At 36.2% G+C, this 72,089-nt stretch overlaps 4 protein-coding genes and 1 pseudogene across 6 annotated transcripts; all 5 read left to right on the top strand.

The window, feature by feature from the left end:
- Positions 1-14,692: 14,692 nt before the first annotated feature.
- LOC133294010 (protein unc-13 homolog) lies at positions 14,693-19,893 on the top strand. The gene is made up of 5 exons (XM_061492653.1): positions 14,693-15,472; positions 16,767-17,645; positions 17,943-18,401; positions 18,537-18,723; positions 18,908-19,893. Exons 1-5 carry the CDS (start codon positions 14,693-14,695, stop codon positions 19,891-19,893), a joined length of 3,291 nt encoding a protein of 1,096 aa, XP_061348637.1.
- A 5,915-nt stretch (positions 19,894-25,808) lies between these two features.
- LOC133294004 (disease resistance protein Roq1-like) lies at positions 25,809-30,938 on the top strand. Of its 2 annotated transcripts, XR_009749134.1 has the most exons (6): positions 25,809-26,339; positions 27,094-28,195; positions 28,437-28,721; positions 28,822-29,754; positions 29,856-30,530; positions 30,815-30,938. XR_009749134.1 is itself a non-coding variant. In XM_061492647.1 (5 exons), exons 1-5 carry the CDS (start codon positions 25,843-25,845, stop codon positions 30,372-30,374), a joined length of 3,336 nt encoding a protein of 1,111 aa, XP_061348631.1. In that variant the 5' UTR covers positions 25,809-25,842; the 3' UTR covers positions 30,375-30,620. The 2 variants fall into 2 exon arrangements, 1 of the variants encoding a protein (XP_061348631.1); XM_061492647.1 differs by lacking the exon at positions 30,815-30,938 and having other exon boundaries at positions 29,856-30,620.
- Positions 30,939-31,700: 762 nt separating this feature from the next.
- LOC133294009 (protein unc-13 homolog) lies at positions 31,701-34,377 on the top strand (annotated as a pseudogene).
- Positions 34,378-45,539: 11,162 nt separating this feature from the next.
- On the top strand, positions 45,540-51,867 carry LOC133294006 (disease resistance protein Roq1-like). 2 transcript variants are annotated; one of them, XM_061492650.1, is made up of 9 exons: positions 45,540-46,050; positions 46,165-47,269; positions 47,561-47,845; positions 47,944-48,517; positions 48,637-48,884; positions 48,986-49,615; positions 49,931-50,080; positions 50,527-51,049; positions 51,566-51,867. In XM_061492650.1, exons 1-6 carry the CDS (start codon positions 45,551-45,553, stop codon positions 49,493-49,495), a joined length of 3,222 nt encoding a protein of 1,073 aa, XP_061348634.1. In that variant the 5' UTR covers positions 45,540-45,550; the 3' UTR covers positions 49,496-49,615; positions 49,931-50,080; positions 50,527-51,049; positions 51,566-51,867. The 2 variants fall into 2 exon arrangements, with proteins under 2 accessions (XP_061348634.1, XP_061348635.1); XM_061492651.1 differs by lacking the exons at positions 49,931-50,080; positions 50,527-51,049; positions 51,566-51,867 and having other exon boundaries at positions 48,986-49,099; positions 49,194-49,392.
- Positions 51,868-63,890: 12,023 nt separating this feature from the next.
- On the top strand, positions 63,891-66,198 carry LOC133294007 (cytochrome P450 82A3-like). The gene is made up of 2 exons (XM_061492652.1): positions 63,891-64,850; positions 65,557-66,198. Exons 1-2 carry the CDS (start codon positions 63,891-63,893, stop codon positions 66,196-66,198), a joined length of 1,602 nt encoding a protein of 533 aa, XP_061348636.1.
- Positions 66,199-72,089: the final 5,891 nt, after the last annotated feature.

The following is a 72,089-nucleotide window of genomic DNA, read 5'->3' as shown; positions in this document are numbered from 1 at the left end:
TTTTCTCTATTGGGTTGTACTATGATGATGCATGTGTGACCACATTGCGTGGGCCTGATCAACTTATCCTTTGTGTAACTTGTGCAGAGTCATGGTATTACCGCGGAGGAACCGTGAGACGACTGAGGGTCAACCTGACCCGGTCCTGACTGCATTGACTGAGATGCAGGCGACTAGACTAGCCGATCAGGAGGCCGCTAGATTGGCCAACCAGGTGATGATGGCCGCCATTCGCGAGGTGAACCGGAAGGCCACGGAAGATGTTCTTGAGGCGAACAGGTTGGCGAACATGACCATGATGAGGGTCATGTTGGAGGAAATGAAGGTTGGCCGCAATGAGGGTCAGTTTCCTCCACCACCACCTCCACCGCCTCCACCTAGTCTTCAGGATGATAGCCTGAGTCACATGGAGGGTATCAGTCAACATACTGGGGTGATGGAACCCTACCATGAGCCCTTGGAGGACCATGATGTGATAGACCGCCGGCTTAATGCTTTCCGCAAGCATAAGCCACCTTCCTTTGATGGATCGTATGATACTATTGCTGCTGCGAGATGGCTTCAGGCGTTGGATAAGATCTTCCGAGTCATGCAGTGCACTGATCCACAAAAGTTGATGTTTACGACGTATATGCTGGAGGGCGATGTACATGAGTGGTGGACGAACACCTCTCAAGCTTATGAGATGCAGGGTCATGTCATGACGTGGCCGTTCTTTGAGGATTGCTTTCTTGGGAGGTATTTCCCATACGATGCTCAGGAGAGGAAGCAGGGGGAGTTCGACAGATTGGTGCAGGGCTCGTTGTCTGTTGATGAGTACTTGGCTAAGTTTAATGAACTAGTCAAGTTTTCACATTTTCGCATCGCTATGCTCACTTCGACATTCTTGGCTGCTAAGTTCCGTAGGGGACTTAATGAGGAGATAGCTGATCGCACTGCTGGAGCTGCATCGAGGGACTTTGGGACACTGGTAAAGCAGTGTCGAGACATCGAGGATGTATGCATTGTGAGCAAGGCCAAGAGGGACAAGGTTGCTGAGGTTAAGGTAACTGGTAGTTCCACTTCCTGGAAGGACTAGAAGTTTGCTGGTAAAGGAAAGGGAAAGCAGTTAGCTGTTAGGCAGGCGCCTAGTCAATTCAAGAGGACCTCTTTGCAGTAGGGAGGTTTTGCTAGACCTCTTTCCACTACTAGATGTGCGGGGTGCGAAAAGGAGCATGCAGGACGTTGTGCTACCGGCCAGCTGATATGTTTTCACTGTGGCAAGGAGGGCCACTATTCCAGAGATTGTCCGTCGTCGACGGCAGGAGCTGCAGCGGTTCAGGCAGTTCCACTTCAGATGGTTCCCCTTCCACCTATAGCGGCACCTGTAGTGCCACCTGCCACCAGCCGTATGTACACTTTGGATCGGTAGCAGTCAGATCAAGCTCCGAACCTTGTCAGAGGTACTGTTTCCATTGGTGGATCTGTTATTGATGTCTTGTTTGACTCCGGGGCTACACATTCTTTTATTGCAACCCCGATTGCTGTGGGGTTTGAGTTTCCCAGTGATGTGCTTTCTCCACCGTTGTGGGTTACCACCGCCACCGGAGAAAAGTATGATACCTCCACTGTACATCGAGATGTCGTGTTTCAGTGGGATGGTCGTGATTTTTCGGTAGATCTCATAGGATTGCCGATGGCTAACTTGGAGATCATCCTTGGCATGGATTGGTTGTCCAAGAATTGTGTGATGATTGACTGTTGTGCCAAGCGAGTGGTGATGTCTCCTTATGATTTCACAGCCAGTTTCTCGCCTTATATTTCAGTGCTGCAGGCTAGGAGAGCCTTGAGAGCAGGGGCATTTGGCTATGTCATGTTTGGAGGTTTGATGAGTGGGACACAGGAGGATATCACTGGCATTCCTGTGGTGAAGGAATTTCTCAAGGTGTTTCTTGAGGAGATTCCTGAGTTTCCGCCACAGCGGGAGATAGAGTTCTCCATAGACTTGTTGCCTGGTGTGGGGCCCATTTCTTTAGCTTCATACCGGATGTCGCCACCAGAGTTGGCGAAGCTGAATAAGCACATTGAGGATCTTTCAGCGAAAGATTTCATCCGACCGAGCGTGTCTTCATGGGGAGCACCGGTCATCTTTGTGAAAAAGAAAGACGGGACTATGCGATTGTGCACCGATTACAGGCAGCTGAACAAGGTGACAATCAAGAACAAGTATCCCCTTCCTCGTATTGATGATCTGTTAGATCAACTTAAAGGTGCTTGTGTGTATTCGAAGATTGATCTCCGGTCCGGATACCATCAGATTCGGGTTAAGCCAGAGGATGTCCCGAAGACCGTGTTTCGTTCGAGATACGGTCACTTTGAGTATTTGGTGATCCCGTTTGGACTCACCAATGCACCCGCAATGTTCGTGGATTACATGAACAGGATTTTCCAATCGTACCTGGATCATTTTGTGATCGTCTTCATTGACGATATCTTGATTTACTCCAAGACGGAGTGGAGCATGCTGAGCACTTGAGGATTATGTTACAAGTGCTGAAGGAGAAAAAGCTTTATGCTAAGTCTTTGAAATGTGAGTTCTGGCTCAATTCTATGAAGTTTCTTGGGCATGTGATTTCTGCTAAGGGAGTTGCTGTGGATCCGAACAAGATTGAGGTCGTGCTAGATTGGGAGAGGCCCAAGACGGTTACTGAAGTGAGAAGTCTTCTGGGTTTGGCAGGTTACTACCGGAGGTTCATCAAGGGATTCTCCATGTTGGTTCTACCATTAACTCGCCTTACCCAGAAAGAGACTCTGTTTGTATGGACTCACGAGTGTGAGGAGTGCTTTCAAGAGTTGAAGGAGAGATTGACAACTTCGCCAGTGTTGATCCTTCCTGATCCTAATGATCAGTTTGAGCTTTACTGTGATGCTTCTGGAAAGGGGCTAGGCTGTGTGTTGATGCAGACCGGTAGAGTTGTTGCCTATGCTTCGAGGCAGTTGAAGCCTCATGAGGAGAACTACCTGACTCATGACTTAGAGTTGGCGGCCATTGTTTTTGCTTTCAAGATTTAGAGGCATTATCTGTTTGGCATGAAGTTTGTCGTGTTCAGTGACCATAAGAGCTTGAAATACCTGTTTGACCAGAAGGAGCTGAACATGAGACAAAGGAGATGGATGGAGTTCCTGAAGGACTACGACTTTGAGTTGAAGTACCATCCTGGCAAGGCCAATGTGGTAGCTGATGCTTTAAGCCAGAAATCCGTGAGCCTATCTGGTTTGATGATAGGTAACTTTGATGTGATTGAGAAGTTTCGTGACCTGTCAGTGACCAATTTGTTTGGAGGTGCACTTCTCGAGATGGAAGCAGCGGATGTTATTAACGAGCTAATGGAAAAGATCAAAGAGGCGCAGGTGGAGAGAGAGTGCCTAGATTATGTGAAGAACCAAGACGGTGCGTCTTGGAATAAGGATGGACTTCTGATGTTTCAAAAGAGGATTGTGATTCCTCGAGGTCCTTTGACCGAAGAGGTGATGGCAGAGGCCCACAAGGGCCAATTCACTATACACCCTGGTACAACAAAGATGTATCAGGACTTGAAGAGGAATTACTGGTGGCCAGGTATGAAGAAGGACATAGCTGTGTTTGTGTCCAAGTGTCTGATTTGCCAGAAGGTGAAAATTGAGCACCAGAAGCCGTCTGGTAAACTTCAACCTCTTGAGATTCCGGAAAGGAAATGGGAGAGCATTTCCATGAACTTCGTGGTCGGTTTGCCGAAGACTCAGGCTAGTTGTGACTCTATCTGGGTCATTGTGGACAGATTGACCAAATCTGCCCATTTTCTTTCGGTGAAGGTGAGCTTCACTATTGAGCAGTTGGCCAGACTGTATGTTCGCGAGATTGTGAGACTTCACGGGATGCCTGAGAGTATCATCAGTGATAGGGACTCGAAGTTCACATATCGGTTCTGGGAGGCGCTGTAGGGAGCTTTTGGTACTCAGTTGAGATTGAGTACAGCCTATCACCCTCAGACTGAGTGTACCATCCAGACCTTGGAGAACATGTTGAGGGCTTGCACTTTGGAGCAGGGTTCAGCAAGGGTTAGGTACCTGCCATTGGTTGAGTTTTCGTACAACAACAGTTTCCAGGCTAGCCTGGGCATGGCACCTTACGAGGCGTTGTATGGTAGGAGGTGACAGACTTCTACCTGTTGGTCTGAGGTTGGAGATAAAGAGTTGTTTGGCTTGGACTTTGTCCAAGATACTACCCAGCAGATCAAGTTGATTAGAGAAAAGCAGAAGCAAGCGTAGAATCGCTAGAAGAGCTACTATGATGTTAAGCATCGTCCACTAGAGTTCAGTGCGGGTGAGCACATGTTTGTGAGACTATCACTGTCACCGGTGTTGGTCGGGCCCTCGGAGTGAGGAAGCTGAGCCCGAGATTCATTGGGCCATACCAGATCCTTGGTAGAGTAGGACCTGTTACCTATCGGCTTGCCTTGCCTCCAAACTTGGCCAACATCCACGACGTGTTCCACGTGTCTCAACTGCGAAAGTACATAGCAGATCCATCGCACGTGGTGCAACCAAATGATATGGAAGTTCGGGAGAACTTGAAAACTCCCGTCGGACCACTCAAGATTCTCGATCGTGGCGAGAAGAAGCTTAGGAGCAAGACCATTCCGATGGTCAAAGTGCAATGGACGGGAAGGACTCTTGGGGAGTGTACTTGGGAGTGAGAGGACGAGCTTCTCCGGCAATACCCCGAGCTTCTCCGTTAATTTAGGAATTTAAATAATTAATTATGAGATTAATGAGATAATTCCATAATTGACCCTAATAATTATGAGAAGGCTTAAATAATTTTGGTAAGTAATTAATAATGTCGAAAGTCGCTTTTCTGACGAAAAATGCAGATACCGGTTCTGCCTCACTGTATAAATGTGTAGCGATGAAGTATCCCAGAAAATTATGAAAAGTATGTATATGTCACTAGAATAATATAAAGGACTAGTAAAAAAAGTTTCAAGTCGAAATAATGAGAACTGGTCCCAGAACTGATACTGGCTATGTAAAAGCGCGTACTGCAAAAGTACTGCAAAAAATAAAATAAAAGTATGGAAAATCTTAGAAAAATGAGTAGTTCATAATCTTAAGTTTTGGATTAAAATGCTAAGCGTGGATATTAGCGATAATACAGTGCGCTTAAAACTTAAACTACCTATAAATACATCTTTTGGCACATAACCCTAGGCCATAATTTGATTCTACGTGGGTCATTTGGAGCTGTGACCAGCCTCTTCCCTACTCATGCTTTCCTCTCTTTGAAAAACCACCAAGTTGTCACCTTTTGCTTGATTCCTTCCTCCAAATCTTTGTAAACACTTGGTAGAGTGTCTTTGTGAGGGTGTGGGTCAACCATTTCTGAGTTGAAGGTGTTGTTTTCTATGTGTTGAGGTGCTGACTTCTTGGTGAGGGTTGAGGGAGCTATTGTTCTAGCATTTTGAGCTCCAAGGAGTGGTCTTTGGTGAGAAAGAACCAACCTTTGATCACCATTTTTGTTTGCCTTGATAGTCAGATTGTTGGAGCTTCATTGAGAGCTCCAAGAGCACCTCTAGCTTCGTTTTGAAGCCTTGGGTATGTTCCTTAACTTGATCATGAGTTTTCCTTGCTTGAAGGCTGAGTCTTGGTATTTTAATGAGTTTCTTAAGTAACTAACATGATCATGAACCTAAAAGTGAATAAAAATGCATGCTTGGACGTTCTAATGGGTTAAAAGTTGAACCTTGGGAGTGATATCTAGCGAAATGCAGAAACTGCATTCTATCGCGAAATATCTGGATATGATATCCAGATATTGATATCCGGATATGGGGTCTGGAGATATCCGGATATGATATTTGGATATGATATCTGGATATGCATATCCGGATATGGATATCCGGTATGTCCCCGACATATATCCGGATATTCTGGGAATTTAGAGACAGTAGCTGTACTGTTCATACAGAATGGCATTTTGGGTTTGTGGACCCATGATTGGTTAATGTGGACTTCTGTAATAATTAATCTAAGTCAGAATCAAAGGGATTAAGGGCTCATGGCTTTGTGAGAAGCCTAAAGACATGAAACGTGAAAGGAAGGCGTTGTCTTTATGTCATATGATTGTAGAGTATGAATATTGATATGATTATTGGTCCAAACAGATCGTGATTGTGCGGTGTGTGGACTGTGAGCTGGTGTAGACCTTGGATTGATTGCTTAGAGGTAAGCTTTCGTGTCCTCGGTTTAGCCATTGTTGGTTCCACCATACCCTATGCGGGAATGATTTTATGCATGATGTGTTTTCATGTTTTGATAATTAAAATGCTTTTGAGCTGTTAAGTGCAAGGGCCTTATAATATGCATGTGTTATTCCATTTGGACGGTAAGCCTGAGTATGTGGCGTCATACAATACAGTGATTCTTTGGGTGGGTGCAAGTGGTGTCTTGCACTAAATGTGGGTAATAGACGTATATAAATCCTGCATTTCTCTGGCCAGTAGAATATCTTGACACGCATGACATGATTATCTGTTGCATTGCACTGATTTTGGAACTTATATTGTTAAACTGCTTTTAGAACTTATATTGCACATGTAAGTGAGCTTGGGGTGGAGAAATCCTTGAGGACCCCTTGCCTTACTGAGATTTCTATTTAGATATCTCACTCCACGTTTGGGGCAGGTTCAGGTAACCCAGCGGTTGAGACCTCTAGCGACAGGAGGCCAGAGCTTAGTTGATTGTTATGCTTGCTGATTATGCTGATGTACCTGTTTAGTGATTATGCCTTATCCATTACTATGTTGTTTGTATTGAGACTTCATGAGTATGCTATTTATTTGGTGAGCATGGGGATTGTCCATGCCACATTGATTTGACGATGTTTAAGTTTAATTGAGCTGTATAAACTATCAGGATCTGTCCGGTCTACGTGTTGTAGTTCCGTGACTAGAGACACATTTAGTTATTTATGTATCGAGGTATTTCTGTTAGATGTTTTATTGCAATTTACATACAGACAATGTTTATGAAAAATGATTAAGTAATCAACTTGGTAATATTAATGACGTCATAATTGAAAAGAAAAAGTTATTTCGTATTTTAAATTAAGCGTGGCTTAATACGATGACATGATAACAAGTCGGGTATACACGGGGTGTTACAATGACACCATCATAGCCGCGGTCTATATAGTGGGTAGCCACATCACAATTTCGTTTTTATGAATCTTGATCATGTTTTGAAGATGAATTCGATAATGCTTAGCAATCGTATATTGTCTTGTATGCCTCTAACCTTCTTGTAGGTACTTTGATTATTAGATGGTCATGGTGCTTCGAATGTATGGTTACGTTTTGTTTTTTAATTCTTTTGGTTAAATGGGATTGTTTTTGTCCCGATTTAAAATTGTGCATTTTTAAATTTTATGTAATCTTTTGGATGTAAATTTTAAATTGATGGAATTCAAAAATGTAAGTCCATGGAGCACAAAGATGTTTCGGCCAAGAAGATGAACCAAGGAGACATTGTTGATGATGATGATCCGAGGATTGAAGATACTTTGGATTGAGAATCGGAAGGCACCATGATCATCCACTTGCGTTTAAATTTCAAATTTATGATTTTTTAAAATTATGCATGCCTGTATGTTTGTTATAGAAATTCAAATTTTCAAAAACTTAAAATTTAAATTTTGAATTTCAAAGTTGTTATTCGGAATTATGAATTCTGTTTACTTTTTGAATTTTGAAATTTGAAATTTGAAATTTGAATTTGAATTTTTGAATTTTTGTATTTGCAACTAGTATGCATGTTTATAGTAAACGCGATCATTCCTCGACTAGTATGCATGTTTAAACAAGTCGTTTAAAAGAAAAACTATATGATAGTTATTATAATATGCATGCAAGATAAAGGAAAAGGAATAACTAATGATGAGACTAAAACTAACCCTCAAGTAAAATTATCTAGCATGTTTTTATTGCCTCCAATCATCGATGACATTCAAATCCCTTCTACATAATAGTGCTCTCTAGCTCAGCTAAGACCTATTATTTAGTCGGGTAAGGGTGCCATTTGAAGTGTATGACACTTAGGATGATGGTTTGTGCTAAACTAGATACATAACTGCAGACTCAGCCGGGTCTATGCATCTAGGGCAATGGGTCAGGTTGTTACATAGTGATGTAACACTAAGTGACAAGGAGTTTTCAACCTGATGATCTAAGAGAAGATATAGAGATATTGTTGATAAGATCAACCCACTAGATAAGTTAGTTTTGCAGGCTCAGCCGGAGACTAATGGACCTAATCGTTCTCTTAGCCCACTAAGGATGTCCTTGTGAAGGATAACCCTAAATCAATCACCGAGGGTCCTTGATTTTAGATAAAACAGTGGGAGGGCTATACACGTTTAAAAGTCTCCGTATTTGGTTATTATCATGAAATACTTATGTAAGTTTATCTTTATTTTCAGAAATTGAGTTATGGTCGAAAATTTGAATTTACGCTCTATTCTGGATGCTACAAGTTAACTAGACCAAACTTCACAGATTGATATAGGAATGTAAAAATAGTTTTACGTTCTGAAAAAGAAAGCATATGTTCTGGATTCTCCTGTTCCTATTGCCCCTGCTGAAGGGCAAGATGGGTATGACCAGTATGATTGGGAAGCTCATAGACAACATTTGGCAGACAGTGCAAGAGGAACAGGAATAGGAGAATCCCATCGTCTGCTCATTGTCTGCCAAATGAGCTTCCCAGTCATACTGGTCATACCCATCTTGCCCTTCAGCAGGGGCAACAGGAACAGGAGAAAGAGGCTACCAAGTGTTTGGATTATTTTTCTCAAGACTGTAATGGTGTCTTGATGTTAGGTGATGGTGCAAGCAAAGAAAGAGAAGAATAAAGGTTGGAACTTTTCCTAGAACCCTAAGAGGAGAGAGGGAGCATCAATTTTTCTGATTGTGATCAACTGATTTTGATCCCCTATGTGAGGCACACATATGGAGTGATGAGAAGATCTATCTTTGCTTGATCCCCTCACTCCATAACAGACCAGACTGTTGGGAGCCTTTGGAAGCTTCATGACTTGAATTCAAAATTCAAGAATGGATCATATCCATTTGTTCCATGAAATCTGATGCAGAATCCAGTTAGGATCTCTCATTCCACATAGGCGCCCCTTTTTCCCTTTTCTTTCCTCAGGAATTTTATTGCAACGGTATTCATTTAAATTTTGAATTCAAATGAAAGAGTAGTTGAGAGAATCTTCATCCAATATCTATTGGATTATTCCTTTAAATAATTTTAAATTATTCTCAACAACCTAACCTCATAGAATTTAAATTTCAAATTCAAATTTCGAATTCCAATTTGAAATTTAAACTCAAATATAAATTCAATCTTATCCCAGTTCGTAATTCGAATTCGAAATTCAAATTTTAAATTTCAACTTTCAAAAATTCAAATTTCAAAATTCAAATTTCAAAATTCAAATATCAAATTTACCTAAACCTTATTTTGGTCAAGTCAACTCTTTGACTTAATAGGATTCATGCCCCAATGCCTCTTTGGCCTACCATCATATTTGGGCCCGTTAGTGGAGAAAACTCTTTCACCACTGATGCCCCAAAAGGGCGCATGCATCAAGTGGGCTTGGAGTCCCTACTCCAACCCAACTCATTATTGGCCCAAACTTGCTATAACTTGCAATAAGGAATAACCTTTGTGTGTGACCCATTAGGCCCAATTAGTTACTGACATAAATAAACTTGGACCAGTTAAACTCCTTTAAAAGGGTCAATCCATTTAATGACTACATGATACACTAGCAATGCTCTGTAGCCCCCGAACTAATTGAGTTGATCAAGTGATCTACCTTTCTGATTTGGATACTGTGCCAGCATTATCCCTCACATCGTCATTCATATTTAGTCGAGAGCAAGGATAGAGTATCATCCTTCTTTATTGACTAAATATAATATTTCACAAGAACTAGAAATCTTCTTCTATTGACTCTAAGACAGATCATGACTCTTCATGATCTCTTACTATGCATAGATTCTCGAGTAAACTAGAAGTCATCCTAGCCCTACCGGTCTTTGTGAACGACTATCCTTTCAGCATGTCCATCTATACTCATGTATTCGAGTTATACCCAAGAGTACACTGTTCTCCCCATTTTCAGGCGAATAGAGTTGTACAGTAAAAGTATAACTCTAGGACATAGTATTTGATGACATCCTTAAGTCTAGGACGATCCGCACTACCAAACGATGAGAGACTTTACAAATCCAATGATACTCTCCATAATGAATCCTTGTGGAGTCTCTCGGCGGGTCAGTTCAGTGCTATCTGTTCACCAACAAATCCACCCACGACATCAGCTAAGGCATCACCATGTCTGCATTCTATGAGGTCTCTACCTTGTATCTCCATACAAGTAGATGATGTCGTACTAGTCTTCTTGAGATCACCAATACCCTTTCTTGGTGATTCAAGACTAGGAACAGATTTTAGGTAATAGACATTCGGTGTCCTCGAGTCCTCATGATCATGATCCCTATCATAGATCCCCGAGTGAACACCTGTTCAATTCCTAGGGTCTTTATCTTTAAACGCATATTAACAATAAAATATTGGCGAGACATAAATATGATAAAGATAAAGTTTGCTCAAATTTATTAATCATGAAATACTAAATAGAAAAAGGAGTTCATCTGATAAAATAGATTGTCTCTAGGACACCTATATACTAACAGGGAGGACAGTCATCAATGAGTTAAACTACTCCAATTATAGCAATTGATGCATTAGCAAATGATTATTTTGTGAGATGAATCTGATACCATTGTCTGGCGGGTTAAGGGAAGCCCATGGCAGAAGACCACACCACCAATGAGATAAGCTTAAATAACCATACCAATATGAGACTCAATCACATTTAAACATCCCAACAACAAGTAGTTTTATCTTTATATTATTTATTGTAAAGATTTTATTTGCTTATTTCTTTTTATTTTTATTTTTTTCAGGTATTCATATGGCTAATCACGTGATGACTTGAAGCAAAAGTTTTTTATGCTTTAGAATTCAAGATTATAGTAATGCTTAATATAGTAGCTTTGAAAATATTATAACTATAACAAAATCACTTTGTTACATGTGTACAAACATGGTGTAATTTGAGTCTTCTGTCATCCTTCTATTCTAAACAGTGATGTCCAAAAATATCTCCAAATTTTCTGTTACTCTTTCAATACTTTCTATTACATATAAGAAAATCATTTTAGTTTAATTTTTAGTCACCTGGTTTTCGATCTTTGCATATGGTCTTTTGCCGAGAATATTAAAGTAGCATCACGTATAATTAACAACAACATCAACATTATATGATATTAAAACCTGTGAATCACAATGGCTCTAATAATATTGGTAAAGAAGGATATTGAGTTATTGTACACCGCTTTCATTCCTTAGGAATTATTTAGCTCAGTTTTTCCATCAGATATCTTTGGTAAACAAATTTTTTGATTTTCTTTTTAGATATATACGCTTTTTTTCATAATTCGACCCGGGTAACTTTCGACGGTCGGATTAAAACAGTCATTGGCTAAATAAATTTATTGATTTTTGAGACAAGCGTAGATTATTTGAAAGAAATATAGTATAAAACCATTGAGAATTCATCATTTAATGATGATTTCTTATTATGATATCAGAATTAAATGATCATAAAATCACGAGCTCGAGTTTGATCTATACAGATATAGGAACTTTTATTGTTAAGTCGTTAGTATATGGTTTAGTTTCAGTTCCGGTAGGATGTTGGGGTAGTAGTTTGTATTGGGTTAATAGTTATAACTATACTTTTAGTAGAATGCAGGTTCATCTATATACATAGAATTTGGCCCCAGGTTCCTAGCAATGGCATAAGGTGAGATTATTATTATTCTTATATATATGGTGTGAATTTATTTTCTCTCTCTATTAATAAAATAAACGTAAGAGTCTAATAAAAAAAGTTGTTAGTATAAATACATATTGAGAAAGGTTATATTTACAAACTTTTTATTTACAAACTCTTACAAACAACACTCTGTCTGATTGGTCATACTTCAATCAAGAGTATATAACCAGTCATACTTAGTGTAATTTGTAAAATAAATTTGTAAATGGATAATTCCCCATACGTATCAGGTAAAAAAACTTGTTCGTTGAAGTGATGATATCGGTTAATGTTCATAAACTTGTTATATTCTATATTAAAATATAGTCATTTTGGAGTTGAAAGATTAAAAAATTATAATGATAAAAGTTAATATAATTCTAAAATAAATTACAATTCTTTAAATATTTTTTTAATCCCAAAATAACGCCGTTTTGAATTCACTACATGTAACGTCTGGCAACTTGCAAGGATCAACGATTGTCCCCACACATTAACACGAGACTTTTCAGTGTGCTTTGTCCTCACTCACACACTTCCCGGAAAAACTTCACAGGAGGTCACTCATCCCAGAATTGCCCCAAGTCAAGCACGCTTAACTATGCAGTTCTTCCGTTCTGGCTACGGAGAAGTAGATGCATCTTGTTAGTATAGGTAGTACCAATTAATTCTTATAAGCTATCACAAACTGTATCTTTCCATACCAGCACAGTCTCTGGAATCTCTCTCTTTCGGGTGTTGATTCGATTCATTCATGTACCCCCGTCGCTGGAAGCCTGCCAGGAGCCGCTCCTTGTCCATGCCCTTTCGCACCGGCGATCACTCCCCGCCCTCGTCAGCGCCCGGGATGTTACATGCCCACCAGCTTCCGCCTGGTTCGTCCTCGAACCACACCGTACTAGAAGAGAGGCCCTGCTCTGATACCACTTGTAACGCCTAGCAACTTGCAAGGATCAACGACTGCCCCCACACACTAACACAAGACTTTTCAGTGTGCTTTGTCCTCTCTCACACACTTATCGGGAAAACTTTTCAGGAGGTCACCCATCTCAGAATTGCCCCAAGTCAAGCACGCTTAACTATGGAGTTCTTCCATTCCGGGCTACCGAAAAGTAGATGCATCTTGTTAGTATAGGTAGTACCAATTAATTCTTATAAGCTATCACAAACTGTATCTTTCCATACCAGCACAGTCTCTGGAATCTCTCTCTTTCGGGTGTTGATTCGATTCATTCATGTACCCCCGTTGCTGGAAGCCTGCCAGGAGCCGCTCCTTGTCCATGCCCTTTCGCACCGGCGATCACTCCCCGCCCTCGTCAGCGCCCGGGATGTTACATGCCCACCAGCTTCCGCCTGGTTCGTCCTCGAACCACACCGTACTAGAAGAGAGGCCCTGCTCTGATACCACTTGTAACGCCTAGCAACTTGCAAGGATCAACGACTGCCCCCACACACTAACACAAGACTTTTCAGTGTGCTTTGTCCTCTCTCACACACTTATCGGGAAAACTTTTCAGGAGGTCACCCATCTCAGAATTGCCCCAAGTCAAGCACGCTTAACTATGGAGTTCTTCCATTCCGGGCTACCGAAAAGTAGATGCATCTTGTTAGTATAGGTAGTACCAATTAATTCTTATAAGTTATCACAAACTGTACTGTCCCATACCAGCACAGTCTCTGGAATCCATCTCTTTCGGGTGTTGATTCGATTCATTCATGTACCCCGTCGCTGGAAGCTTGCCCGGAGCCGCCCCTTGTCCATACCCTTTCGCACCGGCAATCACTCCCCGCCCTCGTCAGCGCTCAGGATGTTACACTACAGATAATTTTATCTCCGGCCACTTGATAAACATTCAACTCATTAAAATAAGGGAAAATATTTTATCATATTATAAGAGAATTATTTTCTCTTATTCGATTTTCGTATAACATTTTATTTTTAATAAATGTTGATCTCACACAAGATATATATATATATAGCATTAGAAAATTTTCGAAAATTAAAACCTTTAAAATAAACTAACAAATTTTAATATGAATTTAGATTGTGATCAAAGTTTATGAGTTAGACGAACCGGGTTGGCTTTATTGATCAAAGAATGATACTTGAGACAATTATATTAGAAGTACTTTGTTTACTTAAATAAAGCATATGTAATTAGAGACAACAGTGCTAACCCATCGCATTATCACTAACGCTAAATTCTCAATCTCTCTCATCTCACGTGTACAACCTAGGAGAAACCGTCATTAACAGACATAACCAACAACATTGCCAATTTGCCATATTCCCAATCTTCCTCTTCATCTTGATTTTTTTTTTCTTATTTTTTTTTTTTTTACTCAACATCTTTCTCTGGGCTTTTCGTTTATAACACAAATGAAATTCTTCTCTCCCCTTAACTCTCCCACGAGACATTTAATGTAACACGTTTATTGCATGCAGCTTCTACCACCACCGTCGGCCACCACATGGGTCTACATACCCGCCGCCACGACTCATCTCCAGGCCCCTTACCACCGTTGTCGCCATTATCAATTTCCGAGCGGCCACCGTCACTCCTCCACCACAACCGCCATGAATCCTCTCCCTGTCCCTTCCCTCCAATATCACCACCACCACAACCAACACCGCCAACATCAGAGTCACAAGACTTCCACCACCGTGGTGCCAGCCACCACCACAACCGCCGCGAATCCTTACCCGGCACCTCCTTCCCTCCCATGTCACCGCCGCCAACAACTCACCATTCCCGCCGTGAATCTTACCCCGGTCCCTTCCCTTCTCCCCTTTCACCATCATCCTCAACAACCCCACCTCAACCCCTCTTCCACACGCGCCGCGAGTCCTGTCCAAGTCCCTTCCCTTTCGCCACGTCATCGCCGCCGGAGACTAACCGCCACAACAACAACCTCTCTCAACTTACACGCTATGAATCCGATCCTGGTCTCCTTCCTTCCACGTCATCATCGTTCTATATCAAACACCATCATCATCAATATCATCATGTCTATAACAACCATAACAAACTCCTCTACAACAAGGATAACGACCTCGTTTGGCCGTTCCCCGAGCTCAACGGTCTTGATCACAACGACATAAGGGAAACCGCCTACGAGGTCTTCTTCACGGCGTGCCGGTCTGAGCCGGGATTCGGTGGCCGGAGCGCGCTCACGTTTTATTCTAAAAATGAGAATGCCGGCTCCGGCAACGGTGGAACGAGTCCCGGCCATGGACAAGTGTTGAAGACAAGTAGGGTGAAGCGAGCCCTTGGGTTGAAGATGTTGGGAAGCTCATTCTCCAGGAGAATGATGTCCTCCGGAGGAGGTGGTGGATGGCTGTCACCGCCGTATTCGCCGGTGGTTGACGGTAGCCCTCGGTCTCGTGCCGTGCCCCCGCGGCGATCAATGACTATGGCAGATGTCATGAGAGTGCAGATGAGGGTGTCGGAGCATAGTGAAAACCGGCTAAGGAAAACCCTCATGAGGACCCTTGTTGGCCAAGTAAGTTAACATATGCACATATTTTTTTTCTTGTCTTATACAATGAAATCAATTTTTCTTGTTGGCAAGTTTTGTTTGTTTATCTTGTTTTCCATTTTTCCCCGTCTTGTTTTGGGTGAAGTTCTCAATGTTGTTTTGGACTTTTGCTTTTTTATGTTTTTGTAATTTTACTTTTGCAGAATGGTCTTGAGAATAATCGTCAATGCCTAGTGTGATGAAATATATACCCAGCAAATAATTCCCTCTTGTTATTTCAACTTTTCAGTTAGTTGAAGGAATTGTTGACTAATCTTTGATACGAGTGTTGTGCAAAAGAAAGGCACCCCATTGCTAATTTGTTACATCCAATTATAGTGGTTAGACATATATAATATACAAACCATTGATGGGGTTATTATTTACAAGATTAAGTTGTCAGGTGAGATGATTGTTTATCATGGTATTAGAGCCTCTGTGATCGTGAGGTCATGAATTCAATCCTCACCGTGTCTCACGTTCTAGTGAAATTAAGTCAGTACAAGGTAGAACCAAACAAAATAGGCTTTTGCAATATCCACGCTTCAGACTCAAAGGATTCTTGCATGAGAGCGTGTGTTAGTACTATTGTTTATTTAAATTTGATTATTTTTTAGATTGATTTTAATCCCTCTAATAATGTATTTCTAGATCCGTACCTAGTTAAAACTTCAAGAGCTAGGTATTTGGTCATTTGACATTAAATGATTGGATATATTTTTGGTCTATGAAACCTATTTAACTTAAGTGTATGAGAAAATCAGATTGTCTGAGAAAAGTTTTGGATATAGAAAGAGGGAACTATGCCTCTTCTGTTTGCTGCGATTGATTATGCAGATTCTTACAACTGACATCTTAGTTCTCTAATCAAATATTCAGTCACTATTTTCATGTGTTGTGGATTCTTACAACTGACTTCTTAGTGTGTTGATGGAAATTGGAGTCATCAATGTGGATATAGCTAATTAATAGATTTAGCAAACAATGAATCTATTGAATATTTGATGTTTTTGTTACATATAATGTGCTAACATCTTAATGCTCTAATCAAGTATTCAGTCACCATTGTCATGTGCTGCGGATTCTTACAACTGACTTCTTAGTGCATAAATGGAAATTGGAGTCATCAATGAGGATAAAGCTTAAAATATAGATCAAGCAAACAGTGAAATTATCGACATATTTAAGGTTTCTGTTGCATATAATGTGCCAATTCTTGCTACACTAACTAAAAGTTATTATTTATGGTCTAATTATTTCAAAACACATTGAATTGCAGCTTGGCCGGCAAGCAGAAACTATCATCCTCCCCTTGGAACTCCTTCGACACCTAAAGCCTTCAGAATTCAATAATTTCCTTGAGTACCATTTGTGGCAAAAGAGACAGCTTAAGATTCTTGAAGTTGGGCTTCTATTGCATCCTTCAATACCTGTAGAAAAGACCAACACATTTGCCATGAACCTCAGGGACATTATACGTAGTGGGGAAGAAAAACCTTTAGACACTGGCAAAAACTCAGATACCATGAGAACCTTTAGCAATTCTGTGGTTTCTTTATCAATGAGAAGTCCTAATGGTATTCCCACTAACATTTGCCACTGGGCTAATGGATTCCCTGTCAACATTCACCTCTATATTTCTCTTCTTCAATCCATTTTTGATCCAAGGGATGAGACATTAGTCCTTGATGAAGTTGATGAGCAACTTGAGCTAATGAAGAAAACATGGTCAACACTGGGGATCAATAGGCCAATTCATAATGTGTGCTTCACATGGGTGTTGTTTCAACAATATGTAGAAACTGGGCAGATTGAATCTGATCTTCTTTGTGCCTCACATGCTATGTTGAATGAGGTGGCAAAAGATTCTAAGAAAGAAAAGGAGTCTTTGTATGTTAAGATAGTAATATCTGTACTCAGTTCATTGCAGGGATGGATAGATAAGAGATTGCTTAACTACCATGAGTATTTCCAAGGAGGGGATGTTGCACAAATTGAAAACCTTCTTCCTGTGGTGTTGTCAGCATCCATGATTTTAGAAGATGTTACAATCTCTGATAGAGAAGGGCAAGAGAAAGGAGATAAAACTATAGTGCATTCCTCTGAGGATCGGGTTGATGATTATATCCATTCTTCCCTGAAAAATGCATTTGAAAAGGTATGTATAATTGCCAGCAACCAATCCAAAAGACCGATATGTAACTGCAAGAATGCATAACTAATCTTCAATCCCTAATGGTGATTAAGTTAATGTATTTTATGCTTATTATTCTAACCAAACCAAACCTCTCCCCATGAAACATCGACTAGTCAGGGTAGAGGTGAGAAAAATCCTTGTATATAGCCTTATATTTTTTTCGCAAAGAGCCTGTTTTCTGTAATTGAAATTGTGATCTTTTAGTCACACAAGAGCAGCTATTTTAAAATAGTGAAATGTTGTTTTTTATGTTTGTAGATAATGGAAGCAGCGAATGCGAAATCTGTGGAATCTGAGACAAAGAAAGAAATAAGTGAAGTTATGCTTCAATTAGCTCAGGAGACTGAAAATTTGGCAATGAAGGAAAGAGAAAATTATAGTCCAGTGTTAAAGAAATGGTATACAATAGCAGCTGGAGTTGCAGCATTGACCCTGAACAATTGCTATGGACATGTGCTAAAGCAATATTTAAGTGAAATGACAACCTCAATGACAGTTGAGACAATTTTAGTACTGCAGAGGGCTAGAAAGCTAGAAGATATTTTGGTTCAAATGGTAGTTGAAGTCTCTGCTGATTGTGAGGATGGTGGCAAAACAGTAGTAAGAGAGATGGTTCCTTTTGAAGTTGATTCAACCATAATGAACCTTATAAGAAAATGGATAGATGAATCACTGAACAAAGTGAAAGAGTGTTTACAGAAAGCAAAAGAAACTGAAGTAAGTTTTAGCTTTGTTATCCTCATTCCTCCAAGGAAGGAAAACACAATATATTATGCATTTAGAAAATTATATTACATATTTTTTGGTTTTTAACATAGTTTACAAATTGTTTTTTTTTTCCTTCTATTTCAGACATGGAATCCCAAGTCTAAATCAGATCCGTTTGCAAAATCAGTGGCTGAGCTGATGAATTTGGCCAAGACAATTGTGCAAGAATTCTTTCAAATTCCAATAGCAATAACAGAAGATTTAGTTCAAGAACTTGCTGATGAATTACAAAAAATCTTGAGAGAGTACACCATGTTTGTAGCAGCATGTGGTAAGTTCTTTGAATTCATATATGCTAAATGTGTTTTCTCTAGAATGCTCCGAAAACTAGTTTGAATTTTGAAAAAGCAGATAGCTAAACCGTTTGACAAATAGTACTATCTAGTCACAGTGACAAAGAAGCAGCAAAATGTGTAGCATTCTGATATACTTTGTGTTGATCTAAATTCTCTCAGGTTTGAAAGAGAACTACATTCCCTCTCTTCCCCCATTGACCAGGTGCAATAGGAATTCAAAGTTCCACAAGCTGTGGAAGATAGCTACTCCTTGCAGTGTTAGTTGTGATTGTCAAAATCCAAACATATATGGAATATATGAAGCTAATCATCCTCATTCATGCACTAGCCGAGGAACACAACGCCTCTACATTCGTTTCAACACCTTACATTATCTCCTTTCTCAAATCCCATCTCTTGACAAATCACTCTCCTTAACCCCAAGATCAGTACTTCCTTCAAAAATTGGTTTCACAAACAGCTACAAGATTCAGGGTAACAATAGCTCTTCATACTTTGAAACAGTCAACACCTCAATCCTAGCAGCATGCCAGCATGTCTCGGAAGTTGCTTCATACCGTCTCATATTCCTTGACTCAAACTCTTACTTCTACGATACCCTTTATGTTGGTGATGTAGCCAATGCAAGGATCAACAATGGATTGACAATCCTCAAGCATAATATCAAACTAATGAGAGCAATTCTTACAGAAAAAGCTCAAGCATTGGCAGTGAAGGAAGTCATGAAAGCCTGCTTTGATGCATTCCTGATGGTTTTGCTTGCTGGTGGAACAACCCGGATGTTCAATGAGTCTGATCACCAGAGTATCAAAGAAGATTTTGACAGCTTGAAGAAGATATTCTACAATTGTGGAGAAGAATTGATAGCAGAAAATGTGGTGGAGAAAGAGGCTGAGGTAGTGGAAGGAGTCATAGCATTGATGGGTATGAGTACTGAACAATTGATGGAAAACTTTAGTCATTTATCCAGTGTGACAAGTGGGGTAGGAGTCATTGGTAATGGGCAGAAGTTGCCAATGCCTCCAACTACTAGAAAATGGAATAGAGGAGACCCCAACACAATATTGAGGGTGTTGTGCTATAGAAATGACAGAGTTGCAAATCATTTCTTAAAAAGGGCATTTCAAATAGCAAAGAGGAGATGACAAACAAAGAGGCATATCAATATTGTTTCTCTGGGTAAAGTTAAAAGAACATTGTGGACATTGGGAATTCAAATGTAAGTGGTGAAGTCTCATATTTGTTAGGAATGAAACTAAGTCAGGATATATAAGTGGAAGAACCCATAACTTTATAATCAAAGTTTTGTGTTGAGATGTAATGTCGAGTCCACTTATGTCATTCTCACCTATTCCGTTTTTAACTAATATGAAACTTTATTACTCACACTTGAACTTCCAACTGTGGTTTCGTAATTTTTGTTGGAAGGAGGAGGGGTTTGTGGGGGCGAGAGAGGATTGTACTAGAAAGCATAGTAAAGGTGGTGGAAGGGAGAAATTTTAAGGGTTCAAGAAAGAACTTTCATCTCCAGGCATTTTCAACATTCAAAAAACTATTGCTGACTGCAGAGTTTTTGCTGAATTGCGTTTCTGTTGAAAGAAATTGTTTTATTGTATTTCAAAAAAAAAAAATTGTTTTATTTTTTTAGGAAGAAAAGGGAGAAGGAAAGAGGCACAACTTTGCCATGTAATTGGTAATTTGGTATACATTTAGTCTAGGAGTAGTTTGTAGAAGAATGTTGCTCCCAGTTATATTAGTCTACATGTGTAGAAGACAAATTTTTTAAATCCATGTACACTCAGACAGAAGGAGTTTTCCAAAAGCCCTTCTCGCAATAGGTAATGAGCAAAAGTGTATATGAAACGAGTACTATGCTCTGGCAATAGTTATATTACTTCGAAGGGTTTAGTGTTTCTCTTATTCACAAGATGTGATTACTTCTTATAATCTCATAACAACATTGTTGTGGTGCTAGAGAAAAAAATAAGGCATTGTGAAAAAAATTCATGCTACAACAGGAAAGTAAAATTTCTAAAATAATGGTAATTTTTTTTTTAACCTAAAATGAGTTGCGATATATATATATATATACTCTCGTTATACTCCCAAACTCTACCGTACGTTGAACATATTTATTACTTATTAGAACCAAAACTGCAAAACAGAATAATTGTTTATACATGTAATTGAAAGCTTGTGTAAGTTGTAAGTAACTCCAAAATATAATAACTACATAATAAAATTGCCCTATTAAATTTAATAGTAACAATTTCTTCCATCCTCGTATCTGAATATATATGTATATATAAAGAAGCTTATTACCCTATGGATCTTCAACATAACCACAAATTAACCTGAATCTTTTTCTTCCTTCTTGACTCAATCTATCAAGCATGGCAGAACACATTTTTGTTCGTAACATCATGATTGTGTTGTTGCTGTGCACATTAAGTCAAAATGCTACATGTCAACAGATTCTTCCCCAAAAACAAGGGGTTACACATAAGTACTTCTGGCATGGGTATGAGTTACCACCAGAACCTCGTGAAGGGTATTATGGAGATTTGCAGCGTTGCATCAATGTGCTAACAGACAAATGTGGTGAAGAGATGCTTGGTTACATATTCTATGCGATACCGGGTTTGACTTTGAGCAATGAATGTTGTCATCAATTGATTAAAATGGACAAACCATGCAACAAGAATTTGTCATATACACTTTCTCATATTAAGGAATTTCAAAGATGGACGGGACATATTTATAATAGGAGTGCTGAAGCTTATGATAAGTGTCTCAATAAACAAAACCAATAAGCTAGTGATGGCATGAGAGTTATTGTGGATGATTTAATAAGCAAATCAAGTTCAATGTTTGATTTTCCTTTTATTCAATGTGGAAGTTACATAAAAGTTCTTTTTTACTTAGTTTTTGACACAATTGTGTTTGGAATTCAAACTCGTGATCATTGATTAAACTAGAACAATTGTTTGTCAATTGATTCAGTGCATAATGATTCCGGCACTCTCTTTTAAATAGCCCTGTTAGAAATACAATAGGCATGATAAATCTAAACAAATAATGGAAATAAACATATTAGTTAAAGTAAATTTGATGAGCTTCCGGAAATGAAAATTGAATTTTAACTCGTTTTATAATAGAAAGATGCGTTGCTAAAATATGTCCAGTAATCTTATTATTAAATATTACAAAAAAAAAGATTATAATTTTCATTGATGGGTGCAGATTTAGAGCTTTTTTACTATAAAGATTGAGGAAGGTTATACTTATAACTTTTTTTTTACAACCTCTTACAACCACATGTTAACACCATTGATTTTCGTCAATCAACAGTTATCATTTATTTTGAATTAATAATTAATTAATGAGTTTAATTTGCGAAAATCATAACCATTAATTGACGGAAATCAACGGTATTAATATATGATTGTAAGAGAATGCAAAAAAAAAAGTTGTAAGTATAACCTAACTCATAAAAATTATATCAAACATTTTATCTAATTTAGATTTTTTTTTTGTTTGGTAACAGACAAGGGCTAAGGCCCCAACTAAAAAGAAAAAGAAAACAGCAAAGAAAAGATTAGACCGAGACGAATTTAGCATGAGATACAAATCCTAATTCTGGAGACACCCGCTGCATCAGACTGCAAATAAAAACCAAGTGTTGACAAATGTTGGAAGTGCCACACAGAGTCGGCAAAACAGGCTCGGTTCGGTGAGCCAATCTGCCCAACCTGTCAAATGGGGCGGGGTGGGTTTATTTTTTGGCGGGTTAATGACGGGCATAGGCAGACTGAGGCAGATCAGTGTAAAATAGGTTTGGGCTGGCGGGCCAACCGCCCAACCCGCCAAACGAGGCAGGACAGACTGAATTTTTCAACCCACTTTCAAAAGCAGAGCAGGGCGGGCCGCCCACTTTGCCACCTCTAGCCACCTCTAGCCACACACCATCCAACTCAAAGTGATCCAGAACATAATTAGCTAGGTTAAAAGCTCATGTTAATTGATATAATCATAAGCACACGGTAATCTAATTAATTTTTTTTAAAAGAAATAAATATTTTAAGTTAATTTTGATCTAGGCTAAACAATACAATATTAGAGTATATTAAAAGCAGTATAAGATCAATGCCTCTTTGACCCATTTGGGATTTTTACCATTTTAATTTTTCAATTTGTTATTTGATTCATAGTATTTATCAACTAGGGTCAGTAAGTGATGCGAGGTGGACCAAGCGGTACTAAGTGCCGCGGACCTCCTCCCACGTCACTCACATGTTCTTTTATTTTTTCTAATTGAGTGACGCCCCCTCTCTCTTGGGGCACTCGAAGGATTATGTTAATAGACATAATCTCGTTAGTCCCGTTATCATAAAATTTTGGAAAATTATAACTTTTGACTTGAGTATCTAAATCAAATTTTTTTTTTTTAATTTCACATAACTTTTTGAGATCTACGCAATGACATCTCATTTGACATATGGTATCTCTCCTAAACATAGTTCAAATTTGTAAAAAAGTGGAACTATTGTTGTAAATTTGAACTATGTTAATGAAAGATAAAATATGTCAAATGAGGTGTCATTGTGTAGATTTCAAAAAGTTATATGAAATGAAAAAAAATCATTTGATTTAGATATCCGAGTTAAAAGTTATAACTTTATGAAGTTTTATGATAACGGGACTAATGAAATTATGTCACATGGCACAATCCTACGAATGCGTCGTGGGAGGAGGGCGTTACTCAATTAAAAAAAATAAAAATAAAAAAATATTTGAGTGACGTGAAGGAAGGGTCGCGACATTCAATGCTGCTCCGTCACTAAACAATCCTCTTTAATAAATAATAAATATCGTGAATCAAATAAATAAATTAAAACCTCGACGGGTCAAAGAGCCTAAAAAAGAAACAATCCTCTTTAATAAATAATAAATATCGTGAATCAAATAAATAAATTAAAACCTCGACGGGTCAAAGAGCCTAAAAAAGAAACAATCCTCTTTAATAAATAATAAATATCGTGAATCAAATAAATAAATTAAAACCTCGACGGGTCAAAGAGCCTAAAAAAGAAACAATCATCTTTAATAAATAATAAATATCGTGAATCAAATAAATAAATTAAAACGTCGATGGTCAAAGAGCCTAAAAAAGAAGGGAGTTACTAATTTCATGTTGCTTGAGATAGTTCCCTCATGTGTATGAGATAAATATATAGAGTTTACACTTTAAAACAAAAAGAAAAAGAGATGGAAAAGCTGACACAAAATTCAATGAGTGTATAATATGAAATAACTATCTCCAACCAAAAAAAATATTTTCCAAAAAAGAACGTAGAATGCAAAGAACATTAATTGAGAGGCTTTTTGACCCTTATGAATGCAAAGAACAAATATTTTCCAACCAAAAATAACGGATCTCCTAACTTCCAACCTCCGTGCAAGTCATCATCGCCATATAGGATCTCCAACTCGTCATTAGGGTGCGCCCAGTTAATGAATGAATAATGTTGGCTTTCATTCCAGAATGGCTCCTCAGACCCTGCATCTAAAGATCATGTCAAATTTAATAATTTACCACAAATAATAAATTGTCTAAAGCAAATATTCAAATTTAATAACTTACCACTACTGACTGGGTCGACATGAAGTGGTGACAAGGCTGGGGTACCGAGACTTACGGCGCTCATGTCAGCCTCAAAATTACCGTCCACGTCAGTGTCTGACGAATCACCTTCTGGAATAGCACTTTCAGGTTCTCCCTCATCTTCGCTGTCCACATAGTCCTCGTCTTCATCCTCTTCATCCTCATCCCATGCTACCTGAGGAGGTGCAGAAGATCGTACAACTGTATCTTCTTGACCGGTACAGTGTGCAGTAGTGGTTGTATGCACCGGTAAAGATGAAGATTGTCCAACATCAACTTCAACATATATCTCAATATATTTTAATACTTTCCATTCAACAAACGCATCTGTTACGAACTCCACATCTTCATCATCATTTATATCGTTTCCAATGTAGTATATTGTATCCATATCCACTACAGTCTCTAACCTGGCTATCATGCGGTGGATGGAATGTATGCCTTCTGACCCCATTTTTTGAAGAATTCTCTCCTTCAGTTCATTGCATGTAGTGCCCACTTTGATTTTCATCGTTTTTGTTTTTCCTTCAAATCGGACACCGTTCGGACCTTCAAAATGCCTCCCATTGTAGTAAACAACTATAGGAACCATGTTTGGACTTGAACTCATCTTTCACACAAAAATTAGATCTAGGTTTTGGGTTTGGAGGTTGGTTCGGATTTTTTAGCACAAAATGGGAGTGTGGAGATGTAATCTCAATGTCCCACCAAGATTCAGCTTTCTGAAATGATGAGATGAAATATGTGTGATGTTTCGGATTAGAGAGGGTAAGAGAGAAAGATTTTGGGGTTTCAAAAACCCTATACCTCGCAACAATGACCGAAACCCATACATATTGGGGTTTCTGGACGCGATTTACCCGGGTACACTGCTCTGTACCCGGGTAAATAATTCAAACATTTTCCCAGATTCAAGAACTCTACCCGGGTACACCCCTACATACTCGGGTAGATAAAAAGTTTCAAAATTTACCCGGGTAGGTAATGGTGTACCCGGGTAGGCTTCGTGGTCAACGGTCAAACAGGGGCAGATTGGTGTTATGTTTGTTGGGGAGGGTAAATTTTCCAAAATAGTTTTGAATGAGGGGCAATTTAGTAATTAATTATTAATTAAGGGGCATAAGGGTCAAAAAGCCTTAATTGAGATCACAGATGTTTCAAAAGTCTACCGTAGACCATTGAATGTGGGGTACACCCATAATTCACGGAAGTCATTGGAGCGGTTCAGATATTAGTAGAAGTTTATAGTATATCACACTCTTATACTTAAAATAAATAAAAAAGTTAAAAAATGAAACGTCAGGGAAGGCAAAAAGGTCAACTCTGCGTTCTGTTTTGTTTACAAAATACACTGGTGTTTTCACACATCTGTATTTCTGAGTTGTTGCGCTGATTTTGAGCTAATTGATTTGAGTAAAGGTGAGCAATCATGGCAGGGCAAGAATCATTGTCGTCCTCTTCTTCCTTTAGCTATGGATGGAAATATGATGTTTTTCTTAGCTTCAGGGGTGAAGATACTCGTCACGGTTTTACTGGCAATCTCTACAAAGCTCTTCATGACAGGGGAATCCACACCTTCATTGATGATGAGGAGCTTCAAAGAGGAAAAGAAATCACATCATCACTTATCAATGCAATTGAAGAATCCAGGATTGCAATCACTGTGTTCTCTAAGAACTATGCTTCTTCTTCATTTTGCTTAGATGAACTTGCCCATATCCTTCACTTAATCAAGGAAAAGGGTCGGTTGGTTTTGCCTGTTTTTTATGACGTTGACCCTTCTCACGTGCGAAATCAGAGGGGTAGCTATGAAGAAGCAATGGCTAGTCATGAAGAGAGATTTAAGGACAACAAGGAGAAGGTGCAGAAATGGAGGATGGCTCTGCGTCATGCAGCTGACTTGTCTGGCTTTCATTTCAAATTCGGGTACTCAATTGAGTCACTTGGGTTTGTTAAATTTTAGTCTATTTTACGGTTTTTATGTACTTTATTTTGTGGGGTACTGAAAAGGGACTTGGAAGAAAAACGTGTTTATATAGTTTTTGGTTTACTTTATACATTTCTAGATTTTGGTATTCTTTATACAGTATTCTTTTATGTAGTTTTTGAATTTCGAAGAAAATAAATCGGCTAGAAAAGGAATAAAATCAGAAAATCATATGTAAAAACCAGGAATTGGGAATCTGAAAGATTGACTGATGTTGGTATCTGGGGTTTTAGAATATGTTGGATAGGATTGTAAAGATAAAATGGCCCTTCTGTTGTTTGATAGTGTGGTGACTAGTGAGGATTTGAGAACTTCCACTTAGAGGGAAATTGGGAAAATCAATCATCTAGGGGAACAACCTAGATCCGATAACTTTGCCTCGGTTTAGCCAAGTTAAGCTCATGCACTCTCACGAACTTGGTATGGGATTGTGTTGGTATCGTTCAACATCCAGAAACGTAGCTAGGAGCTGTGTTAAATTTTAATAGGATTAGATGATTCACTTTGAATTGTACGTTCTATATTATATACACACTGCGCTCTTTTTGTGATAGGAATATCTCTACACTTACCACTATTTACAGTGTTAAAATATATTTTATCTTACCTTTTTTTTTTTTTTCATTTGTCTAATCATTTCGATTTGATGTTAATCTGAATCAATTAGTATGATTTCACTCAATAATTGGGCAGGAATGAGAATGAATATGAGTTTATCGGGAACATTGTTAAAGAAGTCTCCAACAAGATTAATCGTGCTCCTCTACATGTTGCGGATTATCCAGTTGGATTGGAATCTAAAGTGCTAGAAGTAAAATCACTTCTCAATGTCGGATCTGATGGAGTCCACATGATAGGGATCCATGGTATTGGGGGAATAGGAAAGACAACAGTTGCTCGAGCCGTTTATAATGCGATTGCTGATTCATTTGATGCTTTATGTTTTCTTGATAATGTGAGAGAAAATTCAATTAAGCATGGATTAGAACATCTTCAAGAGACACTTCTTTCTGAAATAGTTGGGGAGAAAGATATTAAGTTTGCAAGCGTCAATAAAGGAATTCCAATAATAAAGCACAGGCTCCACCGAATGAAAGTTCTTTTGGTTCTTGATGATGTTGACAAACTGGAGCAGTTGCGGGCAACTGTTGGAGGGCTTGATTGGTTTGGTTCTGGCAGCAAAATCATCATTACAACTAGGGACAAGCATTTGCTAACAAGTCATGGGGTTGAGGAAACTTATGAGGCAGATGGTTTGGATAATAAAGAAGCTCTTGAATTACTGAGTTGGAATGCTTTTAAAACTGACAAAGTTGATTCGAGTTATGTGGACATTTTAAACCGTGCAATAACTTATGCTTCTGGCCTTCCACTAGTATTGGAGATAATAGGTTCCTACTTGTTTGGGAAAAGGATAGAAGAATGGGAATCTGCATTAGATCAGTATAAGAGAATTCCTAATAAAGAGATCCAAAAGATACTTAAAGTGAGTTTCGATTCTTTGGAGGAATATGAGAAGAAATTTTTTCTTGACATTGCTTGTTGCTTCAAAGGAAATCATTTAGCACATATCAAAAAATTACTTTATGCTCATCACGGTTTCTGCCCAGAATATGGTATCGGAGTGTTAATTGAAAAATCTCTCATAAAGATTATGCATGGAGATGTAATATTGCATGACCTGATAGAGGACATGGGTAAAGAAATTGTCCGACAGGAAGCACCAGAAGAGCCTGGCAAACGTAGTAGATTATGGTCTCCTGATGATATAGTTCAAGTTTTACAAGATAATACGGTAAGACTGGTACGGATGGTTTGGTTTTTCCAAATTTTACCTTTATTTATCTCATTTGATTATTATGTGCTAGACACCTAGATTACTATATTTATACCTCTGTTTACAATCTTTTGTTTACAGTGTTATATCATTGAGTGTTGTTTTCCTTTTATGATATGTAATCTTCTCTAAATATGCATGCCGAATTCCATACATATATATCATGTCTTACAGTTGACTTGTGTTTTTGTCTTGAAAGGGAACTAGTAGTATTCAAATAATAATGCTGGATTTCCTCAAATTTGAAGAAGTAGTTGAATGGGATGGAAATGCCTTCAAGGAGATGAAAAACCTCAAAACACTTATTATTAGAAAAGGTTGTTTTTCTGAAGGTCCCAAACATCTTCCAAATAGTTTGAGAGTACTGGAATGGTGGAGATATCCTTCACCATCTTTACCATCTAATTTTCATCAAAAGAAACTTGTGATACTGAAGTTACCCCAAAGTCACTCTATTTCAATTCATTTGCTCATGTCAAATAAGGTAAATATATTAAGTTCTTTTCCTAGGTCTTTTCTATCAATATATTCATTCTATTATAATTCATTTGATTCTCTTTCTCTCTTTTTTTTTTTTGTGGCAGGAGTTTGTGAATATGAGACTTCTGAATTTTGATTACTGTAAATGTATAACAGAGATACCTGATGTGTCTGGTGTCCCAAATTTAGAAGAATTATCATTTAGATTTTGTGAGAATTTAATTAAAATTCACAAATCGGTTGGATTACTGAATAAAATTAAAATCTTGAACGCTGATGGTTGCGAGAAGTTTAGGAGTTTTCCACCCATCAGGTTGACCTCTCTTGAAAAACTCCAGCTTTCATTTTGTCCCAGTCTTGAGAATTTTCCAGAAATATTAGGAAAGATGGAAAAAATAACAGAGCTTAGTATTTTTTACACTCCCATACAAGAACTGCCATTTTCAATTCAAAATCTCACTCGGCTTCAAAGACTACAGCTGACACGTTATGGAGGAGTTGTTGAGTTACCAAGGAGCATTTCAATGATGCGAGAACTTAAGGAGTTGAGTGTTGAGGGATGTGAGGGATTGCTTATATCTAAACAGGACGAAGGTGATGCACAAGTGAGCTCATTGGTGTTTGAGAACACCTTGGAAATTATCATTTGGCGATGCAATATATCAGACAAATTCATAAGAAAAGGTCTCCCTTTGTTTGGCAATGTGCAACAGTTAAGCCTAGCCTATTGTAATCTCACAATTCTTCCTGCATGCATCAAAGAATGTCTCTTTTTGAGAGAAATTCTATTATATTGTTGTGAGAATTTCCAGGAAATTGGAGGGGTTCCACCCAACTTAGAAACATTCACTACAAGAGAGTGCACATCCTTGAAAGATTTAGACCTCACACTTTTTCCTGAATGTTTGATGAGACTTGTTTTGCATAAATGTCAGAATCTTCAAGAAATTAGAGGGATTTCACCCAACACAAGAACTTTCCTTGCAACAGAATGCCCGTTCTTGACTTCCAAGTGTAGAAGCATGTTACTGAATAAGGTTGTTGTTTTCTTACGTTTTTAATTTGATAAATCATATATTTAACGTTGACTCAAATTATACACATGTTGCCAAATGTATGAATGAATTATGACTAACAGGAATTGCACGAGAAGGGTGCAGACAAAGTGTTTCTTTTGCAAGGAACAAGGATTCCAGAGTGGTTTGGGTATAGTATCAATGGACTGTCAATTTCTTTCTGGTTTCGTAACAAGGTCCCTGCGATATCTCTATGTTTTGCTTGTGGATTCGATGGAAACTATGCCACTTATAGGCTCAATATTGAAGTCAACGGCATTTCAAAAGTTCTTTTTGATAAAGGAGAGGGTTTCTATTCTGGTTGCGCAGCAGGGTTTTATACAGTTCTGTTTGATGTGAAACAGGAAAATTTATTACTTGATACTGTTCTTCTAGAAGAAAATAAATGGAATTATGTGGTGTGTACTATATCAAAGAACGAAGAAAACAAAAAAACTTCGTTTTGCCAACAAAGTGGAATCCATGTATTCAAACAAGAAAGCAGCATGGAGGACATTCAATTCACCGATCCACTGTTGCTGGAAGAAGAGCATAGATTGGTGGACATGAAGATTCTCAAAGACAATTTATGCAGCATCTAAAAAATTTTGCTTCATTGCCTTTTTTGAAAACAATAAATTTGGGACAGGGCATAGAGTTGCTTTCATTGCGTCCACCTCCAGCTTTGAAGAATATTGTGAATTGGCATTCAAATTCAATGGTATCAAAGCTGAGAAGTAGCACTCACAATTTCCAAGGTAAAATTACATTTGTGCCATTTCTTTCTCCGTATGCTTTCACTATTTCCGAATTTACTTGCCCTATATATTTTCCTTCTCATCGAGTAACTGGGCTTGAATGCTCACGTGGTGCATTATTAGTTTTTTCTAGAAGAAAGTATAAATAATTTCAATTAGTTTGTTTAAGTAATGTAAGAGAAATTGAATTCTATAAGATTATGAATTAGTATGGGTATATAAGGAAATAATATTTGTAAACTTTGATTTAACTTGTATGTTTATAAACTTTATCATCTCAACAGCCTGTGAAATTCATGTGGACTTTGACAATGAAGTCTGTGAACCTTGTTGTTGTTGTCCTGCTCCTTCAAAAGTGCCTTTGAATTCAGCAGTGTCATACTTTGTTAGTGGTGCTGCCAGTGAAGAAGGTAAACATTTTGGTGGTATTTATTTCTGAAGATATTGGATTTTCTGACCATAAGATGCAAATTGAGATTCAGATTCATGTTTATTTATTTATTGTCAAAATTACTATTTAAATAAAAAGAAGGTCAATTATAATGTCAATCCACAAAAGTTTATTCTCTTGATACTTGATAGTACCTCTCCCTAGATTACCTAACTTAATTTTCCGTGTTATGGATATTTATTCAGGCCCCAAGTCCCCCTTCATCATGCAGCAAAGTTGGTGGGGAAGAAATACACATAAAAACGTCTTGCAGTGTTGCCAACCACAACTGACGTGTCTTTCAGGAATAAAATTGAACCAAGTCAAGATGATGTAGAAACAGAAGCATTTTATGCTTCTCCTTAAGATGAGATCCGTGTTCTTTCAGGTTCGCATGAGAAAAGTTGTGTCTAGAAAGAGAGAACTTAGCCTTTTTGTTTGTTGTGGTTGATTATGTGATTCATACAACTGACATCCTAATGCTCTACTCAAACATTCAGTCACTATTTTCATGTGTTGTGGATTCTTACAACTGACTTCTTAGTGTGTAGATGGAAATTGAAGTCATCAATGTGGATATAGCTAGTAAATAGATTAAGGGAACAATAATCTATTGACATATTTGACATATTTGATATTTTTGTTACATATAATGTGCTAACATCTTAATTCTCTGATCAAGTATTCGATCAACATTATCATTTGTTGGGGATTCTTACAACTGACTTCTTAGTGTCTAAATGGAAATTAGAGTCATGAATGGGGATAAAGCTTCAAATATAGATCAAGCAAACAATGAAATTATCGACATATTTAAGGTTTCTGTTACCTAAAATGTGCCAATTCTTGCTACACTAATTAAAAGTTCTTACTTTTGGTCTAATTATTTCAAAACACATTTAATTGCAGCTTGGCTGGCAAGCAGAAACAATCATACTCCCCTTGGAACTCCTTCGACACTTGAAACCTTCAGAATTCAATATTTCCTTGAGTACCACTTGTGGCAAAAACGTCAGCTTAAGATTCTTGAAGCAGGGCTTCTATTGCATCCTTCAATACCTGTAGTAATTAAGACCAACACATTTGCCATGAACCTCGGGGACATTATACGTAGTGGGGAAGAAAAACCTTTAGACACTGGGATTATCAATGAGAAGTCCTAATGGCATTCCCACTAACATTTGCCACTGGGCTAATGGATTCCCTGTCAACATTCACCTTTATATTTCTCTTCTTCAATCAATTTTTGATCCAAGGGATGAGACATTAGTCCTTGATGAAGTTGATGAACTACTTGAGCTAATGAAGAAAACATGGTCAACACTGGGGATCAATAGGGCAATTCATAATATGTGCTTCACATGGGTGTTGTTTCAACAATATGTAGAAACTGGGCAGATAGAACCTGACCTTCTTTGTGCCTCACATGCTATGTTGAATGAGGTGGCAAAAGATGCTATGAAAGAAAAGGAGTCCTTGTATGTTAAGATTTTGACATCTGTGCTCAGTTCATTGCAGGGGTGGATAGATAAGAGATTGCTTAACTACCATGATTATTTCCAAGGAGATGTTGGACAAATCGAAAACCTTCTTCCTGTGGTGTTGTCAGCTTCCAAGATTTTAGAAGATGTTACAATCTCTGATAGAAAAGGGCAAGAGAAAGGAGATAAAACTGTAGTGCATTCCTGTGAGGACCAGATTGATTATTATATCCGTTCTTCCCTGAAAAATGCATTTGAAAAGGTATGTAATAGTCTGCAACGAATCCAAAAGACTGATATGTAATAGCAAGAATGTATAACTAATCTTTAATCCCTACTAGTGATTAAGTTAATGTATTTTCTGCTCATTATTGTAACCAAGCCAAATCACGCCTCATGAAACATTGACTTGCCTGGGTAGAGGTGAGTGAAATGCATGTACATAGTCTTACTCTTGTACTTTTTCGCAAGGAGACTGTTTTTTGTATTCAAAATCAGGACCTTTTAGTTACACAAGAGGAGCTTTATCACTTTTTAAGGCGCGCCCTATTTTAAGATAGTAAAATGTTGTTTTTGATGGTTGTAGATAATGGAAGCAGCGAATGCGAAATCCATGGAATCTGAGACAAATAAAGAAATAAGTGAAGTTATGCTTCAATTAGCTCAGGAGACTGAAAATTTTGCAGTGAAGGAAAGAGAAAATTATAATCTGAGTGTTAAAGAAATGGCATGCAATAGGAGCTGGGGTTGCAGCATTGACCCTGAACAATTGCTATGGACATGTGCTAAAGCAATATTTAAGTGAAATGACAACCTCAATGACATTTGAAACAATTTTAGTACTGCAGAGGGCTAGAAAGCTAGAAGATGTTTTGGTTCAAATGGTAGTTGAAGTTTCTGCTGATTGTGAGGATGGTGGCAAAACAATAGTGAGATAGATGGTTCTTTTTGAAGTTGATTCAACCATAATGAACCTTATAAGAAAATGGATAGATGAGTCACTGAACAAAGGGAAAGAGTGTCAGAAAGCAAAAGAAACTGAAGTAAGTTTTAGCTTTATCATCCTCATTCCTCCAAGGAAGAAGAACACAATATATTATGCATTTAGAAAATTATATCACATATTCTTTGTTTTTCAACATAAAAGAGTTGTTTTTTTCTTCTATTTCGGACATGGAATCCAAAGTCTAAATCAGATTCATATGCAAAATCAGTGGTTGAGCTGATGAATTTGGCCAAGACAATTGTGCAAGAATTCTTTCAAATTCCAATAGCAATAACTGAAGATTTAGTTCAAGAACTTGCTGATGAATTACAAAAAAATCTTGAGAGAGTACACCATGTTTGTAGCAGCATGTGGTAAGTTCATTGAATTCATATAAGCTAAATGTGTTTTCTCTAGAATACTCCAAAAACTAGTTTGAATTTTGAAAATAGCAGATAACTAAACTATTAGACAAATAGTACTATCTAGTCACAGTGACTAAGAAGCAGAAAAATGTGTAGCATTCTGATATACTGTGTTTTGATCTAAATTCTCTCAGGTTTGAAAGAGAACTACATTCCCTCTCTTCCCCCATTGACCAGGTGCAATAGGAATTCAAAGTTCCACAAGCTGTTGAAGATAGCTACTCCTTGCAGTGTTAGTTGTGATTGTGAAAATCCAAACATGTATGGAATATATGAAGCTAATCATCCTCATTCATGTACTAGCCGGGGAACACGCGTACGCCTCTACATTCATCTCAACACCTTACACTATCTCCTTTCTCAAATCCCATCACTTGACAAATCACTCTCCTTAATTCCAAGATCAGTAGTTCCTTCAAAAATTGGTTTCACAAACAGCTACAAGATTCAAGGTAGCAATAGCTACAAGGGGTAATTGTTTTAAGTTGATATGAACCTTTTGTCATAACGAGATGCCATTGTGATAACTGGAAACGACTAGCCAGATAACTCATTCTTTTATTCTTTAATATAGCTCAAGATATCAGTTAGCAATATTTTTTCCGTTGGAACGATAATCTGGGATTTAAACACTCTGCGTTATTACTTGATGCGTGCACTTGTGTGAAGTTAAAGAACGAATGTGTTTCTCCTGACTGTGTAAAAAGGACCAAAAGTCATAATCTTGGGAACGAATGTGTTTTCCTCAATAGACTGCAAGAGGACCCAACATAGGTGTAAATGGGACCGGCGGCTTTTCAGGGGCCTGTTGTTTAGATTGACCCGTTTTAAAAATAATACAGGTTTGAGCTCATTAAAAGGCCTGTTTAAAAATTAGGCCACAAGCCAATTTTAGTAGCCTTGACCTCTAGGCCTCCAAGTTTGGGTCATATTTTTTAATAGTGTAAATATCATTTTCGGTTCTCAACAAATTTTATGATGCCCGCTTTAGTCCCTAGCAAATAAAAAGGCTATTCGTGGTTCCTAAGAAATTCAAAGTGGACCCATTTTAGTCCTTTTGAGGGACTAATGTGGGTCTTTTTTGAATTTATGAGGGACCACGATTTCAACTAAATGGGTCCATTTTGAATTTCTTAGGGACCACGAATAGCCTTTTTATTTGCTAGAGACTAAAGCGGGCATCGTGAAATTTGTTGAGGACCAAAAAAGGTATTTACTCTTTTTAATAAATAATATATTATTATTTATTATTAAATTATTATTTTATTATTTTTCAATAAATAATATCTTATTATTTTTTAATTTTTGCAATATTTCCTCTTCTCATTTGGCAAATACATATTTTCTTAACCCTAATTCCTTCATCATCACTGCTTTTTTCTCTTCCTTTTTTGCCAAATTTTGCTACTCTTCTATCCCTTTCTCAACTTCTCATCCCTTGCAAACCATATGTCGCTTACCATCAACTCTCAAGACTTTCCTATGCAGGATGAGTCATCGTCATATACTATCAATTTGCTCATTTAAAGGTGCCTTAATCGATCAAGACATGCAAATTGCAATTATAATTGTAACACTCCCAAATTTCTAACAATTTATAAAACATTCTTATAATAAATAAATTGTCAAAATTTACGTTTTTATAATAATAGAAATATTGCGGAAGCTCATCTAAATCTAATTTGGGGAAAATGTTACCGCCACACCTGTACAGGGACAAGTGTAAGGCTAACTCTATTACATTCAAATAAAAGCAAAGACTACATTTTGATACATAATATTTATGACTAACTAGAAATATCAGAGTCGTTATCCCCACTGCTAGCCCCATCCTTTGGAACCTGTTTCGTTGAAACTCTGCTCCCCCGTAGGATCATTGCAACACAAAGACAAAGACAAACAATCAGCAAAGCTGGTACTCCCAATCCGATATACAAATATATATATATATATATATATATATATATATATATAACATAATAATCAAATCAAGTAATATAACTCAAAAATTCAAATCAAGTATCAACTCATCATTAATTATATTAATCTTTATTTAGTTCATTTAGTGGGAAGAGAACCAAGGTAGACCCGGAAAACCCTGTTGCCAGTCCACCTCGTGACCCGGGAAATCCTGTTGCCAGTACGTATAATCAAAATTGGTCATATCAAGTCCTAGTGTGCACACCTCTTCTCAAAGTTGCTACTAGTACCTCGGGAAACCTTGTTACCAGATATCACTTTGGGAAGAACGGAAACATCATTGTTACATCAAATAAATATCAAAGGCATAAAGCCCAAAAAAGTTATGTTCATCACTTTGGGAGGTACCATCCCAAAGCTATCCTCCCACTATTTATTAATTACAATCACACACAATCATCAAAATTTAATCATATCATATTTGAAAAAAATTTCTTTCAATATATTCGTTGCTCAAGGTCATCACAACTTTTCATATTTATTCAAGGATATAACAATTCACATCTTCAACATTTATCATAGTAAAACCCAAATCCGATCATCATCATAACTTTCCAAATAATTCAAATATTCCACATTTATAATAGCAAAACCCAAATACAATCATCGTCATTCATATAATCACATCACATCAATTATCATAGTTATTCAATCATATAAATATTCAAATTCAATCATAGAACACATATTTGGAAAGATTTTCTTAAAGAGTATCATAATTTCATAATTTTCATTATTATTCAATAAGATCCATATATTGCACATAAATCAAATTTTATGCACATAATCATAATTTATAAAAAAAACTAACCGAAGAACATCTAGGGATTAGGATTACATCCAAATTTCATATAAAAGAAATAACCTACGAATACCTAGGGATTAGGATTACTTCAAAACAAATATGTATTACTACCTAAAGATAAAGATTACATCTAAATTTCATATAAAAGATAACACGGATTACCTAGGAATTATGATTACTATTAATTAATCACATAATCATAAATCATATATTTGGAAAGTTTTCATAATCATTTATTCGCACATAATCATCAAATATAGTAAATTATTCATCATATCTATTTATTCTCAAAATAATAATTCGATTATTTTTCCAATGAAATTTCTTAAGTAATAATTCGAATTTAAGAATCATGATATAAAATTTTTCATATAAAAACTAACCTAAGAACACCTAGGGATTAGGATTACCTGGTCTCCATGTTTGGTGACTTCTAGAATTTGGGAAAGAGAAGCGGTTAGTAACCAAAGGATGATAATAATAAATAAATAAATAAAAATTTGAAGTAGAGAGAGTAGAGTAGAAGAAGAGTAAAGGAAAAATGTTGAAAAGTGAATTAGTTTGGTTAGGCTAGACCTCTATTTTTAGTTGAAATTTTGCGCTCGGATACGAGTTTCGTGCAATTATTTCCTTATTCTTCATTGATGTATCTGGCTCAGATCTTGGCTTCATTCACTATTTTCTTTTTATTCTTAATTTCTTATGACTCAAAATATAGCTAACTTATTTGCTAACTCAAGGCTGACTCATGATTGACTCATCATATCTAATCAAATTACTAATCCAACATTACCAGTCAATTATTAATGCATAATCATCAATCAATTAATAATTCAATTAATCATAATTTATAATCTAATATATATATATATATATATATATATATATATATATATTATTAATATTATTATTATTAATAATCTGGAGTATTAAAAAGTAGAATAAATACCATTTTTGGTCCCTAACAAAAAACACAGTCCCCACTTTAGTCCATTACAAAAAAAAATTAGTCAGTTGGTCCCTAACAAATTCAAAGTGGACCCATTTAGTTGAAATCGTGGTCTCTCATAATTTCAAAAAAGACCCATATTAGTCCCTCAAAAGGACTAAAATGGGTCCACTTTGAATTTGTTAGGGATCAACTGACTAATTTTTTTTTGTAAGGGACTAAAGTGGGGACCTTTTTTTTGTTAGGGACCCAAAAGGATATTTACTCAAAAAAGTATCAAACTGAATTTCCAATGGCACTCGTATCGCACAAAATCATTTTATCAAAGGTAAAATTTATATTATAATTTGTTATCTATCACCATCAAATATATATATATATATATATATATATATATATATATATATATATATATATCAAAAATATATATATATATATATATATATATATTATTACTATTTTATAATTTATTATTATTATTAATTTATTATTATTATTATAAATTACTATTATTTTTCTCAGATATTACAATAATCCTTTTGGTGGTGTGTATGAAGCAAAAAAGTAAACAAAATATTAATCTCTTAATAAAGTTTGATGGTGTTGTTGAACAATTTGTTTTTAACTTTTGACTTTTGTCATCATCACAATTATCATGATGAGCGAGGGAATATATTTCTTTTTTTTTAATTTAATTAAGCAATTTACTTCCTTGCCATTTTTTGTTTTGATTTCTAGCAACATAGTTATATTGTTTATTTTTTAGGTTTCTATGTGCATAGAAAAAATATCCTATCAAGTTAGACATACAAAAGAAACAAAATAATCATAAATTATATTTTACAGAGTGCAATATGCCATTTTTGATGACTTGGTAGGTTGGACAAGCTAGGTCAAACCTTGTATTTTTTAAAAACAAATCAAGCCAAGCTAGACTTGAAATATTTTATACAAGCCTAGCCCATTTAGGCTAAAACTTGACTTGGTCTGGCTCATTTACACCTGTAGATGAGGGGAATTCATAGAGCAAATTATGGAGAAAATCAAGGAGGAAACCAAGGAATGTGTGTAATGAAAAATCTAAATTTATTAACATGACAATATGTTGGACAAGTGGCCTCAAACTTAAGAGAGGGGTGAATTGAGTTTTGAAAATATTTTCGCAAAATGCCTCACTTTCTTTCTTGAAAACGAATTTCTTGAGTTTATATGATTTGATACAAGTAAAGTCTAATGAATAGAAATTAACAGAAGCAAATAATGTCATAATATGAATTTAAATATGATCAAGTATTCTAACAATGCTTATGTAAAGAGATAAGGAGTTAGAGAGATTGCAAACAAGATATATCCTGGTTCGGTCATCACCACCATGACCTACGTGCAGATTGAAGCCGCTCAATCAACTTTCCACTAATGGTCAAGCTTCAAGGGTTCTTGACAAACTACTACAACCTTCAAAATTTTTGATTCTTGAAACCTTTACACTTTCACTCACTTTCTTAAGCTATGAGCAACCTTTTCACTAGGGTCTGACTACCCTCAACTCAAATAAAGAGAAAGAGAGTGTTTAGAAATGAATTTATACTCTTAAAGTACAGATTATACAAGTTGAAGCTTATGGGTATTGATCAATGACACAAAAAAGAAGCTCAAAGGAATTTCATAATCAATGTGAGTAAGAACAAGTAATGAATGTGTTTGATTCAATAAGAATAAACAAGAATGATTGTAAAATCAATGGAACAGTGATTCTTGTTCTTCTGAATCACAATAAATGAGTGTTTATATAGGTATTGGTACGAAACTAGTCATTTATAGCCGTTGGAATGCTTACTGGCCAGTAAGTATTTGAATACTTTTTGTGAAGTATTCGAATACTTCATTAGGTATCAGAATACTTTTCATAAGGTATTCGAATACTTTGTTCTCGGCACAAGTATTCGAATAGCAGTCAAGAAAGTATTTGAATACTTTCTTGACAGAACTTAAGTATTGTCGTTTTTGATTTGCAAAGCATTCCAATCTTGTCTCTAATCACTTTTAGTGCAATTCCTTGACTTGATAAAATTGTTTTACGAAATGTGTCAAGGGTCTTTTTAATGAGTTATTCAAAAACTTTCAAGTGATTAGTGTCATGGATAATGCATGCACATGATTAAGTATCCTTTGAGCTCATTTATGCACCACTAATCAATTACCTTTACATTTAGATAAGGATATACTACTATCTTGATCTTTAATCTTGATCATGTGTGTTGATGGTTTTGCTTTTGTTGTCTTTTTGAATTGCTTCCTTGGACTTTTTAATTGTTGTAAGTTGTATTATCCTTGAAGTCGCTTCCAAGCTTGTTTGTTATCATCAAAACTCTTGTATAATTGAACTCTTCATTTTGAGTGCATTGGTTTCACACCATATCTATAAATAGGATATAACAATGAATGTTAATCAATCTGACATTGAACAATCATAAATAGAGGAATAAATGCCAACGATTTACATAATTCAAATTACCATTTCAAAATTCAAATTAAAGTAATCCATTAATATTTTATAGCATTAACTTGTTTATGATGTCATTACTATTCAAATTGTTTGATATATAATGATTTAACTTGTTAGAGGTTATCAATTGTCAAGGGCCTACTGCTTGGCTTGACCCGTTTTAAAAATAATATAGGTTTGAACTCATTAAAAGTCTTGTTTAAAAATTAGGTCCCACAAGCCAATTTTAGTAGGCTTGACCTCTAAGCCTACTGGCCCAGCTCGTATTTTTTAATAAATAATATTTTATTTTATTTTTATTATATTTTTATTTATTAATAAATTAATATTTATTATTTTTCAATAAAATAATATCTTGTTATTTTTTAATAAAATAATATCTTATGATTTTTTAATTTTTGCAATCTTCCCTCTTCTCATTTGGCAAACACATATTTTCTTAACCCTAAATTTCTTTGTCGTCAATGCTCTTTTCTCTTTCCTCCTTCACCAAATTTTGCTACTCTTCTATCATTTTCTCAACTTCTCATCCTTTCCAAACCATCTATCGCTTACCATCGACTCTAAGACTTTCCTATGCAGGATGAGTCAATATCACATGATATCAATTTGCTCATTTAAAGGTGCCTTAATCGATCAAGACATACAAATTGCAATTCTAATCCTTTTGATGGTGTGGATGAAGCAAAAAAGTATACAAAATCTTAATCTCTTAATAAAGTTCGATGGTGTTGTTGAACAATTTGTTGTCTTTAACTTTTGACTTTTGTCATCATCACAATTATCATTTTTGTTGATTACATTTTTTTAATTCATGAGCGAGGGAATATATTTCTTTTTTGTAATGTAATTAAGCAATCTACTTCCTTGCTATTTTTTTTATTTTATTTCTAGCAACATAGTTATATTTTTAATTTTTTAGGCTTCTATGTGCATAGAAAAGAAATATATTCCATCAAGTTAAACATACAAAAGAAATAAAGTAATAATAAATTATATTTTACAGAGTGCAATATGCCATTTTTGACAGCTTGATAGGCTAGACAAGTCAGGCCAAGCGTTGTATTTTTAAAAAACAAGTCAAGCTAAGCTTGTAATTTGGCTTGTATAAGGCTAACAAGCCAAGTCACGTTATCACTTATCAAACATTTCTTTCCTTTACAAATTTAACATTAAAATCATTAGACAAATGTAAATTTTAAAAAAAATTCCATCAAGTTAAACATACAAAAGAAATAAAATAATCATAAATTATATTTTACAGAGTGCAATGCGCCATTTTTGACAGCTTGGTAGGCTTAGGCTGGACAAGTCAGGCCAAACATTGTATTTTTAAAAAACAAGTCAAGCTACATTTAGTTGTTAATTGATATGCACCATTCCTAGTGGGGATCGAACCCTGATCATGGAGATAAAAGTCATAGTACTTACCACTAAGCTATATTAGATTGTTAGTTAATTTGCACAATTTAAAATATTTATTATATAATTGAGTGTAAAATATAAATTTATAACATATTCGGGTCATGCGGTTCAACTAATTACCCACTGATCTGGTATCCCAACCGAGTTGATGACTGGTTCAGATTTAATAACATTGGTAGAGAGGAGTAGAAGAAAGGTTAGTATGAGTATGGATGGAGTTAGGGGTGTTAACGGGTCTAGTCGAGCTGAACTTTGGTCTTAAAAGGCTAAACCTGTGTTTACATGTGTCAGCCTGACCTAGCCTGTTATCTGTTATGAATATAATTATCTGCCTATGACCTGACTTATTTATAAAAAAAATAAAAGTCTGGGTTAGCCTGTTAAAAAAAAAAAGATAACATAAATTTATCCAAATAAAATATACGATCAACAACACTAATAATTTCATAAAGATTTATAAATTTAATGTATATCCAAATAACTTAATATAGAACAAAATTATTCAAAAAATATGTTTAACTAATAAAATAGAGTGAAAAAATAAAAGTTAGTATACTAGGCCCGCCTAAAAGGCTCTAAGGCCGGACTTTTGAATTGGTTATTAAACGAATTTTTATATAAGTGTAAGTCTAGTTCCAACAATTAATTTTAGATATATAAGTCTAAGAGCTTTACGAGTCGAGTCAAAAATACTTAATTCGTTTAGCATCGCTAGATGGAGTGTTTGGTTTATGGATGAGTACAAGGACAATATTTTTTTATTATCTGAGTTTTATTTTTAATTTTTAATGTTATAAATATAAATTTTTAAAAAAAATAAAAATAAAAAAATCTAGTTTACAGAACGCGTAGAAGACCATAATTATGCTTGACCAAGAGATGAGAAGGAAGCTTAGAAGGAAAATGGTTGGAGTATTGGGTTTGGGTCTGGAAATTCAATCAACCAATTGAAAGTGACACGGTAATGACAATGATAGTAGAAGACTAAAAAATTAGCAACAAGTCTCGTAACGTACCAAACCATGAAATAGCAGCTACGCGGAATGTTTGCTTGAAAGGACATTAGCCATGAATCATGATGATGTTGAAAAGACTTTTTTTTGATCTAATTTCATACTTATTGTCAATTAATTAAAACAGAAAATAGCTAAAAGATTTATTTCAAAAAGAGGAAATTAGTGTAAATAATTAATAATATAGAAAAATGAGACTTTGCCTTTTGTATTAATCCATATGTGATGAATGTTTTATGTGTATACTAGATGGGAAAAAAAGGATTCTATTTGAAATATTCTACAAACCTAAAAACTTAGATATGAATTTTTTTTTAAAAAGGTGGTAATCATCTAAGATTTGGGTACATAAGAGAAAATGAGCGGAATACGAATTTTTTTAATATATTTCAATACCTCAATGATTCTTTCATTAAAAAATTAACATTTGAATCATTTTTTATCTTTTTTCTCTCTCCTCATTATTTTCTCTCATTTTCATCCCACTAATTTTTTTGTGTGCTGGAGCACGCAAATATCGCTTGCAGAATACATAGGTGATGAATGTCTTGCATTCTTTCACCATGTGTCTATGTCACTACTTGGAAATTCTTGAAAATAGTACCATGCTTCCTCCGTAGTCCTTGTGTGCTAATGTGCTTTCGTAGTGTGACTTCATTGTACTTCTTAAAAATAATATTCAACAGTTTTATTAAAAAAAGGAAAAAAAATAAACTGAAGTGTGAAAGCAAGATTTTTTGTAAACATTTATATATTTAATATTTAAAAAATAGAGTAAAATTTATTTTGGGTCCCTAATAAAAATGCGATCCCATCTTCATTCCTTACAAAAAAAGAAATAGTCCTGAGGTCTCAAAATTTTAAAGTGGACTCACTTAGTAGAAATCGTAATCCCACATAAATTCAAAAAATCCATATTAATCACTCAAAATGACTAAAATGGATTCACCTTGAATTTCATATGAATTACGAGACTAGTTTTTTTTGTAAACAACTAAAGTGGGGACCGTCTTTTAATTTTTCATGCTGTTATATTAAAATCTCCAATGTAGAGCAACTCTCCACACTATTGTTGTCAAAATCGATGCTTTACATAGAAACGAAAAGAGATGACAAAATATAAATTGTAGAAATGAGACGAAATGTAAATTTTTTATATTTAAGGACAAGATACAAAATTATATATATAAAATATCACATAAGTTATTGTTCAAAATTTAATGAACAATTTTATATTTAAAAAAATATAAGTCACATAACTATATAAGACATAAGTTTAAAAACATAAAAAAAGAGTTTAACAATTCTTACAATCAAATTTCAAAATATCAAAAGAATAAAGTTTAATCACTTCTAAATTATATTAATTGATTCAAATCAAACACATTATTTTGCATCAATTGCATGTCCTCAATGTCCTATTCTCTTGCTTCTATAACAAGTTCATTTGCAATAAAACATAATAGATTGATTTAAAAGTGACTTTAGCTTGATACTCAAATTTTTCACTGGTGGCTTCACCTTCTTCTTTCTTTGCAACAACGACTTTATGTGGCAGTTTTTTTTTTTTTTTTTTAAATAGCTAAAAGAAGATACTATGCATTTTAATTTGGGAGAAATGGAAATAAAAATTTTTTAAAAAAGAAAAAAAAAGGAAACTGGATTATGAGTTAAAAGTTGACCCGATTTAGTTTTTATTTTTGTATAAGACAGTTCAATTTTTTCGTTTAATTAAAAACATAAAAACCTATGTTTATGTACGGAGTTTCTACCCGTTTGTACTGAAGAAAGTTTTTATTTATATTTTAACACGTATCACTTAAATAAAAACATAAAAATATTTACACTAATTTTTTACAACAATGCTCCACACTTTTAAATCTCTTTTGAGCGTTATCCTCTCTACTCATAGTTCTAACTTAGTTGGGTTAAGTTCTAGGCATTCATACCTAGTCTATGACCTTGGTAAAAGAAGAAATGAGCCTTACCCTCTCTACTCGTAACTCTAACTTAGTTGGGTTAAGTTCTAGGCATTCATACCTAGTCTATGACCTTGGTAAAAGAAGAAAAGAACCCTATATACTCCCATTTAGATTACCAAGAATTTAACCAAGTTGTGCAATCTGCCCAAGAAGTTTGACGGTGATTAATCATCACGCTAAATGTCCTAAAATCACTCTTAGCATTAATTTAATGAAGAGAATGTAAACCTACTAACATTTAAACCAAATTTCAAAGAGGGGACCCAAGTTTGTCCTATCATTTCTAGCTATTTTCATTTCCATAGTCTAAACTATTCCATTAATACCTACATGATGATTTCCTGTGAACATGTTCCCCCGTCTAGTTGTAGACATCAAGATACAAGGTTGTCCAATTCATGATCCCATCAATATATGTCGAGTCATACACAACATAAAATGAGATGCATAGGTTTTGGGAATCCAAAACAGCTCTTAAAATACACAACATTACAAACCAAGGTCCCGTAATATCATTAAGGACCCAAAAAATATTTTAATATATATAATTACAAACCAAACACTTTCCTAATTTAAGGAAACCAAATCAAATCAAAAAAATTTCAAATTAAATTAAATCCAAACAATACAATATTTACAACATAGTTAGTTTACTAAAGCAGTACAAAAAGAATGTAGAATGCAAGCAACATTAATTGAGATCACAGTTGATCAATTCCATTCAATGTGGAGACTTACTTTACTTATTATGAGATGTTTGAGAAGTCTATCGTAGACCATTCAATGTGGGGTACACCCATAAATCAGTACCATCGCAGAAGTCATTGGAGTGGTTCAGATATTAATACAAGTTTTTTATAGTATTTCATAAAAAAGTTGAAAAAAGAAAGAAGAAAGAAACATCGGGGAAGGCAAACAAGTCAACGAGTCAATTCCGCATTCTGTTCTGTTTACAAAATACACTCTGTTTTCACACTTCTGTATTTGTGAGTTGTTGTGTTGATTTTGAGCTAATTGATTTGAGTAAAAGTGAGCAAACATGGCAAGGCAAGAATCATTGTTGTCCTCTTCTTCCTTTAGCTATGGATGGAAATATGATGTTTTTCTGAGCTTCAGAGGCGAAGATACTCGTCACGGTTTCACCGGCTCTCTCTACAAAGCTCTTCGTGACAGGGGAATTCACACCTTCATTGATGATGAGAAGCTTCAAAGAGGAGCGAAAATCACAGCATCACTTGTCAAGGCTATTGAAGAATCAAGGATTGCCATCACTGTGTTCTCTAAGAACTATGCTTCTTCTGCATTTTGCTTAGACGAACTTCTCCATATCCTTCACTGCATCAAGGAAAAGGATCGGTTGGTTTTGCCTGTTTTTTATGACGTTGACCCTTCTCACGTGCGACATCAGAGGGGTAGCTATGAACAAGCACTCGCTGCTCATGAACAGAGGTTTAAGGATGACGTGGAGAAGGTGCAGAAATGGAGGATGGCTCTGCGTCATGCAGCTGACTTGTCTGGCTTTCATTTCAAACAACAAGGGTACGGTTTTATCTTCCTATGTCTTTTTTGTTTCTTTATTTTCCATTTGTCTAATGAATTGGATTTGATGTTAATATGAATCATTTAGTATGATTTCACTCAATAATTTGGCAGGAATGAGAATGAATATGAGTTTATTGGGAACATTGTTAAAGAGGTCTCCAAAAAAATTAATCGCGCTCCTTTACATGTAGCGGATTATCCAGTAGGATTGGAGTCTAAAGTGCTTAAAGTAATCTCACTTCTGAATGTGGGATCTGATGGAGTCCACATGATAGGGATCCATGGAATTGGGGGAATAGGGAAGACAACAGTTGCTCGGGCAATTTATAATGCCATTGCTGATTCATTTGAAGCTTTGTGTTTTCTTGATAATGTGAGAGAAAGTTCAATTAAGCATGGATTAGAACATCTTCAAGAGACACTTCTTTCAAAAATAGTTGGGGAGAAAGATATTGAGTTAGCAAGTGTCAAGGAAGGAATTCCAATAATAAAGCATAGGCTCCACGGAAAGAAGGTCCTTTTTGTTCTTGATGATGTTGACAAAGTAGAGCAGTTGCAGGCAACTATCGGAAGTCCTGATTGGTTTGGTTCTGGCAGTAGAATCATTATTACAACACGGGACAAGCATTTGCTAACAAGTCATGGGGTTGAGAAAACTTATGAGGTAGATGGGTTGAATAATAAAGAAGCTCTTGAATTGCTCGGTTGGAATGCTTTTAAAACTGACAAAGTTGATCCTAGTTATGTAGACATTTTGAAACGTGCAATAACTTATGCTTCCGGACTTCCATTGGCTTTGGAGGTAATAGGTTCCTACTTGTTTGGGAAAAGGACAGAAGAATGGGAATCTGCATTAGATCAGTATGAGAGAATTCCAAAAAAAGAAATCCAAAAGATACTTGAAGTAAGTTTTCATTCTTTGGAGGAATATGAACAGAAATTTTTTCTTGATATTGCTTGTTGTTTCAAAGGAAATGATTTAGCATATGTCAAAAAATTATTGCATGCTCATCATGGTTTCTGCCCAGAATATGGTATTGGAGTGTTGATTGAAAAATCTCTCATAAATATTAATGTATTTGGTCATGTAACATTGCATGACCTGATAGAGGACATGGGTAAAGAAATTGTCCGACAGGAAGCACCAGAGGAGCCTGGAAAACGTAGTAGATTATGGTTCCCCGATGATATAGTTCAAGTTTTAGAAGATAATAAGGTATGACTGATACAGATGGTTTGGTTTTCCAAATTTTACCTATATTTATCTCTTTTGATTATTATGTGCTAGACACCTAGGTCACTATATTTATACCTCTATTTACAATCTTTTGTTGACAATGTTATTTCACTGTCTGTTGTTTTCCTTTTATGATACTTAATATTATATAAATTTTTACCTTTTTTGTTTCCTTTTATTTCTTTTGTTAACAGTGTTATTTCACTGTCTGTTATTCTTCATACATATATATGCATGTCTTACGGTTGACCTGTGTTTTTGTCTTTAAAGGGAACTAATAGTATTCAAATAATAATGCTGGATTTCCTCAAATTTGAAGAAGTAGTTGAATGGGATGGGAATGCCTTCAAGGAGATGAAAAACCTTAAAACACTTATTATTAGAAAAGGTTATTTTTCTGAAGGTCCCAAACATCTTCCAAATAGTTTGAGAGTACTAGAATGGTGGAGATATCCTTCACCATCTTTACCGTCTAATTTTCACCAAAAGAAACTTGTGATACTGAAGCTACCCCAAAGTCACTCTATTTCAATTCATTTGCTCATGTCAAATAAGGTAAATATATTAAGTTCTTTTCCTTGGTCTTTTTATCAATATCATTCTATTATAATTCATTTGATTCCCTCTCTCTCTCTCTCTCTCTCTTGTGGCAGGAGTTTGTGAATATGACAGTTCTGAATTTTGATTACTGTCAATGTATAACAGAGATACCAGATGTGTCTGGTGTCCCAAATTTAGAAGAATTATCATTTGGACATTGTGAGAATTTAATTAAAATTCACAAATCAGTTGGATTCTTGAATAAACTTAAAATCTTGGACGCTGAAGGTTGCAAGAAGTTTAAGAGTTTTCCACCCATCAAGTTGACCTCTCTTGAAGAACTCCATCTATCATGTTGTCCTAGTCTTGAGAATTTTCCAGAAATCTTAGGAAAGATGGAAAAAATAGCAAAGCTTAAATTAAGTGAAACTACCATAAAAGAACTGCCAGTTTCAATTCAAAATCTCACTCAGCTTAAAGGTCTAATGCTGACCCGTTGTGGAGTTGTAAAGTTACCAAGGAGCATTTCGATGATGCGAGAACTTAAATTGAGTGTTCAGGAATGTAAGGGATTGCTTATATCTAAGCAGGACGAAGGCGATGCACAAGTGAGCTCATTGGTGTTTGAGAACACCATTGTTGTTAACCTTTGGGAATGCAATATATCAGACGAATTCATTCGAAAAGGTCTCCCTTTGTTTGTCAAAGTGAAACGATTAATGCTAGCAAATAGTAATTTCATAGTTCTTCCTGCATGCATCAAAGAATGTATCTTTTTGACAGAAATTGATTTATATTGTTGCCAGAATTTTCGGGAAATTGGAGGGATTCCACCCAACTTAGAAACATTCTCTACAAGAAAGTCTCTACAAGAAAGTGCACATCCTTGAAAGATTTAGACCTCACACTATTTCCTGAATGTTTGACGACACTTTTTTTGTATAAGTGCGAGAATCTTCAAGAAATTAGAGGGATTTCACCGAACATGAGAAGTTTGCATGCAACAGAATGCCCATCTTTGACTTCCGAGTGTAGAAGAATGTTATTGAATGAGGTTCTTGTTTTCTTACGTTTTTAATTTGATAAATCATATATTTAACATTGACTCAAACTATACACATGTTGCCAAATGTATGAATGAATTATGTCTAACAGGAACTGCACAAGGAGGGTGGAGACAAAGTGTTTCTTTTGCCAGAAACAAGGATTCCAGAGTGGTTTGGGTATAGTATCAATGGATCATCAATTTCTTTCTGGTTTCGTAACAAGGTTCCTGCTATATCTCTATGCTTTGCTTTTCGACTCAAAGGAAATTATGCCACTTATAGGCTCAATATTGAAGTCAACGGCATTTCTGATATAGGAGAGGATTTCTATTCAGATTGCAAAGCAGGGGATTATACAGTTCTTTTTGATATGAAACAGGAAAAATTCTTACTTGATACTGTTCTTCTTGAAGAAAATAAATGGAATTATGTGGTGTGTACTATATCAAAGAGGAGCAAAGAAAACAAAAAAGCTTTGGTTATCAAACAAAGTGGAATCCATGTATTTGAACAAGGAAGCAGCATGGAGGACATTCAATTCACCGATCCACTGTTGCTGGAAGAAGAGCATGGATTGGTGGACATGAAGATTCTCAAAGACAATTTATGCAGCACCTAAATAATTTTGCTTCATTGCCTTTTTCGAAAACAATAAATTCTCCAGCATTGAAGAATATTGTGAATTGGCATTCAAATTCAATGGTATCAAAGTTGAGAAGTAGCACTCCAAATTTCCAAGGTAAATACATATGTGCCATTTTTTTCTTGGTATGCTTTCACTATTTCCGAATTTACTGGCCCTATATATTTTCGTTCTCATCGAGTTCCAGGGCTAGATTGCTCATGTGGTGCATTATTAATTTTTGATAGAAGAAAGTATAAATAATTCAATTAGTTTGTTTAAGTAATCTAAGAGAAATTGAATTCTATAAGATTATGAATTAGTATGGGTATATAAGGAAATAATATTTGTAACTTTGATTTAACTTGTATGTTTATAAGCTATTTGGCTTCTTAATTTGGAAAAAGTTACTCAACTTTATCATCTCAACAGCCCGTGAAATTGTGTCCAGAAAGAGGAAAATAGGTATGTCAAATGTGGACATTGACAATGAAGCCTGTGAACCTTGTTCTCCTGCTCCTTCAAAAGTGCCTTTGAATTCAGCAGTGTCATACTCTGCTAGTGGTGCTGCCAGTGAACAAGGTAAACAATTTGGTGGTATTTATTTCTGAAGAGATTGGATTTTCTAAGCATAAGATGCACATTGAGATTCAGATTCAGATTTTATTTATTCAATGATTGTCAAAATTACTATTTAAATCAACAAGCAGGCCAATTATAATGTCAATTCCACAAAAACTCATTTTCTTGACAGTACCTCTTCCTAGATTACCTAACTTAATTTTCCGCATTGTGGAATTTATTCTTTGAGCTAATTCCATATGAATTAAACTATAGTGTATTTACTACTGGTGAAATAAAAGCAAATTACTAAAATGAACATTTCAGACTTACATGTATTCATCATAAAAGGATGACTAGTCAAACTTACAAATTGAATGTCTCACCATCTGAAATTGGTAAGTTTACCATTACCAAAGCTTCTGCTGCTTGCATTTTATCTCATACTCTAAATTGCCATACTTCAGGAGAATCTTCTTCTCAAAACCCAGGTTTTGGTTAGACTCAAAATATTGAGGCCCCAAGTCCCCATTCATCATGCAGCAAGTACACATAAAAACGTGTTGCAGTGTTGCCAACCACAATTGACCTGTCTTTCAGGAATAAAATTGAGCCAAGTCAAGATGATGTAGAAACAGAAGCATTTTATGCTTCTCCTGAAGATGAGGTCAATGTTCTTTCAGGTTTGCAAGATAAATCGGCCACCACTGCTCCAAATAAAGAGGCCAGGGAAGCACTGGAAATAGTGCAAGACTTCATCTCCAATGATGCTTCAATTTTTCTGCATACTGAGCAATGTAGTGTCTTGAAAACTAGGAATATGAGGAGAAATGAGAACATTATATCAGAAGTTTCAAGGATGCTTAATCATTGGAGTAGGGATTACATTGAAGTAAGTAGGAAAATTGTGTCCACTGCATCTGAGTTGCTGATAAATTAGAAGATGATCTGGAAGATAAAATGAACCACTTCAGCGGAAGAGGAAAATAGGTATGTTAAATTTTGATTCTCTAACCATAAGTTGCACATTGCTTATCAAATTTTGATTTTATTATTATTATTATTATTATTTTGCTAAAATTACTATTCAATCTAATAAGGCAGGTCAATTGCAATATCAATTCCGCTAAATAAGTTTTATGTCCTGTTGAGTGTTGACTGTATCTTTCAGTAGAATTACCTAAATTAATTTGCCGTGTTGTGCAATTTATTCTTTGGGCTGATTTCATATAAACGCAACTGTAGTGTATTGACTACTGGTAAGATAAAAGCAAATTAATAAAATGAACATTAGAGACCTACATATATTCTGCATACAAGGACGGTAAGTCAAACTTATAAATTGAATATATCACCATCTGAAACAATATTAATTTGTAAGTTTATCATGACTACTACTACTGCTTATATTATTATTTTTTATATTTTAATTTCTGTATAATTATACTATTCTGTTACTTGCATTAAAACTCATACACATACTCTGAATTGTCATGTTTCTGCTAGGAATCTTGTGCTAAGGACCTATTATAGGACGAAGTACAGGGGATCACTTGCTCACAAGAATGCTTGAGTCAGCAAGGAATATTAATTAGTTAGCTTTGAGAAATCGGTTGTGACCTGTGGGGGAACCAACGTGGTTGGTGCTTGCAATGTTTAAAGCATCTTTGGAACTAGAGAAGCCTTGGGAGAGTCCGGTGTCTCTCTAATTGCACTAGGAATTATCTTTGCTTTTATCGTTTTATTACTCTCGAATCATTCTTCAATTTTTGTATATCCTTCATATTCTGTATTGGTGTTTGTACTAACTTGCTGATCTCTTATTGAATCAGCTATCTTAATATCAATTCCAATATTGTGTTCATATTCCTCGTCTTGGAAAAATATCAAGACCAGATTTCATGTATTGGAGGAAAAGATGAGGACATTTTTTAACACCTATAACTTAAATATAAATAAATCAAAGGAGAAGACATACTATAACTGATGCACCCGAGCTCAGGGACTTAGATTGGGCTTTTCCATACTAATTGAAGGGTGATTCTAGGATCTGGCAGAAGCAAGAATGTTTAGATCTTTGCAATTCCAGCAGTTTTTTCTATTTGGGTATAATTTTTTTTATAATTGGTTGAAGCTACAAGGCTGGATTGTTTCCATCTTTTTATGTAGTTGCTGCATTGGGTGAATTCTTTTTTCCCTTGGGCATCTTTAATACCTGTTAATTCGATTAAATGATTGTGGAAGCTTTATCTTTTTCATCCATTCAAGCTGTTTATATAGCTTTGCTGCATGAGTTGTCACTATGATACGACTAAACTCTCATAGAGAGGAAAAGGAATCGAAAAGACAGAATATTATTCAAGTTCTACTAGTACAATGCTTCTTGTCCACCTTTTATACAATTTTCCCTAACTAACTCACGTGGCTTAAGCCAACTCACACAATCTCTAACAACCTTTACATCTTAGTTACTATTGATATTCCACAACCTATCATGCTACATAATAGTCATGTAGCCTCACGGACTCCTTCCTTGTACGGTTAGACCTTCTATTCGTATCAACTGCCCCCTGGACAACTTCAACCTTGTCCTCAAGGTTTAAAGAAGGATAGGCCTTGCGTATATTAGTTGTTGTTTCCCAAGTTGAATCTTCCGGAATTGATTGGGACCACTGAACCAAAAATTGTTGTTGTGGACGCCCCCTAGCTGACCTCATCCGTGAAGACAAAATTGCAACCGGTTGCTGTATGGGCCTGTTATCTGTGGTTTGAGGTGGAAGACTTTCACATTGAAACTGAGGTGAAGCACGAAACGGCTTGAGTGCAGAAATGTGGAAGGTGGGGTGGATCCTAGAGCCTTCAGGGAGCTTAACTTGGTAAGCTACAGAGCTGATAACCTTCTGCACTGGAAAAGGCCCTTAATATCTCTTAGCCAATTTGTGGTTCGAACGTTTCAACACAGAAATCCGGCGGTAAGGTTGGAGCTTCACGAGGACTAGATCACCAACTTCTAGTTTTCGATCTAAACGATGTCTATCTGCCTGAAGCTTCATTCGATTTTGTGCCCGTGATAAGTTCAACTTCAAATTTGTCAACAACTCATTACAGTGCTGCAACATGGAATCTAAAGCTTCGAGTTTAACCATCCCACGTGGGTAATGAGGGATGTGGGGAGGCAATCTGCCATACAATGCTTGGAATGGTGTCATCTTGATAGAAGAATGGACTGAGGTGTTGTAGTGAAGCTCAGCCCAACACAACAAGAGTGACCAACGTTGATTCTCCTCTGAACAGAATGCTCTCAGATATTGCTCTAAATACCGGTTGGTGACCTCTGATTGCCCATCAGACTGTGGGTGATAAGCTGAAGTAGCACTGAGCTTTGTTCCACTTAACTTGAACAGTTGCTTCCAAAACTGGCTGAGGAAAATGGAATCACGATCCGAAACCAGTGAACGTGGGAAGCCATGAAGACGCACCACCATATTAGAGAAAAGTTGAGCTACTGTCGAAGCTGTATACGCAGCTTGGAGGGGTCCAAAATGGGCAAACTTTGTTAAACGATCAACAACCACTAATATTGCACTGTACCCGTTTGAACAAGGAAGGCCAGTCACAAAGTCCAATGTTAAATCCTCAAACACAGCTTCCGGAATAGGAAGTGGTTGCAAGAGTCCCAATGGAGCTTGTGTAGAAGTCTTAATTTGCTGACATACGATGCACTGCTGGACAAATGCCTTGACATCATCTCTCATTTTAGGCCAATGAAAAGTAGCAGACAATCTGCAGAATGTTTTCAAGGTACCAGCATGGCCTCCTAATTTTGTAGAATGAGCCTCTTCAAGTAAGTGGTCCTTTACTTTCGATTGAGAACCCAACAAATATTTACCCTTGTAAAACAGAATACCATCTCTACATAATAAGGATGCATCCACATCATCTCCATTCTGCAGCTTTTGATGGAGCAGTAACAAGTCAGGATCAGAATTATTTTCTGCTCTGATCACAGTGAGCAAATCAACCTCAGGTTCGGACCATAAAGTGCATAAAAAACTAACTTCCTCATGCTGTCTTGACAATGAATCAGCAACAACATTTGAAATTCCTGGTTTATACTCAATTCTGAAACTGTACCCCAATAACTTGATAACAAACTTGTATTGCTCTGGAGTCAACACTGTTTGTTGAGACAATTGCTTGAGGCTTTGGTGATCCGTTCGAATTATAAACTCAGCACCAAGCAAATAATGCCGCCACTTTTTCACAGCTTCGGCTATGGCATAGAGCTCCCGAATATAGGTAGAAGCAGCAGCCATTCTCGGTCCAAGCTTCTTACTATAAAAGGAGATGGGTTTCCCATGTTGAAGTAACACAGCCCCAACACCAGATTGGGATGCATCAGACTCCACTATAAATGGAGATGTGAAATCTGGAAGTGCCAAAACAGGGGTGGATGACATAGCTTCTTTCAACTGCTGAAAAGCAGTCTCAGCCTCTAGCTTCCACAAAAACTTGTCATTCTTTAACATGTCAGTTAACGAGGCAGCAATTGCAGCATAATGATGCACAAATCGACGATAATACCCTGTCAATCCTAAAAATGCTCGCAGCTGTCTAACAGAAGAAGGTTTGGGCCATTCCAGCATTGCTGACACCTTCTTTGGATCAGCTTTCACACCCAACTCAGAAACAATGTGACCCAGATAAGATATTTCAGATACAGCAAAATCACACTTACTTAGTTTCACAAAAAAACAATTCTGAATTAAACAATGCAATACCTGGGTGAGGTGGTTGACATGCTCCTCCAAGGATGAACTATACACAAGGATATCATCAAAGAAGACGATAACAAATTTCCTAAGAAATGGTTGAAAAATCTTATTCATCGTCGATTGAAAAGTGGCGGGAGCATTCGTTAAACCAAACGGCATTACCAGGAACTCGTAATGGTCGTCATGAGTGCGGAAGGTTGTTTTATGGACATCTTCGGGAACCACTCTAATTTGATGATACCCTGCACGAAGGTCCAATTTGCTAAAGATCACCGCTCCCAGCAACTCATCTAGCAACTCCTCAATTGTGGGTATGGGAAAACGGTCCTTTACCGTGATTGAATTCAAGGCCCTATAATCGATACACATGCGCCATGAGGAATCTTGTTTCTTCACCAACAGAACAGGGGAGGAGAAGGGGCTCTTGCTGTATTGAATAAAACCAGATGACAAAAGTTCTGAAACTTGTCGTTCTATTTCACCTTTCTGTTGGTAAGGGTAACGGTAAGGTTTCACGTTCACCGGTTGGGAATCCTTGCTCAAATGAATGCAATGATCCATTCCTCTAAAAGGAGGTAAGGATTTTGGAATTGCAAACACCAATTCACAACGCACCAAGACCTGCCACAATTGGAAAGGAACTTTATCTCTGTAAGTTTCCAATTTGGAAGTCAACTCTCCAGTAGCTATGTTCCCTGGATGGCCCTCCAAAATGCAACACCTTTCTGCAATACTGTGTTGTGAAACTCCATCTGAAATTCCACATAATTTCACACAGCCACCTTGCCATGCAAATTCCATCGACAGGTCACCATAATCATGAGTGACTCTCCCTAGCTGGCTCAACCAACACATGCCTAAGATTACACTTAACCCACTAAGATCAGCAACCCACAGGTCCACCACAAACTCTAAGCCTTGTATCAGCAGTGAGACATTAACACATTTTTTCTCACAAATCATATACTCACCATTGCCCATAAAGACCTTCATTCGAGTTACACGAGACATGGGCAACTGTAAGTCATCAGCCAACTGTTTGCGGATGAAATTATGTGAGCTTCCAGAGTCAATCAACACTGCCACTTCCTGCTTCCTAATTAAAGTTGACAGTTGCAATGAACGTGGATTAACTGATGCTGCCAATGTGTGTAACGCTGCATGAGTGACATTCTCATCTGTATTCGCCACCTGCCACACAACCTCCTCCTCTGGTTCCTGTGGAGGATCATCTGATTCGCCAATCAACAGTAACATTCGCGCCTTACATCTATGACTTGCTGTCCATTTCTCATCGCAAGTATAGCAAATACCTAAATCTCTCTTGCGTTGCAATTCTTCTGGTGGTAATATTTTTATGGGTAACGACGAGAGTGACGAAGACTGTAATGCTAAAGGAGCTGAAGTATTACCTTGAGTCAGAACAGCGGTAGACGTACTCGGAAGCAGTTTGTCAGTGGAGTTTTTCCAAGAAGGTAATGGTGAAGAACGATTGGGAACGAACTTCTTAGTTGATGAATTGAACGAGGACCGTAGCTCATTAAAATGAGAGTCATACGACATTGCTAACTGCATTGCGTGATGCAACGAAGTAGGCCAATGTAATTGTATAGCTCCTCGTAACTCTGGTTGGAGGCCAGAAACGAAGAATTCCATCAAAAGATCATCTCCAAGATTCGTGACCTGGTTCATCAATCGTTCGAACTCCTTCATGTAATCAGACAAAGTCCCTGTCTGCGTGAGCTTGGAAAGAACCCCACGCACATCACGATGGTTAGGAAAAGCGAACCTCTGTTTTACTGCGACACAAAATTCTGGCCATGAATTCACTGTACCACTGCCATAGATCCATTGGTACCACGGTGCGGTTGCTCCCTCCATTTTCAGGCCTGCAAGGTGCACCTTCAACGCTTCGGGAATCTGCTGAAGACGAAAATAAAGCTCTGTCTTGAAAATCCAATTGTTTGGATCGGTGCCATTGAATGCCGGAATCTCCATCTTCACTTGCTTACAAGGATTTTTCGTGTCCGGAAACTCCATGTGTGGCGGTAACGAAGAAGCTGAACTCGAAGAGTGCGGAGAAACATGAGGAGATATATCTCTCAAGCGAGCATCAATGGCTGCAAATCGAGCATCCAATGCAGAAATAGATGACAAACGCGCATCTAGGGTTTCAAATATTTGATCCAATCGTTGCTGGATCTCAACACGGTGGGACGCGAACTCTTCCGCTAAGTCTTGGACTCGCATCGTTGCTGAGTGCAAGATCGATGAAAGCACCAGATGATACGACTAAACTCTCAGAGAGAGGAAAAGGAATCGAAACGACAGAATATTATTCAAGTTCTACTAGTACAATGCTTCTTGTCCACCTTTTATACGATTTTCCCTAACTAACTCACGTGGCTTAAGCCAACTCACACAATCTCTAACAACCTTTACATCTTAGTTACTATTGATATTCCACAACCTATCATGCTACATAATAGTCATGTAGCCTCACGGACTCCTTCCTTGTACGGTTAGACCTTCTATTCGTATCACACTAGCACTATCTCCTCTGTGCACCCCTCCTCTGTGTCCCTCTTTCTTATTGTTGTTACAACCTGCCTTATTTTACTTATGCCTTTTTCCTCTCTTCTCCATTTCTAAGGTGTGGGTAGAATGAAAGAAACACTATTGAACATGACTTGAATGTCTTTATGATGCTAATAAGCTGACAAGATATTTTTTCCTAGTCACATATTGATACGACATCTAATACCTTGTAAACATTTAAAATTTAGACTTCAAAGCTTGTTGGTTTTGGTCTTTAGGGCTTCTGCCTTCCATAGATCAATACCTAGTAGTTTGTTGTAGGCAATGGCAAAAATTATTGTAGTTTTTGTTGTCTTGTTCCAATAATCCTAATAGCTGTATTTTTTCTCTAGTTTACTTCTGGGTTACTTTATTTATTTTATCACCTGTGTATTTGCACTCACCTCATTGTAACAGGGCATTTTGGCAATTAGTTCATTTTCTAGTTCTTTTTTTCAGTATTAATTTTAGAGTAAATACCCTTTTTGGTCCCTAACAAGAAAATACGGTCCCCACTTTAGTCCCTTACAAAAATAAATTAGTCAATTAGTCCCTAACAAATTCAAAGTGGACCCATTTAGTTGAAATCGTGGTCCCTCATAAATTCAAAAAAGACCCATATTAATCCCTCAAAAGGACTAAAATAGGTCCACTTTGAATTTGTTACGGACTAACTGACTAATTTATTTTTGTAAGGGACTAAAGTGGGGACCGTGTTTTTTGTTAGGTACCAAATGGTGTTTACTCTTAATTTTATATGCTATGCTTTTGCTGGAAGTGATTTTATTTTAGTATTGTCCTTGACTTAAATGCTTTAGTCACTGAGCCAATAAAATATGGGATTAGAGATCCAAGATTGGCAAACAAGAAGAAGATAATTTTTTCACTGCAGAAGAAAATATCCAGCGAAAAAAAAAACTTGATGTTGAGTTGGAGGAGACAGTGGAACATGTGAGGAAGAGGGAGGTATGATTTAAAACTCCTTAGTAGTTGCTTAGTGCAAAAATGACATTGTGGTATTGAGGTTAATGTTTACATTTTCTCAAACCTGCACCTAGTAGCATAAGGCAGCATATAGGCTATATGTATGTCTTTTGACCGGATTGGTATGTCATAAGGAACCATCAACTTTGGAAGGTCTTGAGAATTTCCTGCAGATTTTATCACCTGGTGGCTTCTTCTGCCTGCTTCGTGCACATTATGAAAATTCAGGAGGTAGCAAAACGTGAGCAAAAGATTCAAACTGAGGTGAAAGAAATTCGAAAGGTGTTTTATTGTGATCTCTGGAACAAGCAATACAATTTGGCAATGGAATTTGAAGCACACTTGAGATCTTATGATCGCAATCACAGAAAGGTATACAATTTAATTAATATTAACTTGGTTCTGCATTTGTCATCTTAATTCCCAAATTGGCTCAATATTATGTTTAATACAGTGTTTCAAACAAATGAAGGAAATGCATGGTACTAGTTGCACGGTTTGTGTCAAGAAGCAGAATGTTGCAAAGAAGCAAAATGTTTCAGTGTCCTATGTATTTAGTAACGTTAGTGATGAAGAATAATGAAACGTTACTCTTGAAGCTCTGAATCAGGACGATGCCATATCTTCAGTGTTCATTTGGTGATTTGAGTATAAACAATGTAAAAAAAAAATATTACCTGCTTATCGATGTGACTGTTATGCATATGCAAGGATTATGTTTACGTGAGTGACATGATGATGCTTGCTTCCATTACTATGATGGTAAGTCATATTACTGAATTAGTGGCTTGAAGCCGCTATAAGTGCTTCTGGTTAAACTGAATGCTGACAGAGATATCTTTGTTAGTTAATGGTTACAAGATACGTATCCCCGAACTGACAACATGGAACTTTATTTTTTGGCCGATTTAATGGACCGAAACCATTATTGATGATTTTCCCTTTTTAATGTTAAAAGAAGTCTGAAATGAAAAATAATTTTAAATAACGATTAAAAGTTTTACTTTAATGTGATTTACTTTAATTTTAAAAAAATAATTATAATGTGATTTGTTATGGTGCTCTAAATATATTTTATTAAAATGTATTTAAAATTTTACATATGATTAAAAAAATTATAAAATGAAGTTGAACAAAAACATAGTAATCAAACGAGTTTTGTGTTTTTTATCTTTGAAAACATGTTCTCAAAATAAAATTACCAAGCAAATTTTCCTGTTTTAAAAGTTTTAAAACTCTTTTAAAAATAATTTATCAAACGGATTTTTTCCTTTTTTTTATTCTGAAAAACAATTGTACAAACTATTCTACAAAATTATTTTAAGAACAAAAATTCAGAACATAATCAAACTGGTCCTGTTTCTTCATTGCTGCAAGTATTTTTTATACCTCAAAACAGTTATTTGTGAAGCAATGGCAAAAGAAAATTTGTGAAGCAACTAATTATATTTATGTCTCGTCGTTATGTCTTACCAGTAAGATATAGTTGTAATTAGTTGCCGGAAAAAATCGTTTCCCCCATGAAAGAAGAAATACATTACCCTTATTTTAATCCCATAAAATAAATGTTAAAATTTTGAAAGGCCCATAAATTATCCTAACCCATACAACTTTTGGCTTATATAAATTTTTGTAATTTGAAACTTCTTAACCTTGTGGACCTTTTTGCCCTCAATTTTACAGGGTGAGTTGCCCCATTTTAACAGCTTGAGCACCTACAAAACACGGAGGACACGCTAATTTTTTTGAAAAATATGTGTTGGACACCGACACACTCCGACACATTTGGACACCGACACGCTCCGACACATTTTGACATACGGTCAACATTTGAAGACATGCAGTCAAAAGCTTCGACGTGTTTCGACACGCTTTTCTGACACGCGGCCAATTTTTTCGACACGTAATCAACACTCCGACACGCATCTGACATTTTTTTTTATGTCTAAATTTTATTTTATTAACTAAACATGAAAAAATAATATATAAATTAATTTTTTATGATATAGAATTTGACATGAAAAATTAACAAGGTAGAAAAATTATTTTTGTTTGTGTTTGTGTTATGGAATTTGAATATTGGATTGGTTATATGACTTATTATGAGTTGTTATATGTATTAAATATAAATTATATCATATATATATTACAAACATTATTTAATATTAAAACGTGTCCTAACATGTCAAAATATAGCATTTTTTAGAATTAATGTATCGCTATGCCATGTCATGTCTTGTCATATCTCATGTCCCATGTCAACGTTGTTAGAAAATAGTCAAGCACTATGTCACTGGTAGCTAAGAGTTCAAACTGAATGGTTAAATATTATGCTTACGAATTTTCACCATTTTGTAAAAATTAAAAAAAATAAATTGTGTTTTTGAAGTTGTATGGGCATTTACAAATTTTTCAAAGCTCCAACGTTATTGTTTTTTTTTTTTTTTTTTTTCAACGTTATTGTGTTGCTTCTACGTATCTTAGTTCGGTATTTATATATATTTCTCTTCACAAAGTTGAAAATTTTAATTTTTTTTCTCTACGTCTTTTGAGTTTGAAATTGCTTGAATCTTCGGTTTATGCCTCTATCTTTTTTTTAAGAAAATTATTTTCATAATGATTACAAATAAATTATATGCATTCACTCATAAAATAATGTTATTTTGGATCGAAAAATTAAAAAATTATAATAATAAAAATCATTATAACTTTAAAATAAATTAAAATTATAAAAATATATTGATTTTCGCTCAAAATGATATATTTTTGATTTAATACAAATAACTTCAGAAAAAACTAACTTCTTTTTAAATAGATTTTGGGGTCTTTATTTTTCTTTCATTCGCATAAAAGTAGAGGAAAGAAAGTTTTTTAAGTGCATGCGTTAAAGTTGACGAGACCCAAGATAACTTACACATGGCTAAGTTCCTTGAAATTGTCAGGGGCGAGGTTGCTGGCGTGGGCACCTCCGCCAACTCAGAAGAGTTTTGGAAAAAGAAATTAGCTTCTACCAAATACTTTTTCTAGAAGTGGTTTAAAATTTTTTAATATTTTAGCTTTTTATTTTGTTTTCTATTAAATTGATATCTAAATATATAAATAGATTGAGAAGAACTTCTTTTAAAAAAAAATTCATTGAAAACAATAATAAAAAAAGCCCGTTCTTGAATTTCATTATTTTCCTTCTTTAACTGATTTTGTTTTTCCCACCATTAGTCAACCAATTGTTCCAAACCAAAAAAGTTTGAATTTATACATCGTATTTATGACTTGTAAAAATATTATAAATTGATGTGTAATTTAACATGATCATATTATGTGAGAGGATCTTAACCATTAATAATTAAATCAACGGTTATAATTGTGTAACTTCCTATTCTTATATTTTTCTCTCTCCTTCGTCCCTATCACCATTAACTCACTCATGTATGGTTATGATTGCTCCACATAACATGGTCATGTTAACTAGCACATGAGAGGATCCACTCCCGATTATTTTACCCTTTTAAAAAAATGCCAATAATAGCAAGCGACAGTTATTACATTCTCATTGTAGAGAATATCTTTGGTGTATTAGATGTACCAAATTCGATCCATCTTTTTTTCAAATTTGAAAAAAGTTTAACCACTTTTGAATTTTTTGTTTTCCTCAATCCTCTATATTAAAAAATTTTCCAAATTCAAAAAAAAAAAAAAATACCCAATTCGATATACTAAAAATATTTTCCTCATTGTAGTGTAACATCGATGTAAAACTTTCCTGATATAAATTATCTCTTATTTTTTTATACTGGAATGTTGATTATATAAATTGATTCATTATGCAATGTAGTTTGAACAAAGATTGCGAATGAAAATATAAGGAAAGCATTTCTGAATTTGGAATAAAATTTATCAAGCAATAAATCCTTAAGATTATATTTGATATTATTTTATGGGAATTAATTTTCTCATTTTACATGAGAATATTTTCTCATGTTGCACACACAATACATAAGTGTGGTCCACAAAAAGGTGAGAAAACAAAAAAATCAAGATGGGTTCCATTTTTTAATTGTGAATGTAATATGAGAAAATTTTCTTATGTAAAATGAGAAAACTATTTTCAATAAGCATAAATCAACTTAGCCTTTCTAATAGAGACATAATGTTTATGACAATCAACAATAATAATGGTGTAAATTAAATGAAATATTTGAGAATTTTGGCATCTAAATTAATGACATACAAATTTTTTAGATATTTGCAAAAATAGTGTTCCATATATCAGAACTTGGTAAGAAAGGTGTTATACACTCACCTAATGCAACTTGTTAGAATATTGCAAATAAAGTTATAAACTCTCTTTATGCATTTTTATATACTATATTTGAAAGGAAAAGTGTTTGTCATTTTAAATGACATAAAATTATGTCATTTTAAGAGAGAGATAGACACAAAATAATATTTTTTATTTAAAATTTAAATTAAAAAAAACTACCAACTTTCTCTCCCATGATTTCTATTTCTTGTGTCTATCTCTCTCTTAAAATGACATAACTTATGTCATTTAAAATGACAAACATCACACCCATATTTGAATGATTGGAGTTTGTATACATGTATACACAAATTTGGCAATAATTACATTCCATTTATGAAAGAAAATAATATAGATTTTGAATATAATTAAAGGATATAATGTCCTATTTTTTTATTTTTTTATTTTTATGGAAAGCAACAAGTTTTGGCACAAGTGACAAGCTTTATCCTTTGTGTATGGACGCACCATTTTAAAGCATGGCTGGTTTACTTTAACTGTTAAGTTCTATATATTTATTTATTTTATTATTTCAACATTTTTTTTGGAAGTGTATATTTGTTTTGATTAGGCTTTCAAATATGGAAAAAGATTCTTTAGTTCGTGCTTTTCCTGATTCATCTCTTGTAAGCTTCTCCTTCCTCATCTCTTTTTCTTCTTCCTTCTTCGTCCGTTACTAGTCATGCGTCACACTATATTCCCCTTTAAGGTTTGGCCTTATCTCTCCCCTATTTGAGTGTTTTGTAGCATTCCCTCTCTACGTTTTTCCCTTAAATTCTGCCATGTCTTTGATTGACAACCAATTTCTCTAACATCAATGCAATCTCATCCAATATGATATAATATAATAAATAAGAAGTCTTTTAATTAATGTACAAGAATAAAAAAATTTATTCTGAATGTCAAATGTTTATCTTCGTGTATCTGACAATAATAATTTATTGGAATGAATCACTAATTAATGAGTGTAATTTAATAAATGATAATAGTGAGATGTATAGAAATCAAAGATTGAAATGGAAAGTAAGATTTTTTATTTTTATACCGAAATAAAATAATCTTTTCCCAATATAATATAATATAATATATATGACACCCCGTAACACACCTTAGACATACCAGAAAATCTATAGCAACAACCTCATTGCCTCCATATCTCTACAAGCTTTGAAGCTCCATGCAAATAACAACCAAAATGGATTATTTACCTCAAAATTCCCTAAACTCTTTTGCAATTGGAATCCTTTCTATAATCTTTCTTTGCTTATTCCTATTCCATCGCTCAAAATCAACCCATGGTAGAGAACCACCCTTGGTTGAAGGTGCATGGCCAATACTTGGTCACCTTCCATTGTTAACAGGTTCCAAACCAACCCATCACACCCTTGGTGCCATGGCTGACAAATATGGACCCATTTTCACCATAAAGCTTGGTGCTTCCCGTGCTTTGGTTATAAGCAACTATGAAATGGCCAAGGAATGTTTCACCACAAATGACTTGGCTGTTTCATATCGCCCTAACCTTGTAGCTTGTGAACACATGACATATAACAAAGCCATGCTTGGTTTTGCACCCTATGGTTCTTATTGGCGTGAGATGAGAAAGATTGTCACTTTAGGATTCCTTTCAAATCACAGAATTGATCTACTAAGCCATGTTCGTGTCTCTGAATTGCAGACTTCAATTAAAGAGCTTTTCAATGCTTGGTCACGTGGAAAGGACAATAACAACAACAACTTTCTGTTGTTGGTGGAGTTGAAGCAGTGGTTTCATGAGTTGGCATTTAACACTGCTCTTAGAATGGTTGCTGGGAAGAGATATTTTGGGGAAAGTGCAGTGGTTGATGAGATTGAAGCACAGAGGTGTTTGAAATCTTTGAGGGAGTTCATGCGTCTTGTTGGGGTGTTTACTGTTGCAGATGCTATTCCTTATCTTAGATGGTTTGATTTTGGAGGACATGAGAAGGCTATGAAAGAAAATGCTAAGGAATTGGATAGTGTGGTAACAGAGTGGCTTGAAGAGCATCGTCTGAAGAGGGGTTCTGGTGAGAAGGTTACGAGGGATGAAGATTTCATGGATGTGATGCTTTCGATGATTGATGGGACAACGATTCATGGGTTTGATGCAGATACCATCATCAAAGCCACAACACTGGTACGTATATATGGGGAATGGATCCTCTCATGTCAAATGATTTCATGTGAGGCAATCTTGTCCGTTCATAAACGAATCAACCGTAACAGTTGATTTGTCAATGAACAATTAAGATCATCTCAGATCAGATCATATGACATGAGAAGATCGACTCCCATGTATCACTTGCATAGCATTTTTTTAATTAAATTCATTTATCCTTTCTCAATTGAGGATTTTTAATAACAAACATATGATTTTAGATGCACTTATAACATTTCAAAGGAATGAATCCACTTGAATGATATGAGATCACTGGAGATAACCTGACTCTCCATAAGTAAATCAACAGTTATGGAGAGGTCATTAAGATAAAAATTGAAGAAAGAATAGCTCTGATTTATTTATTTATAAAAAATTAAGATTATCTCAAATGATCTCATATTACATCATAGGATCCATTCTTACCATGCCGCAACCACACCTGCTCACAATTGTCTGGATTAGCCCATAACAAGACTATGATTGCAATCACAATTTAAATCCTTGATCAGAATAAAAATGAGTTTTTTTTTCTTGTTATGTTTTTTCTTAGCTTGGTGCCAAATCTTGAATATAGGATTTATTGCATATTTTATAAATATGCATGTACTAGAACATTCTACCTCACATAAGCCTAGATTGCATATAGAGCCTTCTTCTTATAGAATATGTACTCAATTTGCAGGCATTGGTTTTGGGAGCAACTGACACCAGCAGTGTTACCCATGTATGGGCAATGTGTTTGCTATTGAACAATCCTCATACATTGCAAAAAGTAAAAGAAGAAATTGATGTCCACATTGGAAAAGAGAGATTGGTGACTGAGTCAGATATTAACAAGCTGGTTTACCTTCAAGCAGTTGTTAAAGAGGCCCTAAGGTTGTATCCAGCATCTCCACTTTCTGGAGCTCGTGAATTCAGAGAAGATTGCATGTTTGGTGACTACCATGTGAAGAAGGGAACTAGACTAATAACAAACTTGTGGAAGATCCAAACAGACCCTAACATTTGGTCAGAACCATTGGAGTTCAAGCCAGAGAGGTTCCTCACTACACACAAAGATGTTGATGTTAAGGGTCAACATTTTGAGTTCTTACCCTTTGGAAGTGGTAGAAGGATATGTCCTGGAATATCCTTTGGCCTTAGAACAGCTCATTTGACTTTGGCAAGCTTTCTTCACTCCTTTGAAATCTCAAAAACATCAAGTGAACCTATTGATATGAGTGCTGTGGTAGAAACAACCAACATCAAAGTTGTTCCCCTTGAAGTTCTCATCAAACCCCGTTTGTCTCCCAATATTTATGAAACCGTGGGACCGTGGTGTTAACTAGTATAGGGTCCATGTTGAATAAACGTTAAATGCGGAGTTATATGTCAGTTTAATTTTTAATGGGTTTAATTTAGCAGTCAGTTTAATTTTTAATGGGCTTAATTCAGCAAACGTTAAATGTCAGTTTTATGTTTTTAAGTCTTTGAAATTATGTGAGTTTATTGTGGTGTTAAGTATCTTTATATTTTTTTATTGTGGAGTTACAAGTTTTGTAATTTAAAAATTATTGCTTGAATTTAAAAGTTACGACTTCTGCCTTAGTGAAAATCCTCTGTTTTTACTCTTCTCCTAACAAATTGGTATTAGAGCCAATGGAGAGTATGACCGGTAATGTGCCGCTATACCCCGACTAACGAAGGCGAACTACGAGAATTGGAGCATCCAAATGAAAGCTCTTCTTGGGTCTCAAGATGGTTGGGAGGTGGTCCAAGAAGGTTTCGAAGAATAGAAAACTACCGCGGGGTATACGGCGGCTCAAAACAAGGCGTTGAAAGAGACGGGATCAAAGATAAGGCGGCATTGTACATGTTGTTCCGTGCTGTTGACGAGTCAGGTTTTGAGAAGATTGCGAGTGCGACAACTTCAAAAGAAGTGTGTGACATTTTGGCAAAGGTGTACAAAGGAGCAGATCGAGTTAAACAAGTCCGCCTTCAAACTCTTCGCGGCGAGTTGGAAGGCATGAAGATGAAGGAGTTGGAAGGTGTCTCCGACTACATCACGCGTGTTCAAAACGTGGTGAACCAACTCAACCGAAACGGAGAAGCATTAACCGATGCACGAGTTGTGGAGAAGATTTTGAGGTCGTTAACCGACAGCTTCGAGAATGTCGTATGTGCCATAGAAGAGTCAGAGGACCTAGCAACGCTCTCGGTTGACGAGCTCGCTGGTTCTCTGGAGGCACACGAACAACGCAAGAAGAAGAAGAAGGAGACACTCGAGCAAGCACTTCAAACCAAGGAAGCAATCAAAGATGAAAAGGCACTCTATTCTCAAAACTTTAGAGTAGAGGGCGTGCCCGTGGAGGTCGAGGAAATGGTCGTGGTGGTAGAGGTCGCGGTCAAGAAGGGTATTATGAGGAGAAGGGGCAATGAAACCAACTTTGTTGGCGTGGAAGAGGACGCGGTCGTGGGAGAGGCGGTCGGTCGAATTATTCCAACATCGAGTGCTACAAGTGTGGCAAATATGGTCACTATGCGAAGGATTGCAACTCTGATAAGTGTTACAATTGTGGCCAGGTGGGGCATTTTGCGAAAGAATGTTGATTCAAGAAAAAGGTGGAAAAGACAACAAACCTAGCCACAGAGGATGAGGCGAAAGAAGGTCTTCTCATGATGACACACAATGAAGGCAACACCGACAATGACATGGTGTGGTACCTCGACACGGGTGCAAGCAACCATATGTGCGGGCACGAGCATCTATTCAAAGAAATGCGAAAGGTGGAAACTGGACATGTGTTGTTTGGAGATGCGTCGAAGGTTGAGGTCAAAGGCCAAGGTACGATTTGTTACTTACAAAAGGATGGCTTAGTTGGGTCAATCCGAGATGTGTATTACATACCAGACCTCAAGAGCAACATTTTGAGTATGGGGAACCTCATGGAGAAAGGTTATTCAATACTTATGAAAGACCAGATTTTACACTTGAAAGATAAACAAGGGTGTTTGGTCGCTCGAGTTGAAATGGGGAGAAACCGCATGTACAAGCTGAATTTGAGAAGCGTGCGAGAAAAATATTTGCAGGTAGACATAGAAGACAAGGCGTCGCTGTGGTATCTCCGTTTTGGTCACTTACATCATGGTGGTCTAAATGAGTTGGCGAAGAAGAACATGGTGCATGGGCTACTAAACATGGACTACAAGGGAAAGTTTTGTGAAGAGTGTGTGCTCGGTAAGCATGCGAGAACTTCGTTTCAAAAGAAGGCAGAATATCGGGCTAAGCAACCTCTTGAGTTGATTCATACTAACATATGTGGACCAATCACCCCTGAATCTTTTAGCGGTAAGAGGTATTTTATTCCCTTTATTGATGATTTCTCACGAAAAACTTGGGTTTATTTTTTGAAAGAAAAATCTGAGGCGTTCGAGGTGTTCAAAAAGTTCAAAGTGATGGTGGAAAAGACAACCGGTAGACACATCAAATCCATATGATCTAATAGAGGTGGAGAGTATACTTCGACAGTTTTCATGGAGTATTGTGAGGAGCAAGGCATAAGGCGGTTTCTAACCGCACCGTACTCTCCACAACAAAACGTTGTGGCCGAGAGGAAGAACAGGACCATTCTTGACATGGTTTGGTCAATGCTCAACAGCAAGAAGATGCCGAAGGAATTTTAGGCGGAAGCTGTGCAATGTGCCATCTATGTGCAAAATCGGTGTCTAAATGCGAAGTTGGATGATCAAACCCCGTAAGAGGCGTGGGGCGGATAAAAACCGACAGTTTCTCATCTCAAAGTATTCGGTAGTGTGGCATATGCACACGTGCCGGATCAGTGAAGAACGAAGCTTGAAGACAAAAGCAAAAGGTATATTTTTATTGGGTATGATGAGAAAACAAAAGCATACAAGTTACTCGACCCGTTGCTAGAATGGAGACAATCTGATTGCTCATTTCACAAGCGGCTCAATTCAAATGGCCGATATTTCAAATGGATGTCAAGTCGGCATTCTTGAATGGTGTGCTCGAAGAAGAAGTCTACATCGAACAACCACCCGGGTACATGAAAATTGGAGAAGAAAAGAAGGTGCTAAAATTGAAGAAGGCGCTTTACGGGTTGAAGCAAGCACCGCGGGCATGTAATACTCGTATCGATACATACTTTAAGGAGAATGGGTTCGAGAAATGTCCCTACGAACATGCCTTTTATGTGAAGAAGAGTGAAGGTAATTTGTTATTTTTTGCTCTTTATGTTGATGACCTTATTTTTATGGGAAACAATGATGAGATGATACAAGAGTTTAAGAGCACAATCGCACGAGAATTTGAGATGACAGATCTGGGTTTGATGAATTTTTACCTTGTTCTGGAGGTGAGACAAGGAGAGACGGGTATTTTTGTGTCACAGGAGGTATATGAAAGGAGATCTTGAAGAAGTACAAGATGGAAGATTGCAACCCGGTTTCAACACCAATGGAACCGGGGTGCAAAACTCTCGAAGTTCGGTGGAGGAGAACGAGTCGACGCGCGAGCAAATATTAGAGTTTGGTGGGAAGCCTTCGCTATATCACAAGCACAAGGCCAGACCTTTCTTAAGTGTTGGCATTGTAAGTCGGTTCATGGAGGAGCCGGTTTATTCACATTGGAAGGCGTTGAAGCGAATCCTACGGTACATCCAAGGAACAGTGTCACTCGGGTTATTTTATTCAAATTCGGAAGATTACAAGTTAATTGGGTACTCCGACAGCGATTGGTGTGGAGACTTGGACGATCGGAAAAGCACTTCAGGATATGTGTTCTGTATGGGTGACACAACACTTCAGCATTTACTTGGCGTTGAAGTGAATCCTACGGTACATCCAAGGAACAGTGTCACTCGGGTTATTTTATTCAAATTCGGAAGATTACAAGTTAATTGGGTACTCCGACAGCGATTGGTGTGGAGACTTGGACGATCGGAAAAGCACTTCAGGATATGTGTTCTGTATGGGTGACACAGCATTTACTTGGCTTTCAAAGAAGCAACCGATCGTGACGCTCTCAACATGTGAAGCTGAATATATGGCAGCGTCTTGGTGTGTATGTCATGCAATATGGCTCAGAAATTTGTTGGGCAAGTTAAAGCAACAACAACTCAGTGCGACTGTGATACGAGTTGATAATAAATCAGCAATTGAGTTGGCAAAGAACCCAGTGAATCATGAGAGAAGCAAGCACATCGACGTTCGGTTTCACTTATCTGAGATCATGTGAAGGAAGGAAGTGTAGAATTAGTACACGTGGCAAGTCGAGACCAGGTCGCAGATATCTTCACGAAACTGCTACCGACGGTACTTCTTGACAACTGCAAGAAATTGATCGGCATGAAGGATGGCAGAAGCATTTAAGTTTACAGGGGAGTTTTGTTGGATAAACGTTAAATGTGGAGTTATATGTCAGTTTAATTTTTAATGGGTTTAATTTAGCAGTCAATTTAATTTTTAATGGGTTTAATTAAGCAAACGTTAAATGTCAGTTTTATGTTTTTAAGTCTATAAAATTATGTGAGTTTATTGTGGTGTTAAGTGTCTTTATGTTTTTAAAATCGAGTGGATAGGCAAGTTTCGAAAAATTTGATGAATAGTGATTTTTCCGGTGTAAAATACTGCAGTATAATTATTACCGTTAAGCGTGAAATTATTATCATTATTTTTATGAAGTAAAAATATGACGTGAACGAGAAAAATACGTAGGATGTGAATTTGTGGTTTAAATTAGGTGAATTATTAAAGTTAATACGCGTGTGGGACCCACTTAAATGATTTAAGTGGTTGGAAGCCATCAAACTCACAAAAAGCTGATCTTCTCTCTCCCCTCTTTCTTCTCCAACCCGTAGCCTTCTCTTCCATGGGCAAAGCTTGAGTGCAAACTTCCTTTCAACCAAAACAACATCAAATCCTCTCCAAAAGCCAAAGTGTTACACATCAAAGTTCAAGTAAATGGCATTCTAAACCCAACCATAGCACTTTCCACTCTTGAAACTCATTGTTTTGGGGGGAAATCCTCACCCTCTTCCACGAAAATTTGGGATTGTTGGGGAATTTTTGGTGACTTTAGGGTTGATTCATTGCTTGGAGACCAATCCCTAGGATCATTGGAAGCTATTGGTGGTAAGGTTTCTCACCCTCACTTTGTTTTAAATGAGATCATATAATGGTTAGGGTTTTTGATGATGTATGATGAATAGGGGTAGTTGGGAACCTCAAATGATGTTGCTCCTTTGGAGTTATATGCTTAAAATGCTAAATAATGATGATTCATGTAATAAAATTTATTGTGATTTTGGGATTCCATAACTTGGTGTATTTTGGTGGAAATTGGTGAAAATGTGAAATGTGAACATGAATTGTGATGGTTGGGAAGGTTGGTGTAACACCCTCCCTTGTATGCATCCAAGAGAGTTGTTTGCTAAGCGGATTAGAGTTCTTTAATCATATTTTAGAGACTGAAAATCACTTTTACAATGCCAATTAAAATAATTTTATTTTTGAAATCGGGTTCGTCACAAAAATCAGAGTATACTTTCAAAATTTCTCAACTACTAAAAATATAACTTTCCTGGTAGACCTTGCTGTCTTTAAAAATTCGTATAAAATTCACTTCAATGATTCAAAAAAATATTCTTTGTAATCTAGAAACTAGACATCCGGGGCTTCACGTTCATATAAAATAATAGTGATTTGGAGTTCGTTTGACTTTCGAAACATAACTCGCAAAATAAGAAAGAAAGTAGTGGAAATATCACAAATGTCCTGGCTGGTAAAATTCATAATAAATCGATCTTTCAGAATTTCTTTGCAAGATTTATATATAATGAAACTAGACACCTGGGGCTACGCGTGCATATAAATTATAAGAAAATCGGAGGTTAGTAGCCCCAGTACGACAACTTACAAAGTGCTCGCAAAGACTTTTCAAAACTCAGCATTTAGATAACATGTCAAAATCCTTTTCGCAAACGTTTCAACATCTGTTTCCAAAATACTTGCTGGTCATAAAATCGTAATGCAATAATAAAATCATAGTTCACAGTAATAAAAGCTTCTCAATTTCATACAGTCATCCATAAAATATCACATCAATAGCAGCATGCCCAAACAGTAGAAGCCAACAACAAATATCCAAGTCCTCAAAAGCTTTTACGTCCTCCTGCCATTTTGTAAAAATAGCAGCCCCAAAGGGGTGAGAGAAAA

The sequence above is a fragment of the Gastrolobium bilobum genome, unplaced genomic scaffold, assembly GCF_033153095.1.
Source record: "Gastrolobium bilobum isolate Gb01-03AN ecotype WA unplaced genomic scaffold, APGP_CSIRO_Gbil_v1 utg1253, whole genome shotgun sequence".
NCBI classification, from domain to species: domain Eukaryota; kingdom Viridiplantae; phylum Streptophyta; class Magnoliopsida; order Fabales; family Fabaceae; genus Gastrolobium; species Gastrolobium bilobum.
This window is presented reverse-complemented; position numbering and strand designations above follow the sequence as displayed.

What these genes read in the sequence shown, in the direction of transcription:
- LOC133294010 (XM_061492653.1), top strand. Translation starts at nt 14,693, where the DNA reads ATGTCACCGCCGCCAACAACTCACCATTCCCGCCGTGAATCTTACCCC. An exon ending in TGAAAAATGCATTTGAAAAG is followed by an intron (nt 17,646 to 17,942) that starts GTATGTATAATT and finishes TTATGTTTGTAG; the next exon opens with ATAATGGAAGCAGCGAATGC. An exon ending in CATGTTTGTAGCAGCATGTG is followed by an intron (nt 18,724 to 18,907) that starts GTAAGTTCTTTG and finishes AAATTCTCTCAG; the next exon opens with GTTTGAAAGAGAACTACATT.
- LOC133294004 (XM_061492647.1), top strand. Translation starts at nt 25,843, where the DNA reads ATGGCAGGGCAAGAATCATTGTCGTCCTCTTCTTCCTTTAGCTATGGA. An exon ending in GGCTTTCATTTCAAATTCGG is followed by an intron (nt 26,340 to 27,093) that starts GTACTCAATTGA and finishes ATAATTGGGCAG; the next exon opens with GAATGAGAATGAATATGAGT. An exon ending in ATTTGCTCATGTCAAATAAG is followed by an intron (nt 28,722 to 28,821) that starts GTAAATATATTA and finishes TTTTTGTGGCAG; the next exon opens with GAGTTTGTGAATATGAGACT.
- LOC133294006 (XM_061492650.1), top strand. Translation starts at nt 45,551, where the DNA reads ATGGCAAGGCAAGAATCATTGTTGTCCTCTTCTTCCTTTAGCTATGGA. An exon ending in ATTTGCTCATGTCAAATAAG is followed by an intron (nt 47,846 to 47,943) that starts GTAAATATATTA and finishes CTCTTGTGGCAG; the next exon opens with GAGTTTGTGAATATGACAGT. An exon ending in GAAGAATGTTATTGAATGAG is followed by an intron (nt 48,885 to 48,985) that starts GTTCTTGTTTTC and finishes TATGTCTAACAG; the next exon opens with GAACTGCACAAGGAGGGTGG.
- LOC133294007 (XM_061492652.1), top strand. Translation starts at nt 63,891, where the DNA reads ATGGATTATTTACCTCAAAATTCCCTAAACTCTTTTGCAATTGGAATC. An exon ending in TCATCAAAGCCACAACACTG is followed by an intron (nt 64,851 to 65,556) that starts GTACGTATATAT and finishes CTCAATTTGCAG; the next exon opens with GCATTGGTTTTGGGAGCAAC.